The sequence below is a fragment of the Tachypleus tridentatus genome, chromosome 9 (genome assembly GCF_004210375.1).
Source record: "Tachypleus tridentatus isolate NWPU-2018 chromosome 9, ASM421037v1, whole genome shotgun sequence".
NCBI classification, from domain to species: Eukaryota; Metazoa; Arthropoda; class Merostomata; order Xiphosura; family Limulidae; genus Tachypleus; species Tachypleus tridentatus.
In genome coordinates, this window is record NC_134833.1 from 26,013,279 (window position 1) to 26,074,226 (window position 60,948).

Sequence of the window (60,948 nt, forward strand, 5' to 3'; positions counted from 1 at the left end):
TTACAATAGAAACAACCAATTTCCTTTCTTCCACAAATCAATTTCCTATCATTTTTTGTATTGAAGTTATCTTCACTTTCTGGTGCCTCATTGATAAATCTGGGGGCTTATAACACTAACAATTGGGTTTCTATGTCTGTGGTAGGAAGAATAAAGAGATTATTTTGTGTAGTTTTTATACTTAACAAGAAAACACTTTTTTGCGCTTTATTCCCTGTTGTTTACAAATTGGCATTTAAATCAATGATGTTTATTTTCCCCCTATAATTTCATTGGATGATCAACTTCATAATATTCATTCATTCTGTTGATCGTGTAGGATTTGGACTCCTGGAGTCTGGAGCTATAACTAAGAAAAACGAAGTGAACATCATGATGAAAAATGCTGCTGACGTCATCCTTGGAGGAATAACGTACTGGATGTTTGGATATGGTTTGCAGTACGGATCTGGTCCAGGCACGAATCCGTTTATCGGAGTAGGATCGTTCTTTCTGGATTCAAGTCAGGATGAAATGGGAAGCGTTTTCGCTACGTTTATTTTTCAGCTTTCTTTTGCCACGACTGCTACTACAATTGCATCAGGTGCTATGGCTGAAAGAACTGACTTTAACGCCTATTGTATCTTTTCCCTTGTAAATACCCTCACGTACTGCATCCCAGCAGGCTGGCTCTGGGGTAATCACGGTTTCCTTAAGAATCTCGGCGCCATTGACTTTGCTGGTTCTTCTGGTGTGCATCTATTAGGAGGGTGTGCTGCTTTAGTAGCAGCAGTGCTATTGAAACCTCGTCTTCGACGTTATGATAATGGAACTGACCCTCTTCCGATGGGAAACCCAATCAATGCCTTAGTTGGAACTTTTACATTGTGGTAAGTGTGTTGTAATATGAACTATAATGGTTTAGCGGGGTCTCCATTTGTAGGATGTTGTGATATGAACTGTAATGATTTAGTGGGGGTCTCCAATTGTGGAATGTTGTAATGTGAACTATAATGGTTTAATAGGGCCTCCCATCTTGTGGTAAGGTGTAATGTATACTACAATGAAGGGTTTAGTGAGGTCTTCCATCTTGTGGTAAGGTGTAATGTATACTACAATGAAGGGTTTAGTGAGGTCTTCCATCTTGTGGTAAGGTGTAATGTATACTACAATGAAGGGTTTAGTGAGGTCTTCCATCTTGTGGTAAGGTGTAATGTATACTACAATGAAGGGTTTAGTGAGGTCTTCCATCTTGTGGTAAGGTGTAATGTATACTACAATGAAGGGTTTAGTGAGGTCTTCCATCTTGTGGTAAGGTGTAATGTATACTACAATGAAGGGTTTAGTGAGGTCTTCCATCTTGTGGTAAGGTGTAATGTATACTACAATGAAGGGTTTAGTGAGGTCTTCCATCTTGTGGTAAGGTGTAATGTATACTACAATGAAGGGTTTAGTGAGGTCTTCCATCTTGTGGTAAGGTGTAATGTATACTACAATGAAGGGTTTAGTGAGGTCTTCCATCTTGTGGTAAGGTGTAATGTATACTACAATGAAGGGTTTAGTGAGGTCTTCCATCTTGTGGTAAGGTGTAATGTATACTACAATGAAGGGTTTAGTGAGGTCTTCCATCTTGTGGTAAGGTGTAATGTATACTACAATGAAGGGTTTAGTGAGGTCTTCCATCTTGTGGTAAGGTGTAATGTATACTACAATGAAGGGTTTAGTGAGGTCTTCCATCTTGTGGTAAGGTGTAATGTATACTACAATGAAGGGTTTAGTGAGGTCTTCCATCTTGTGGTAAGGTGTAATGTATACTACAATGAAGGGTTTAGTGAGGTCTTCCATCTTGTGGTAAGGTGTAATGTATACTACAATGAAGGGTTTAGTGGGGTCTTCCATCTTGTGGTAAGGTGTAATGTATACTACAATGAAGGGTTTAGTGAGGTCTTCCATCTTGTGGTAAGGTGTAATGTATACTACAATGAAGGGTTTAGTGGGGTCTTCCATCTTGTGGTAAGGTGTAATGTATACTACAATGAAGGGTTTAGTGAGGTCTTCCATCTTGTGGTAAGGTGTAATGTATACTACAATGAAGGGTTTAGTGAGGTCTTCCATCTTGTGGTAAGGTGTAATGTATACTACAATGAAGGGTTTAGTGAGGTCTTCCATCTTGTGGTAAGGTGTAATGTATACTACAATGAAGGGTTTAGTGAGGTCTTCCATCTTGTGGTAAGGTGTAATGTATAATATAATGGTTTACTGGGGTCTCCCAACTTTATGTTGTAAATTGAATAATAAACTTTCTCAGTGTTTCACAATAACACTATATTTTAGCAGATTCTTCTGAAGGCACAACCATATATAGTATGTGCCACAAAGAGTTCCGTATTGTACGTATTACTTGAAATTCAAGTTAACTACAAAAGAGCGGGATCCATACAGGAATTTAAAGAACCAGATCACTTTTAAACAGTAATCACCAATTACATTCACAAATTGATTTCCTAAAATTCGTTGTACAAGCTAATCCTAATTTGTATTTTGTTGGGGTTTCCTATAACGTAGATTTCATTTGTGACTTGTTTGCCAAGTGCAAATTTTTAATCGTACATTTCACTGTGTTTAGAGCGTTGTTCAATGCCAAAAAATTATACTTAAAACATTTTTAAAAAGTGAGACAAGATTATAATGGTATCAATAAATAAACATTGAATATGAGTCTCCAGTGGACAGGAGTATATTGTTATTATGGAAAGGTTACTTTAGGCACCTATTTTAAGTATAATATATCAAGTCATCATAATCTTAAACTACTAAAGACAACCTGTTCCCCAGTTTATTTTTTAACTTAGTATAACAGAACTTACACATACATTATCAGTCTCCAATAGTACAAATTCGTTAATTTAAAAGCTAACACTTACATGTTCGTCTGTCAACAAAAACATTACCATGGCGTGGAACAGTGACCTCTATAATAAATTGTCAGTGAGAACTGTTAATTAATTCTAAATAATATTTTAAAATGGTTGGGAAGTTTAAATTACCGATCATATTATTTTTCACGTTTTAAAATACGACAGTTACTTCCTTATATTATTACATTTTTAATAATGATAAGAATAGTTTTTTTCTAAAACACATTTTATCCATAGATTTACGGTCCGTTACACATAACTGCCCATGCAATATTAATTAGTAATTTTATAATTCATTTGAACATTCTATAATTTCTCGGACCGATGTTTGAAAATGTTAATACTTACGTTGGTCCAAATAAAGTCTGATGTGTAAAATTGCCATTGGCCCAACCTTGGTCGGCTTATAGTTCACCCAATTGTCATCTACAGTCTGCACTATAGTGAGACTGTATTGGGATAATGTAGCTTCAACAGTGTCAACGATGTACCAACAGATCTGTCATCGGTCAACATTAGCCGGACCTTATTCTGCTATCTGGAATGTACTTTAAAAGTTCGTAAAGTGGACGAAGGACTATCTTGTTTTCAGTACAAAATTATACCTTCGCCCAATACTAAAGTCTCGCCGTTTACCTTAATTTCATCATTTCCAACCATTATTCTGATGCTGTACCATATAAAGAACCTTGTTGTAACCATATGGTATATTAGAGGGAAAGCAACTTGTCTATTCAACACAAACCAACGCCACTTCTTGAGCCTCTCTTTTACTAACGACTAGTGAGATTGTCACTCACGTTATAACGCTCCCACGGCTGAGAGGGCGAGCATGTTTAGTTAAATGGCATTCGATCCCGAGACCTGCAGTTTGCGAATCTAACGCCATAATCAAAAAAATCATGTCAGGCCACGTTTGTGTCAGTTAAGTCAAACACCGGATTGTATGTGCCAGCCGTAACCTGATAACTGACCCCGTAGGAAAATTATTCCCCAATACAACGATCTCTCGCAGCTGTATATTCTAATATTAATATAACTGACTGAAATAGAAAAGAAAACAAACGTTTTTTATGTATTTCACAAAAGAATGAGTTATCTGAAACTGTTTAAATTGGAGAAAATTACTGAAAGTTCATGTTAAATCTTGTTTATTGAAATCAAATAAAAATATTGGACTATACAAAGTAAGTAAAAGATAGCCGGGGCGAAAGGGTTTGTTTGGCTTGTTTTGAATTTTGCGCAAAGCTATTTGCGCTAGCCGTTCCTAATTTAGTAATGTAAGACTAGAGGGAAGGCAGATAGTCATCACCACCCACCGCCAACTCTTGGGCTACTCTTTTACCAACGAATAGTGGGATTGATCGATCCATTATAACGCTCCCACGGCTGAAAGGGCGAGCATTTTGTGTGTGACGGGGATTCGAACCCGCAACCCTCAGATTACGAGTCGAGTGCCTTGACCGCCTGACCATGTTGGACCATGGAGGAATGACCATGACTTTAATTGTAAAATCAATGTAAGAAATAATTTTTTATAGTTATTATCTGATATTAGGTTTTAGAATAAAGGCTATAAATCAATATGGAAATTTAAAGTCACTAAATATAAATTAGAAATATCTATTTATTTATTTTTTATTGAAGTAGAACTTGTGTTTAAATATACAAATTAAAGTGGCAAATATTTTATAAATTCTAATGGCATTTTGAAAATAATAAAAAATATGACGAAAATGTGTGTAACTTTCTAACAAAAGTAACACGCTTGCTTTTGTTTGTCCGGAACTTTCCTCGCAATTTTTGTTATCAAAACCTTCATGTCTGGTATAATTAGAAAGGTCTCTTTTCTGGAAAGTATCTAATATTGTACATTGACTTTTTGTTTAGCGTCACCTTACCTATTCTTTCTTCGTTAAATGTTTTAATACAATGGGTATGCTAAACGATAGCACAATGTCATTGTCATAACTTGACGACTGCCCTCAATTTGAACTTTAGTTTTTTTATTTGCAAAATTTTCATACCATACTCAACACCCGTGTAATTTGCTAAAAAGAAAATAATATTACACAACAATTACTATGGGAGTACTCAAATTATTTAGATCCAAAATACGCATGTGCATTTTATTCAAATCCATATGCTTATCACTTTGTGAACACGTATTCAGACGTTTCTACATTGTCAGCTAGGTTTGACTTTATTAAAACTTTACACTTACTTCACTTTGAAATAATTTAGCGTCGGTTCATTTCATAAACTTCTATAAACACCTTTTAGCTGCTGTTTTCATTGGTATTGGTTTTATTCTATATTTTAGCGAGTTTCTTTGCCTCAGTCTGTAAAGTCGTATCATATACTAAACGTTGATAACCTTTCAAAAAGAGATCAGGGCTTATTAATATAACACATAACGTCTTAAAGAAAGCGTAACTTGAATGGCGTGCTTGAAAATAATAGAATAAGGAAAATTCAAGCGAAGGGCATGAAAGCTACCAGGTGGTTAGGGCGCTTGACTCGCAATATTAAGGTTGCGGGTTCGAGTCCCCGTCTCACCAAACATTATCAACCTTTCAGCCATGGAAACTTTATAATGGTATGATCAACCCCACAATTTATTGGTAAAAAATAGCCCAAGAGTTGGCGGTGGGCGGTGATGACTAGCTGCCTTCCCTCTTGTCCTTCACTTCTAAATTAAGGACTTCTAGCATAGATACCTCTCGCGTAGCTTTACGCGAAATTCAAACCAGTCAAATCTAAATTTGAAAATTACCACAAATATTTTGCAGGTCGAGGGTTAGTTTCGATTAATATGTATAGCTAATGTTGTCACTTGTGATCTGGGTTGAATATTGTAATGGTTTGTGCATTGTTTCTTTCTTTGTTGCTTACTTCTTAGAAGTTCCCAAAGTTTGGTTCGCAGACCATTAGTGATTCAGGTGATCCAACAGGTAGTTGACGAACGAGAGAACAGAACATGGTAGGATAGGAATGATAGGAGGTCTACAACGTCTTTTTCCATACCCTCCGAAGTGGTCTGCGAACGCAAAAGTTCGAAAATCATCGATTTATTCGAAAACATCTAACTCCATGTTTTCCGAATATATTACAATAAGCTTCACTAACATTTAGATTGTTTGTTTCTTTTGATTTTTTTAATTTCGCACAAAGCTACTCGAGGGCTATCTGTGCTAGCCGTCCCTAATTTAGTAGTGTAAGATTAGAGGAAAGGCAGCTAATCATCACCACCCACCGCCAAATCTTGGGCTACTCTTTTACCAACGAATATTGGGATTGACCGTCACATTATAACGCCCCCACAGCTGAAAGGGCGAGCATGTTTGGCACGACCGGGATGTTAACCTGCGACCCTCAGATTACGAGTCGCACGCCTTAACACGCTTGGCCATGCCGGGCCTAACATTTAGATACAGGCATTTTATAGTTTCACATTTGATTTTCGAACGTATTATAAAATAAGTTTTTTCTGATATTAGGTGGGGCTGGTTGGTCTTCAACTGTGGAAGTACATTTGGAATTTCAAACGACAAGTGGCATTACGCTGGTCGGTGAGTAATTTATATAATATATAATAATAACAACAATTTTACGTGGGATATAAAATTCAAGTCTATGTTTTTATATATCAATGTATGTACGACCCCCAGTGGCACAGCGGTACGTCTGAGGACTTACACTTCTAAAAACCGGGTTTCGGAATCCGTGGTGATAGTCCTTTGCGTAGCTTTGTGCTTGTTTAAAAACAAACCTTAGTTTTGAGCTACTGACCAGAAAGAAGGCAACTAGTCAACAGTACCTGCCGTCAAAATGGGGCTGATCGAATTATGTTGAAAGTCGGAGCGTATTCACTGGTAGTGAACGTCGAACCTTCCGGAAGCAGTCTGGCCCGTTACCGGTCCAACCTGTGAAGTAGTTGTTATCACAGCTATAATTGTCTATCATATTGTACTATTAATAAGAGTTTACATGACATAAATCCTCTTTTTTTTTGTTTGTTTTTTTTTTGAATTTCGCGCAAAGCTACTTGAGGGCTATCTGCGCTAGCCGTCCCTAATTTAGCAGTGTAAGACTAGAGGGAAGGCAGCTAGTCATCACCACCCACCTCCAACTCTTGGGCTACTCTTTTACCAACGAATAGTGGGATTGATCGTCACATTATAACGCCCCCACGGCTGGGAGGGCGAGCATGTTTGGTGCGACCGGGATTCGAACTCGCAACCCTCGGATTACGAGTCGAACGTCTTAACCCACCTGGCCAGGCCGGGCCTCCTCTTTTTCTGTTGTCCCCATCTTTTTGTCGACGAACGCAGCACCGTGTTACGGTAAGCAGAACGTAAATGAAATTCTGACCCTGGTATTATATTGGTCTAAAATATTTACTAATTACACAAGAGTAAATATAATTATTTGTTTGTTTGGTTTCGAGTAAAGTCACATCGGGCTGTCTGCTGTGTTCACCGCGGGGATTCGAGCTCCAGATTTGAGGGTTGTAAGTCCGCAGACTTACCGCCTTGCCACCGAAAGACCAGTGAACAGAAACTGACTGGTCGTGACTCGAACAAAAGACAATTAATCTCTTTATAAGTTTGTTTGGGATTTTCTATCCAAGATTATTAGTGATGTAATCGCACTTTTATATATTCAAAGCCAAATTTAACTAAAGTGGCTTTGAGGACCACACCGAGTCTGAAAGATTATGAAAAACAGTTTCATCGATATGTTTAACCCGGCCCTGAATCTGAAAGAGATTAACTAAAAACAAAATAAACGCCTTCTGTGTATTAGATGACTTACAACTCTACAGTTAATTAACAAATGATAAAACCTGAATTACTTTCTTACAATCTTATCACGAAGACGAACATTGCAAAGAGTAAAATGTTAATTTTTAAACTGAATATTTTGTGGTCAGGTGTTTAGGGCGTTCGACTAGAAATCTTAGGGTTGCGGGTTCGAATCTCTATCATACCGAATATGCTCACCTATTCAGCCGTGAGGGGAGTTATAATGTGACGGTCATTGTTAAAAGGGTAGCCCAAGAGTTGTCTTACGCTACTAAATTAGGGACGTCCAGCAAAAAATGCCTTCGTTTAGCTTTGGCGAAATTAAAAACAAATTAAATATTTATACTACCATTTAATCACAGTAAATAAACAATAAACGCATGAAGCAACCAATGTCACACTTAACAAAGAAAATGTGTTGTTTTTTGGCTGTACATGATAGGTAACGCCACTGAGCTACTTTAAAAATGCAGTTAACTGAAAGAAAAATACAGACTTAAATGTAATCTTAGACGTCAATCTCAATCTAAAGCTTTTAAAATTACTAGTTTCTCACTGTGTGTATAAAATAGGTTTTAACTTGAATGCTGTATAATATAAGAAAGTTTTTATTCCAAGATGATTCTATGTTTCTTGATGGATATCATTATAAATTTATTATGTTCAAAGATAATAATAACACATCTAGGTGGATAATGTAATACATTTTATGTTCAAAGACAATTTAGTATTTCTAGATGGATATTGTTAAAAAATTTAATATTCAAACCTGATACATTGTTTTATAATGGATAATGTTAGAAATTTGAATGTTCCAATATAATGCATGTCTCTGGATTGGTTAGCCTCGGAGGTCACCTAAACGATTTAGCATACATTTGAGATGGATCTCAGGAAAAAAAACCAACAACAAATACAGAATAAAATCTTGGAATAAAAAAAATTAATTATATATAGAGGTCGCTATAAATTATTTTGTCTTAGATTATTTTGCTGTCTTTCTATCTCACTAATATAAAGTGTTGTCTTTATTTTTGTTATTCTTCAAAACAAATCCTCAGACCAGCATTTTTTTTCCTTCTTTTTAAATCCGCAGGGCGGCGATATCGACGTTAAACGCATCCCTGGGAGCTGGAATGTGTGGTATTTTGTTCACGTATGTTTGTTTTATATTCTGATACTTCTCCTAAAATACTTTGAGAGCAGCATATCACCATATGGTCGAAATACTTTGTATGTTAAAACAAAACAATCGCTATCATATGTACGTCTCCATACGCCTTCTAACTTTATATGGATTGGAGAAAGGGAATAAAATTTTAAAACCCCAAACATGATTACTCAAATTTATCCTCCAGAGGGAACACCGGTAAGTCTTCGTATTTACAATACAACAATCACGGGTTTGATTCCACTCGGTGGACGCAGCCTGCGATGGTTTTGCTATAAGGAAACACCCACACACTCCTATAGTGGTTCAGTGGAGATCCTGAAAGCTTGAATATACCAAAAAGGAATCATCAATAACCACGGCACTTGGTTTGTTTGTTTTCGAATTTCGCACAAAGCTACTCGAGGGCTATCTTCGCTAGCCGTCCCTAATTTAGCAGTGTAAGACTACAGGGAAGGGAGCTAGTCATCATCACCCACTGCCAACTCTTGGGCTACTTTTTTACCAACGAATAGGGGGATTGACCGTAACATTATAATGCCCCCACGGCTGAAAGGGCGAGCATGTTTGGTTCGACCAGGATTCGAACCCGCGACCCTCAGATTACCAGTCGAACGCCTTAACACGCTTGGCCATGCCGGGCCCACTTGGAATTGATTTAGAGAGGATCAGAGCAAATTAATCCATGAAACTTTTTTTTTTCCTTTTCTTAGCTATAAACGGATTCCGTTGTCAGATTTTCAGCGTTATATGTTCTCAGACTTACTATTGAGCTGTCAGGAAGCAAATCTTTAATAGAATCATATCGTATTCAAACTCAAGCCTACTGAACGGACAACAGTCACGTTTTTCCATACACTGTGGATGGCCATTTTAAAATCATTTTTAAGCCAGGATAAATCCTTCAAATTTTTATTTGCGCGGGAACAACACCTCAGAAGGCTGTGACTATTTGTTCATACCTATAGGGCCTAGTGGTTAAGGTGCTCGACTTCTAATCTTAAAGTTGCGGGTTCTAATCTGCATCAAACTACACGTGCTTGCCCTTTCAGTCGTGGAGGTGTTAAAATGTTATAGTCAATCTCACTATTTGTTGGTAAAAGAATAGCTCAAGAGTTGGCAATGGGTGCTGATGACTATCTGCTTTCCCCTGCTAAATTAAAGACAGCTGGGGTGAATAGAATTCATGTAACTTTGTGAGAAATTATGAACTAAAGAAAGAACTAAACCTTGGTAGGGGTAGAGAAGTCTGGGGAACTCTCTCCCCAACAGGGGTGTTCAGGAACATTGTGGTTCCTCTTCGTCCCCCCTCGTGGAAGATTATTTATCTGTACATGGTAGTTGTCCTGTATTTTAATTTGGCTTGTTTGAGGTAATGAAGTGAGGTGGGTCAGTATGAAAATGTTGGGTGAGAACGCAGAGCGAGACAAAGGCGGAAAAAGGAATATAAACGAACTTTACTAACAATATATATATTGTTACCAAGAAATACACATCACGATATAATAGAATATTATCAAAATATGACATGTGATACGAAATTAGTGAACGTTGGGAAATATATATGACAACAACATTGCAACTTTGAATGACATACTATTTTAAAGTTGTAGAAGTTCGTCGTTTAAATTAAAAAAAAGTTACAAACATATTTTAAGTTTATTGTTACATATTATTAAGTGTTATATAGGTACTGTTCTTACTGTATGTTAGAAGAACAAGTCATTTGTACATATATTTGTAAATGCTGGTAGATATATTATGAAATTATAGAATTTTAGATAAGAAAGCGACGCTTTATATATATGTTATAAACCTAAAGAACCGTAGAAAAACATGATGATAAATATTTTACTCATTCAATTTTAGGAATAATGTGATGATATACGTGTTACAAAATATCTCTCAATATATGTTGTAAAATTATAAAATAAATATGACGAAATATATATTATGAAATTATTTAATATTGTGAAAATATGACAATATATGTTACGAAATTAATGAACGTTAGGAAAATATATATGGCAATAACATCTTATGAAATTAATTAATCTTAAAAACTATGACGTTTTGTTTTTTTATACTAATATAGTTGCAGGATGGCGCATGTTTGATGTCATAAGACATCTCAGTTTTACACCTCGAAACCCGGCATGGCCAGGTAGTTAAGGCGCTCGACTCGTAAGCTGAGAATCGCGGGTTCGAAGCCCCTTCGCACCAAACATGCTCGTCATTTCAGCCGTAGGTGCATTATAATATGATAGTCAATCCCACTATTCGTTGGTAAAAGAGTAGCCCAAGAGTTGGCGGTGGGTGGTGATGACTAGCTGCCTTCCCTCTATTCTTACACTGCTAAATTAGGGAGGGCTAGCGCAGATAGCCCTCGTGTGGCTTTGCGCGAAATTCAAAACAAACCAAATTCATACGTTAAGCTTATGTCTATAAAAATATTTAGTTATAAAAATTGTTTTGAAAATAAAAATTAATGTGTGAAGCCAAATCTACCATTCGATTTACCACTTATCACTGAGTTAGGTCACTTTCTAGAATTCCCCCAGATTTATGTAACCAGTGGCAAGTGGAATAATACTTTGGAATATTAAATTTATTTTTTAAATAAAGCATGTTTGTTATCAGCTTAACGACTGGGCACGTTCATAAAGTGCTATTGTTATAAAATGACCTTTGTTTTACCGATTCTCTCTCTCTCTACAACATCTATGTTTTTTTATATTTGCAGGTATTTTAAAAACCGAAAATTTGAACTCGGAGACATTATTAATTCGATTCTTGGTGGCTTAGTGAGCATCACGGGTGAGTGGAAAGTCATTGTTTCAACAGTTTCTCTTGATGGGCGGGCTTATTTATTTTTGGAGTTATTCGGTAAAAATAGTGCATAAGTCCTGTACAGTTAATTCAAAAGCAAATGTTTTATTTATCCCAGACCTACGAAGAGTTCGCCGAGCAGTTACGTAACTTTGTAAATAATGCTAGTAACTTATTTTCTACCTTCTCAGATAGCTTCAGTGTTTGACTGAAACTCAAACTTAGAATTTACAAGACTGAAGTTAGAGTCAACAGAACAAAATACTGGTTTACTTAACGGTCATTCCAATACCTAATTTCACGATAGTTTAATAGGCGTTTTTAAATCACTAAACATTATTTCATATTCTTTCTAGAATATTCCAGACGTCATGTGCTCATGAGTCACGACGACTCTTCCTTTTGAGAACAGTAGAAATAGCAAAACTAAAACATTATAAAAAATAAAGCCTATAACATTATGTTCGACAGACTTTTATTAAATTAAAGCTAACAATTTTTTAAGGAGATTACAGAATTGTACTCAAAGTAGGGAAACTTGAAATCGTTTGGCTTAATTTGTGTTTAAAGGTCGGATGACAAGTATTTGATCGTAAAAGTTTCATTGTAAAACAACAACAAACAGTCGAAACGTGAGAGTATGCTTGAAGTATTCTTGCGTAGGAATAGTCATAGTTGTTTGTTATGTTTCTTTAATACATAAGCTTAAAATATTATCAATAATTTATTATTAGTCACCAGATGACGCCAAACAAAGAAAAAATGAATAAATTGATGAAAAGTAATGAATAAAATGGAGAATCTAAACAGGTACCAATTTTCCGTAGATGTTTACTAAAAATAAAAAACAAAACAAAATTACAGTTACAGTTTCACAGACTAATCATAAGGCTCATAATGAAACTTAACATGAACCAGAATGACAATGAGGTTTACCTCGTGGTTTCATTAGTCAGACATGCCCTCCTGTTTAATAAAAAAATAGAAAAACATAATTACAGTTATAGTTTCACACAATAATCCATAATGGAACTTAACATGAATCACAATGACAATGTGGTTTACCACATGATTCATCAGTCAGCCCCTCTTAGTTACATTTTTCGTGAGTGAAGGTGTAACTGAGCGAGAAGTTCGGAAACAAAACGCGTGCTGAGGCCAAGCGGAAGTGACGTTTAATACTAAGCGCAATGCGAGCCCCTTTACATTGGAGGAACGATTCGTGCATTATGGCTCAAAAACGTGAAATGAACAGAGATGTGCCATAATATTCTCAAGTAATAAAACGTTTGCCGTGGGGCAGAACTCTGGATATTTCGGAGCTGACGAGAAAGGTTCGAGTCCATGCAACAGTTCAATATATGCTCCTCAATTTAAGCTGTGAGTGCGTTATAAGAGTGACAGGGAACCTTTAACGTGGATCTTCCTTCCATTCAGTAATTCAAAATTAGGAACGGGCGCTAAAAGCTTTGGTGGTTTCTCAGAAATATTAAAACTCTTATTAATTCTTGCTTCTAATTAAACCAACTTTCATTATAGCTTGTATTATTATTATATTACATTTCCATAGTACATTAATTAAACAGTTTTATGTTGTCTGTGACATGTCAATATTTTGTAATGTTTTATCATTCAGTAACATTAATTCACACATGATCAACATCAACCTTTAATTCTAGTTCGATCTTTACGGCAGATAATTCGTCTGTAGTCTTTTGTGAGCTTAGCACTAATAACAAAAAACAAACAAACAGTAATTAAAATAAAATATTATTTTTTATTTGCATACCCGCTCTGGGCTATCTGTTGTGTCAATCAAAGAGAATCGAACTCTGGATTTTGACGTTGCAGGTATGTAGACTTACCGCTGTCACACTGGGGGACCCAAAATAAAATAATTCTATAATTCCATGATGTTTTATATTTCTAAATAAATATTAATAACTAACTAGGGAGATCCGTTTCTTGTCACTCTAAAATTAAGGTCTGCGGATATACACTGCAAGAAATCAGGCTTCGATACCCGCGGTGAGCAGAGCACAGATAGCCCTTTGTGTAGCTTTGTGCTCAATAACAAACATCAACTCTAAAATTTAGATAAACAAATTGTTGTTAAGTAAAACAAAAAAATAAATTTCAAATATACGACATCACCACCATGTGAAAACCGACACTTTCAAGCAAACTCTAATTTCTCTTTTTATTTTCCTCAGTTTTCGTCAGATCAAGTTCAGTGCAATTATAAACACAAAATCAAAATGTTTTATCGATGTAAAGTTTCTCATAAGGATGACGTCTACAGGAACAATCTTTTCACATTTTATTTGTTCTTTTTTTTTGTATAATAGAAATTCAAATCTTGAACAAAGAACAGTTTCTTTTAAACCTAATATAAGTAATGGTTATTCCATTGAATAACGATTACTGTGTTCATGTATATAGATTTAGTCTGTTTACTGCTTAAAAACGATTAGTTAAATCTTACAGATGGTCTGTGTTCAAAGCGACAATCGAATCATATTCATCAGGATGTCCAATGAAGAATACAATATATCACAACATGCAAAGAACTTGTAAATAATGATATAAGATAAAGTTTTTTTTCTTGCACGAATTATTTTGATCATAAGATTCAGAGGACAGAAATTCCAATTTGAGGTATACCAAAGTAACAGCAATTTATTGAGTACTTACTATTGGACAGAATTTTCAATTTCACATTGCAACAACCAATAAGTTATCGGTAGAGCCTACGTTCTGTTGTATAAACAAAGATACCAACGTAAAAGAAAAAAAAGAAAAAAGTGACACATTAACTCAAAATATGGTGAGGAAAATGTTTCATCAAACAAAAACAGAAATACTTTTCCTACAGATATGGGTGTTAGATATTCAAATAATCTGTTTGATTTATGAAGTGATAAACTCGAAATAAACGTTTCGATTTTACGTATTTTGTGTTCCTACTGTCACACCACTCAGCGGTATTTCTGCGGACTTGACAATGCTTGAAACTGGATTTCGATACATGTGGGGGGCAGAGTACAGATGACCCACCGTAACTTATTAAATTACGTTTTATGAAAAATGTTTGTTAATATGTTATGACTTTTGATTTCAAACGTGTTGCTGCATTAACAAAGGAAATATTTGTTTTTTTAGGCAAATTTAATCATGACAACAAGAGGTATGTCAATGGTCAGTCCACTTTTTCTTTGATAAATAGAAGAGTAACAAAATAAGTGACCGACCTTATGGAACGAGATAATAAGATTGAAGTACGAAACTTTTACAACAATGATCTGTCCAGTTCTTTAAATAAGTACAGCATTTTGAAGCAATAAAAGGCAATTACAACAACATGTGATAATATTTACCTCCAATGGAGTAGCACAGTCTAAAGTAACAACATCATGAACACACAAACATGAAATACAATAAACATCAGACCAACAAAACACTTTTCGAGAAGACGTTTGTTAATTTGTTTGTTGTTTTAAAACGATCTATAAACCCACAACTCTCTCTCTTTTAATGATGCATTGAACATCTTGGAAACTACAAATATATACATATAGTTATTTTTAATGTTTTGTTTGAAAAACTATATTGTGAACTTTCGACTCCAACATTTCAGCAAATTTGAGTCACTTATACATGTACTTTCTCACATGTTATGTTCATATGCTATTGATTTCTCTGTGTAAATGTGGATAGCATCAGAGTTTATGTTTATGTGCCTTTCGTTTCATCTTTGTAAGTGTGAAAACTTTCAAAGCTTGCATTTATGTTCCATCAACTTTCTTTGTGTACATGTGAATACTGTTAGAGTTACATTTGTGTTCCCTTAACTTCTGTGTACGTGTAAATACTGTTAGAGTTTACATTTGTGTTCCCTTAACTTCTTTTATGTGCGTGTAAATACTGTTAGAGTTTACATTTGTGTTCCCTTAACTTCTTCTGTGTGCGTGTAAATACTGTTAGGGTTTACATTTATGTTCCCTTAACTTCTTCTGTGTGCGTGTAAATACTGTTAGAGTTTAAATTTGTGTTCCCTTAACTTCTTCTGTGTGCGTGTAAATACTGTTAGAGTTTACATTTGTGTTCCCTTAACTTCTTCTGTGTGCGTGTAAATACTGTTAGAGTTTACATTTGTGTTCCTTTAACTTCTTCTGTGTGCGTGTAAATACTGTTAGAGTTTACATTTGTGTTCCCTTAACTTCTTCTGTGTGCGTGTAAATACTGTTAGAGTTTACATTTGTGTTCCCGTGTGAATACTGTTAGAGTTTACATTTGTTCCCTTAACTTCTTCTGTGTGCGTGTAAATACTGTTAGAGTTTACATTTGTGTTTTAACTTCTTCTGTGTGCGTGTAAATACTGTTAGAGTTTACATTTGTTTATCTTCTTCTGTGTGCGTGTAAATACTGTTAGAGTTGGTATTTGTTTCCCTTATCTTCCTCTGTGTACGTGTAAATACTGTTAGAGTTTACATTTGTGTTCCCTTAACTTCTTCTGTGTGCGTGTAAATACTGTTAGAGTTTACATTTGTGTTCCTTTAACTTCTTCTGTGTGCGTGTAAATACTGTTAGAGTTTACATTTGTGTTCCCTTAACTTCTTCTGTGTGCGTGTAAATACTGTTAGAGTTTACATTTGTGTCCCCTTAACTTCTTCTGTGTGCGTGTAAATACTGTTAGAGTTTACATTTGTGTTCCCTTAACTTCTTCTGTGTGCGTGTAAATACTGTTAGAGTTTACATTTGTGTTCCCTTAACTTCTTCTGTGTACATTTGAATACTGTTAGAGTTTACATTTGTGTTCCCTTATCTTCCTCTGTGTACGCATGAATACTGTTTGAGTTTATTAACAAATCCATATTTTGCAGCTGGTTGTGCATTCCTTCGTCCTGGAGAAGCCATCTTTATTGGAGCAGTCGGAGGACTGTTCGTCATAATCATCCAACCAATGTTTGACAAAATCAAAATCGATGATCCCGTGGGAGCCATCTCCGTTCACGGGGGTGGTGGTTTTTGGGGTATGGTTGCTGTGGGGTTGTTCACCGAGTCTGATCCTTTACTGTATCTGAGCAGAGGAAGAAAAGGTCTCTTCAAGGGTGGTGGCTTCTACCTTCTGGGTGTACAGCTGCTAGCCTGTCTGTCTATCTGTGCCTGGAGTATCATTACAACATTTTTTATGTTAAAGGTAACGCATAAGAATATTGAACAAAACAACGTCTTGAAGGTAGCAAATTAATCGAAATAAGGAAAAGTTTAATGTTTGTAAGAGTCTTCACTCTTAAGACAGGCCCGGCATGGCCAAGCGTGTGTTAAGGCGTTCGACTCGTAATCCGAGGGTCGTGGGTTCGAATCTCGTCCGCACTAAACATGCTCGCCCTTTTTAGCTGTGGGGGCATTATAATGTGACGGTCAATCCCACTATTCGTTGGTAAAAGAGTAGCCCAAGTGTTGGCGGTGGGTGGTGATGACTAGCTGCCTTCCCTCTAGTCTTACACTACTAAATTAGGGACGGCTAGCACAGATAGCCCTCGAGTAGCTTTGCGCGAAATTCAAAACAAAACAAACAGTGTTAAGACAGGTATAAAGAATACATAACAGTTTGTTAGGTTTCGAATGGTGATATGGAATTATTCATAAAAGAAAATACCCGATTGGTTAACATCGATCGATTCACAAGGAATCTGGTTCAAATTTATTTAACCAGTTTATTTGTGTAATAATGAATTAAACATTAATTTATTTGTTCCAAAATTTGACGAAACCAGACAAGGAAAATCCATTTATCACATTTATTTTAACTTTTAAGTAAGCCTTACGAGAAAACATAAGCGAACCACCTGTTTTTTTTCAGGGGATTAACGTTTTCCGGTGTATCCGAATGTCGCCTGTGGAAGAGAACTTGGGAGCAGATTACGTTGAACACAACATACGTCACGACTGCTTCCAATACGAAGACATGATGGAAGATTTAGAGAAAAAAGGGTATCACGTACCAAAAAGAACCGACCGGGTCCCACCTCGAGAAGAGTGGGATAGATATCTTGTAGAGAAATATATAGCTGGCGCTGCAGACACGACGACCCAGAAACCAAAAATAAAACCGTCGGAACACGACAAGCTATTAGACGTTCTTTCAAATGCAAAGTTTAGCCGAGAACCTAATCGCTCCAGAGAAAACTGCATTATTTTGTGATTAAACCTTCTTCAATCTATTAAACCATTCAACAGTTGGTCTGGATAAGCTCGACATTGGAAAAAAAAAAAAAAAAACTTTCATATTTAAGTGTATATTTCCATATTATTAACTCTTTATTATTTAGTGGCTTAAATGTATTTTTCGTGGGTAGCATACAATGGGTAGATACTTATTAAAAAGTTATTCACTGTCTGTAAAAAGCTTGTTTACTTGGTAACGATCAAACTGGTGATGGAAACGTCATACCTGTTGAAAAAAAAAACCAGTCTTACATACTGTAAAATATAGTAAAATACAACTGGTGATTTGTTTCATTAATTAGATATTTATGTATATTAAAATAGCAGCGATAAGTATTGAAATGTAAGAGAATGCTTAATAAATACGTTACATGATAAAAGCTTTATAAGTATAGACTTTCAACGTAAGGGATCTATTAGTTTCACCGTAACGCCTATTTTAACTTTCCACACTATTTGATATATAATCGTACTATTCAAGTAGGTTTTCGAATGTCTGAACGAGACATAAACTTGAAAAGCGCTACACGAAACTTGAAATGGTAGCGACTTCTAGAAACGAAACAAATTGTTTTTGTGAATTAATAAAGTATTAAATATAATAAGAAATAGTAAATTTCAGTTCAGGTAACAAAATTAAAAATAAAACAGTGTTTGTTCATTGATAATAGCAGAGTTACACAATGGTTTTTCTGTGACCCACCATGGGTATTAAAAACCGATTTTTAATTTTATGACTCTTCATACTTACCGTTTAATCACCAGAGGATTCAAAACAGACAGAAAACAAGATGAAAGCTGAACTGCTAGAATATAGAATGTAAATATTATGGATTTTTTCTAATAACACTAAGTTGATGCAATGTTTGTAAAGTGTAACAGAGTACTTTTTAGAATTTTGTATCAATTTCGCTTTTGTCTTTAATACAATATATATTCCTTCCAGCTTGTGGACCAATTCCAAATACTTGGTCACAGTTTATGCTTGGAAATTTTGACGACAACTTATCTTAAATATAAAACATACTTTACAGTTAAAACTGTAAAAAAAAGAAAACTGTTTTAATATCACTTCAGTACTTAAGCACCAATTTTAATTCGAGCAAACAAATAATTAATTCGAACCAAAGGTAATTACTTGGTTATTATATCGCATGACGAGTTTCAGTGTTTGTTTCTTTTTTCAAAAAAAATATTTTCTTGGGGCGTTGTTACACTTGGGCGACTCTTTTACAAACAAATAGTGAGATTGACCGTCACATTATAACGTCCCCACGGCTGAAAAGGCGAACATATTGGTGTGGCGAGGATCCGAACCCGCTACCCTCAGATTAGGAGCCGAGTGCCTTAACCACCTGGCTATTCTGAACCTAGAGGCTTAGCATACACTATTATTAATTAGATATCCTATTTTAGGTTTGTAAGCCACCAATGATATGATGTGATATATACCTAGTACTACAGTTGCAGAGATGCTAAAGCCAAAAGTATATTTGTGTGTAACCAAATAGTTGGGAGTAGGGTGTTTTACAGCAGTGTACCGATATAGTGTTTTACGTTTCGCAGCATATCATAGCGCCATTTTGTTTCTCCATTTTCCATATCGTCATGAATACCATCGCATGCCACTTCGCTTTAACCACTGGTAGATGCGCACAAAATAACAAGTTGAAAATACATCAGCAATGGAGAGTTATTAAATCAAAGTTTATCTAAATAATTCTACATGTTCTTGTCACTAATAATGTCGAGTATAAAGTAACAAAATCTTCCACTTTTACGCTGGCTCAGAATCAAGTAAAAGAAACAAATTAACAACCAGATTTGGAAGTGCTAGTTGTTTTTACGATCAAAAGTGTCAGACTTTTGGTGAAATACGAATAGCTTAAGTATGAACACTTTTTTGTTCTTTTTGTCTTTTGTTGAGAACACGTTCTATACCGCCAGCACAGAGTAACTCGGGTTTGAAGAACGTTAATTAAGTGAGAAGTGCTTTTTTTTTTTTTTGTTGAGGACACGTTTTATATCGGCAACACGGAGCAACTCGGGTTTGAAGAACTTTAATTAGTGTGAAATGGTTCGTCAACATCTTATCGACCACTCTAAGTCTATAAGAGAAATACTGAACGTTTACTAAATAACAATCGTTTTTATTGATCTGTTCCTTTTATAATAAGTGTATTTAGTAGCAAGTGAAACGACAGACGATGTAATACTCACTTATTTCGACGAATCGCTAAGGAGAAATTGGTTTAAAAAGTAACAGAGTATCGGGTAAGTTATAAGTTTTTAACACTAACAAGATAATCTTCTCTTAATGAACGGGTTATGCTGAGATTAATACAGTAAACGTCTCTTAACGAACGAGTTATGGTGAGATTAATACAGTAATCTTCTCTTAATGAACAAATTATGGTGAGATTAACACTGTAATCTTTCCTTAATGAAGGAGTTATGGTGAGATTAATACAGTAACCTTCTCTTAACGAACGAGTTATGGTGAGATTAACACAGTAACCTTCTCTTAACGAACGAGTTATGGTGAGATTAACACTGTAACCTTCTCTTAATAAAAGAGTTATGGTGAGATTAACACGGTAATCTTCTCTTAATGAACGAATTATGCTGAGATTAATACAGTAAACGTCTCTTAACGAACGAGTTATGGTGAGATTAATACAGTAATCTTCTCTTAATGAACAAATTATGGTGAGATTAACACTGTAATCTTTCCTTAATGAACGAATTATGGTGAGATTAACACTGTAATCTTCTCTTAATAAAGGAGTTATGGTGAGATCAACACTGTAATATTTCATTAATAAACGAGTTATGGTGAGATCAACACTGTAATCTTTCATTAATGAACGTATTGTGGTGAGATTAACACTGTAAACTTCTCTTAATTAAGGAGTTGTGGTGAGATTAACACAGTAAACTTCTCTTAACGAAGGAGTTATGGTGAGATTAATACAGTAATCTTCTCTTAATGAACGAATTATGGTGAGATTAACACTGTAATCTTCTCTTAATAAAGGAGTTATGGTGAGATTAACACTGTAATATTTCCTAAATGAACGTGCTATGGTGAGATTAACACTGTAATCTTCTCTTAATGAACGTATTGTGGTGAGATTAACACTGTAATCTTTCCTTAATGAACGTATTGTGGTGAGATTAACACAGTAACCTTCTCTTAACGAACAAGTTATGGTGAGATTAACACAGTAATCTTCTTTTAATGAACCAATTATGGTGAGATTAACACAGTAAACTTCTCTTAATTAAGGAGTTATGGTGAGATTAACACTGTAATCTTTCCGTAATGAACGAGTTATGGTGAGATTAACACAGTAATCTTCTCTCAATGAAGGAGTTATGGTGAGATTAACACAGTAATCTTCTCTCAATGAAGGAGTTATGGTGAGATTAACACAGTAATCTTCTCTCAATGAAGGAGTTATGGTGAGATTAACATTGTAATATTTCCTTAATGAACATGTTATTGTGAGATTAGCAATGTAATCTTTCCTTAATGAACGTATTGTGGTGATATTAGCGTAGTAGTCAGTAATCTGCCCTTAATGAATAAAGTATGGAGCGGTTTTTGTAAATAGAAGTATTGAGCTCAAATCATAAGTGTGGTCAGTGATAATAAACCTAAAACAAACGAATGAACAAAAGTTTAATGAATCTAATTTTAACGGTTTCTTTTACTGCAAGTATTGGATGCAAATTTTTTGTTGATATAAATTGTAAACATATTGACATATATATACAAATTAATGTCATTTGATCCTAATCATAACGACGTTGTCACACAAACGAAGATTCTCTTGTCCAAGACAGATTTTGAACCATGACATATGGCACTTCTGAAGAAGTTGGCCTTGACCCCGTCGACTCAGACGACGTCACCTGGATTTTAACTGCCTCATTTGTCATTTTCACAATGCAAACAGGTATGATAGCGCGCATTTCTGTTAACTTAACTTGTCTTCTAATTCCAACTTATAAACAGTTACAAAGACAGCATTTACAAAACCTAAGACGATATTCATTTCTGCTTTGGCCCAATCGCCATTTGTAGTTATTTGAGTTGTTTCTAAGGACTAGTTTTTTCTCCAAAAGCAGAGAATTAGGTATATTTTAAAAGCTGCCTTCAACCTATTAACACAGTAACCTTCCCATAATGAACGAGTTATTGTGAGATTAACACAGTAACCTTCCCTTAATGATCGAGTTATGGTGAGATTAACACAGTAACCTTCTCTTAATGATCGAGTTATGGTAAGATTAACACAGTAACCTTCTCTTAATGATCGAGTTATGGTAAGATTAACACAGTAACCTTCTCTTAATGATCGAGTTATGGTGAGATAAACACAGTAACCTTTCCATAATGAACGAGTTATGGTAAGATTAACACACTAATCTTCTCTTAACGAAGGAGTTATGGTGAGATCAACACTGTAATCTTTCCTTAATGAACGAATTATGGTGAGATTAACACAGTAACCTTCTATTAATGAACGAGTTATGGTGAGATTAACACAGTAATCTTCTCTTAATGAACGAGCTTTCACACAAAACTAGATGAGGACTATCTGCACCAGCCGTACCTAATTTAGCAGAAAAAGGCTAGAGGGACAGCAGCTAGTGATAACCATAAACCGCCAATTCTTGGGCTACTCTCTTACCAACGAATAATGAGATTGACCGTTACATTATAACACGTGTTTATTAAGGTATGAAAATCAGAGTTTTCATAGTTTGTAACTTATATTGTTGTGTTTTGAATTTCATAACAGTAACCCTAATGGGAGGAAAGTACACTATAAAGATTCTTGTCCTAACGTATCAAGGATAGCAAAAATATTTATCTCACGATATGTGGAAATTACCTAAGTATCTCACGTAGAGCCATTTTTGTACAACTAGTACGGTATGAAGATGTATCATATAACACTTGTTCGTTTAAAGAAACAGACAGAATTCCTATTTTGATTCAAAATATGTTTTGTTCTTCTTATAAACACTGTGATAATAAACAGTTCAGCAGAAGAACATGTCCTATCACAAATTCACATCCTTTTGAAACACGTGGCATCAAGTTTTGATAAAAACATGTTGTTTTATAATATTATAACATTGTTGTTGAACAGAGTTTTATTCAAAAGAAGTTTATTAACTTTTGGTATGCAGTCTTTCTGTGCTTTTTGTTTTATTTGGGGTTTGTTTTGTTTTGAATTTCATGTAAAGCTACTCTAGAGCTATCTGCGCTAGCCGTCCATAATTTAGCAGTGTAAGACTAGAGGGAAGGCAGCTAGTCATCACCACCCACTCTTAACAACGAAAAGTGGGATTGGCCGTCACACTATGACGCCCCTACAGCTGAAAAGGCAAGCAGGTTTGGTGTAACAGGGATTCGAACCCGCAACCCTCTCATTACGAGTGCTTTAACCATCTGGCCATGCCGGGCCGTTCACTTAAGGAACTTAAAGCATTATAAAATCTATAAGGTGAGAGAGTAAATAATTCATAACCACTATGACGACATAACTCAAGTCAGAGGTCAACGATGCATCTCAGATAAAACAGTAATAATCCCATAGTTATTATAACGACAAATTTCAGGTTAGGCAGTAAAGACCCCGTAGGTATCGTACCAATAAATCTCAGATGAGACGGTAAAGATACAATAACGACAAACTTCAGGTGTGGCCCGGCATGGCAAGGTGATTAGGGCGATTGACTCGTAATCTGTGGGTCGCAAGTGCGAATCCCCGTCGCACCAAACATGCTCTGCGTTTCAGCCGTTGGAATTTATAAATTACTGTCAATCCCACTCTTTATTGGCAAAAGATGGCAAAAGAGTAGCCTAAGAATTGGCTGCGGATGGTGATGACTAGCTTTCTTATAACCTACTAGTATTTCACTGCTAAATTGAGGAAGCTAGCGCAAGTATCCCTCGTGTAGCTTTGAGCAAATTATAAATAACACTTCAGATGAGGCAGTTAGGTTTAATAATAAAATTTAAATGAAACAATAATGATTGAATAGCTATTATAAGGTCAAGCCACAGATGAGGAGTAAAGACCGTGTAATTGTCGTAACAACAAAACTCAGGTAAGACAGTTAAGACCCTATTTATCATAACAGCAAACCTCAGGTGAGACAGTACAGACACCATCGCTATGACAAACCTCGTGTGCGACAGAAAATTACTCCTAGCCGCCATCATAACAACATACCTCAGGGGTAAGACAGACAACACTGGATCCATAGCTACTACAGCAGTAAAAGCTCTAACATTAGCAAAGCAATATATATAACAAAATTTATATGGACATTTTTATCGATTTGGAGGAAATGTCTGACACGTCATCTATGAACTAACCAAACAAGATGCTGCCACTATCATTGCGCGTTTTAAATTTAAAAGAGTTCATAGAAATTACGTATTATGTTTATTTTTTAACCAAATGAAACTTCTATTTGCATGAATAAAGCGATTTTAATTGAACCACATCTAAGTTGAAAATATATAAATTCCAAATTCTTAGTAAAATCCATGTGAAACTTACGATCCTCGCTCAAATCCTAGTTTTAAATCTTTAAACACAGAATATATTAGGAGCCTCTTAGTTTACAGACAATATTTTTGTAAACATTTTACATTAATTCGTACATTTTCATATATTTTACGGTTTTTTTTTTGTAATCCAAAATACACAGGCAGGGTTTTTATGACTTGTGATATGAATGGCATATCTATATACACATTTCAAATTTTGTCTCCATTTGGTCTTGTTTTACTTTTGTATTGTCATAATCGAACATAACTTTTTTTTTTCCAAATGCATTTTAGTATTGTTATCATTTTCTAAATAAAAATATTTTCTCCAAATCACTGGTAGAGTGAATGTATATACATATATTCTTGTTTTAAGGATTTGGCCTTCTGGAGTCCGGAGCAGTGACAAAGAAAAATGAAGTCAATATTATGATGAAGAATGCAGCAGATATAATACTCGGAGGGTTGACATACTGGATGTACGGCTATGGGTTGCAGTACGGTACTGGTCCTGGAACTAACCCTTTCTGTGGAGTTGGTTCCTTCTTTTTAGATGCAGATACGGAAAAAATGGGAATTGTCTTCGCTACTTTTATATTTCAATTATCCTTTGCCACAACAGCGACCACTATCGTTTCTGGAGCTATGGCCGAAAGGACCAACTTCAATGCTTATTGTGTATTTTCCTTTCTCAACACTGTTATTTATTGTATTCCGGCAGGATGGTTATGGGGCAATCACGGATTTCTGAAAAAAATGGGAGCGATTGACTTTGCAGGGTCTGCTGTAGTCCACCTTCTAGGTGGAGTTTCAGCCTTGGTCGCTGCTGGCATGTTAAAGCCAAGACTTCGTCGCTATGACAACGGAATAGAACCGCTTCCGATGGGAAACCCGATCAACGCCATTGTTGGGGCTTTCACTCTTTGGTACAAGACCTTTGTGTTAAATGTATTTGTAACAAACTTAAACACGGTGACAAACGTCCTCCTTACAGCGTAATAACACATTCTAATTAATTTTCAAAAGTAATATTATTTAATCACTTCGTAGATTTGTTAGGTAAATCTAACAGTGTTCTTATACCATTAAACACAAAGACCTTTAATAATGCCTATAGCATCTTGCGATAAATTAATGTGGTAAGAGGTTAACTTAGGCATACAAGTCTAATGATGATTAAAATATTTGTTTACGTATTTTCTTTGATATGGCATTTAAAAAAGTATTTTTAAAGGAGATTTTACAAAATGTATTGTATGATGCATCCTTGACATGAAATTATATCAAGTTAGCCTTAAAACGTACAAAGTATTAATTGTAAACTTAACTAAATATATAATTAACGAAACATTTTCATCAGACGTGAAATATTTATATTCCCAAATTTCTGTAAGTGTTGGCAGACACTTAATTGTATGATTCAGTATTGGAAGACACTTAACTGTATGTGTCAGTATTGGAACATAGTTAACTGTTTGTGTAAGAGTTGACAGATATATGTTTACAAGAACGATATAGTTTAATTTGTGTCGCGCGACAAGCCATGATTTGTAACTTATGTTATCCTGTATGAAATATGGACACTTTCTGGAAACATTCTCATCATTTGAACCTATTTACCAATAGGTGGGGATGGTTGGTGTTCAACTGCGGAAGCACTTTTGGCATTTCCAATCACAAATGGCATTATGCTGCAAGGTAATACTGGCGCACTCTTTAATAAATATATGTTTTATTTTTAATATCTTGTATAATTTGTTGGTCTCATGGAAATTACGTAGAGTCGGTGTGGGTCGTACTGTAATGGAGGGAAGTTGTACCTCAAAGTTTTCACGGTCTAATTACAATATGTAATTTTGCGCAGTTATATTGCTAAGTTGTATCACATGACTCGGTTTGTAACATTTTGAGAGTTAGCCCACCTTTAAAGATAATCTCTAAAAATAGAACCCGTTTTTGGCATTGGTTTCTCGCCCATTTTGAGGTCGGCCTTCTTTTTTGACCGATGTGTAATAACATTTTTGGTATAAGAATTCAACCCATATTTTGGTTGGTACACTTTTATGGCGAATTTATAAAATTTAAAACAAAAAAAACGATTTTAACATCTGATTTCTGTTTATTTTGGGGGTTAACTCACTTTTATCACCAGTCCATTTATATTTATGTACTAGCGGGTTTTATTGTACACAAAGGCTACAGAAGATGTTAAAAGAACATGGGGTCAATGACGTAAAAGGGCACCTTTTCTACGGTCAGCCGTTTTTTTGTGGTGGGAAAACTTACGGGAGTCTATGGGAATTATGGGTTGCCTCTGGTACACCTAGCGTAAAGAGTTTGTTTGTAGTCAAGCACAAAGTTACATAATGGGGTATTTGTGTTCTGCCCACTACAGGTATCGAAACCCGATTTCTACGTTGGAAGTCCGCAGAAATACGGCTGCGCCACTGGGGGGAGGGCGTTGTTTGTTTTTTTGGAATTTCGCACAAAGCTACTCGAGGGCTATCTGTGCTAGCCGTCCCTAATTTAGCAGTGTAAGACTAGAGGGAAGGCAGCTAGTCATCACCACCCACCGCCAACTCTTGGGCTACTCTTTTACCAACGAATAGTGGGATTGACCGTAACATTATACACCCCCACGGCTGGGAGGGCGAGCATGTTTAGCGCGACGCGGGCGCGAACCCGCGACCCTTGGATTACGAGTCGCACGCCTTACGCGGTTGGCCATGCCGGGCCAGGGGGGCGGGCAGCACAAAGAGACGTAAGAACCTAACATATCTTCTTTTGTTCCTATTCAGTTGATTTTATAAAACAATTAAAATCTAAAACTAAACACCAAATTCTTGCATATAAACACTTAATATATATTAAATTTATAATTTATACTGTAAAAATATATGAGTTCCCGTATGTTGTTCTTTACAAAACTGATTTTTTTTTCTTAATAACTTGTAACAAGCAAAATGTGGGATCAGGTTATCTATTGGTAATTGTTGAGAATATTTTATTAAACAGAAAAAGGGCAGGAAGACAGAGGCTCGAGCCCCCAGCCGTCCCCTTATGCGCGTCACTGTATACATAGATTACTCGTAGTAAGAGTTCCGGAAACTGAATATTAATATTTTGAAAAGTTTTGCTTTGGTACAGTTCATTTTGCCACTATCCATATAAACTAAATTTGTTCTTCATAAATGTTATTAAATACTAGAAAATGTTTACTACAATCTTTTGTTTGGACATCTGCACCTTTGCAGGAAATCCTGAGCATATCTGGCTTTTTTCTTCTGTTTTTTTTTTTAATATTAACACTGACGTCTAAGAGGGAAATTCTGCCAGGATGTAGCTTAGCTTCTACGTAAAAACATGTTCATAAAATTAACAAAATTCTTTGGTAGTAGTAATTTTAAAAGACTAAATTTATCACTTTTTAATTTGTGAAAAAAAAATGTATTATCTTTAGGAAGTATTAATTCTGCATCCTCACAAACTAATAGCTAATAGTCATATAATTTTGAACTGTTAACAAAAGCCAGTAGGTCCGCAGCATCAGGCACTTATACGACTGTTCCGAAACGAATTGCAAAATTACAACTGAATTATATGTGAAGTTCAAGCAAACCTTTTCAGTTATCGAAACAATAATAAAAAATAATCTCTGGGATGGAATGCTAAAGAAAATAAAGAGTTTAAGACCACAAAATAGTTCAGTCTTGGCCTAGCAAGTTAAAATCTTGAATTGCGGTTCCAAAGGTCCAAGGTTTAAGCTGCGATATGCCACTGAATACACTTTGTGCTTTCAATTTCGTAGCCGCTATAACTGTAACAGTCAGTCCCGCAATTTGACTGAGAACAGTGGTAAAATAAACGGCCTGAGTGGTTTATCCTCTTAGTGATCAACAGTTCTAAATTATAGATGGCGTACCTGAATCTCAGGGAGCCCAGGTTTGCTATTCATATTTTTATAAATGATTTAGTTTGGATATTTTAATGATTTTTTTGTTGTTATTTTGATCACTATAGGGCAGCTGTCACCACCATCAATGCTTCAGTTGCCGGCGGGTTTGTTGGTTTGGTAAACACGTGAGTCTGTTTTCAGTATATTATTTTTTCATCTCGTGAAATTTGCGTTCTTAGACTGTAGTATGGATATCTTGTTTACTTTTAAAGCAACAATATAATGGGCTATCTGCTATGTCTGCCACGAGAATCGAGCCCCGGGTTTTAGTGTTGTAAGTCCAGACACTTACCACCAGGAGAACAATATGAATGTCACTATTTATCCCTCGTAAATATCATGGACATTATTTTATTTCTTTTCCCCAAGTAGCGAATTAAAAACAGAATAAATTAATATATTTTTATATCAGTTAGTGGCTCCTGATTGACATCATAAATATCTTCCCCGTTATTATAATGTTGGATTTCTGAGTTCGATGCTAGCGGCGAACATGGTGCAGTCAGCTAATTGTGTAGCTTTAAACAAACGAAAAACTACTGTTATAAAGAACTATACATACACATCAACATTTGCTTAGTTTTAAGTATTTAACACCGATTCACCACTTTCAGCTATTTATTTTTACTTCAGGTATCGAAGAAATCGCAGGTTTCTTGTTGGTGACGTAATCAATTCAATCCTCGGTGCACTTGTGGGTGTGACAGGTATGGTTAAACGGATGTCTTAAATTGATAGATATGTGTGTTTATACGTTGTCAATTTCATAGTTTACAATATATGATCAATTCCTTCACAAAACTTGCTTTTACTTTGGAATTTTTTAAGTTTCTATGTTTTTATTGTTTTCAGCGTTATCGTTTTAAGTATTATAATTGATATGTTTTTTTACATATGACCAGCATTACCAGATGGTTAAGGCACTCGACTCGTAATCTGAGGGGCGCGGGTCCGAATCCCTGTCGCACCAAACTTGCTCGCCCTTTCAGCCGTGGGGGCGTTATAATGTAACGGTCAATGTCACTATTCGTTAACAAAAGAGTAGCCCAAGAGTTGGCGGTGGGTGGTAGTGACAAGCTGCCTTCTCTTTAATCTTACACTCCAAAATTAGGGACGGCTAGCGCAGATAGCCCTCGTGTAGTTTTGCGCGAAATTCAAAACAAACCCTTACATATTTTGTTAACCCTAAAAAGTTGCATAGCGAGTTGTTTGTGGGTGTATTAATATGTCTGTGTTTCGTTTATTTGTTTATTGTTATGCACAAACCTACACAAAGAGCTATCTGTTATCTACCCACCATGGATATAGAAACCCGATATGCAGTGTTATAAATCATCAGACTTACCGCTGAACTGCTAGGGAGATACTTGGAAAAAGAAAGTTTGAACAGTCGATAAGAAAAATATATTTTTTTCATAGTGCTCCCATCTAGTGATGTCAGTTGAAATTATCATAACTTCATTTTTGTCCACTTTCTGTAACAGCATAGCTTTGTATATTTGTGCCTTGTTGGCTTCTTCTGAATGTCTTTCAATTCACATGTCGTTAGGGTGTTTATCTCATTTTAAAATATTTTTTTTTCATTCTACTAGATATTTTCTACATCTTTACTTTATCATTCAAAGTTTACAGAATGCACATGCTCTTCAATGCCTAATAGTAAAACCTTTGGGTTAATTGTTACTAAGCCTATTTTTATTTTCGCTAATTTTTAAATAAATTTACTTTACAACACTTATTAGTGGTAACTTCTTTTGTCTGTCGTATAACCGGTTTGAGGTTTAAGCACAGAAAATTTTAGGGAATTTCAATCGATGAAGTAGTTTCGTGAGTACTGGTTTATGAAGTACCCGCCTATTGGGCGGGTGAAATAAAAACTCTTTGTTTGTTTGTTTTGGAATTTCGCACAAAGCTACTCGAGGGCTATCTGCGCTAGCTGTCCCTAATTTAGCAGTGTAAGACTAGAGGAAGGCAGCTAGTCATCACCACCCACCACCAACTCTTGGGCTACTCTTTTACCAACGAATAGTGGGATTGACCGTCACATTATACACCCTCACGGCTGGGAGGGCGAGCATGTTTAGCGCGACGCGGGCGCGAACCCGCGACCCTCGGATTATGAGTCACACGCCTGACGCGCTTAAAACTCTTTGTAACAAAGAATATAAAAAATTGTGTTTCTATTTTTTTTGTAACCTAATAAACATTAAAATTGTAATAAAAGTACCAATACTGATAAGAAAGACATAGTTTTCAAGAATTCTAACAATAATGGTGACTCAGTTCATTCTAATGTTTATGATATAAAACAATGGTAGTTTTTCTGAAATTAGATGGGTAACCCAACCTCGTTAGACTTTTCTAATGTCATCTTGTATCACTGTGGCAAAGTTGTTGCTAAATGTGGAAACGTATAAGGAACAGATATACACATATACTGACGTTTAGTTACATAGGTTCGGTATTTTCATGTATCTTCATTTTGGGACTTATACATCATTTTGATTTTTTTTGTTCCTGTTAACACGTTAAGCAAAATTTTTTATACCACAGTCTTGAATAAGTTAAAGAGAATCAAATAACAATAAATAAAGATGGAGGACTGATCTATGTTCTTACATGAAATGTAATGAAATTCATCACTGAACCTGCTATAATAACTACTTCAGATTTTAATTCAATAGAAAAAAAGAGGTGCCTTTATTGGTTGCCTCACACCTTTAGGGTTGAGATATGTCTCTATGAACTACTGACCAGAGAGAGAAGTAGATCAGCAATATCCTTTCACTATAAAGGATTATTGAACCGAATCTTCCTGATGTAAACTGAAAGCAAAACATGAGTAATTCTATCAGTTGTTTTGTACAGTCCTACAAATTGCAATGTTTTTGTTTGTTTACCACAAATCAGTTGTTTTGATGGAGTGTACAGACAAATTAAATATACCTCGAGTTATATAAATGTATACAAATATTCAGGTTTACTTACACTTTTTGTAATTTTCTTTTTGTCTTTTTAATCTGAGCCTAATGAAGATGGCGCTTTATTCATTATATGCGATCCGTGGGTTTGAAAATCTTTATATTAAACAACTCGACTTTTCAACCATGTGTGTATTACTTGTTTGTTTTGTTTGTTTTTTGGGAATTTCGCACAAAGCTACTCGAGGGCTATCTGTGCTAGCCGTCCCTAATTTAGCAGTGTAAGACTAGAGGGAAGGCAGCTAGTCATCACCACCCACCGCCAACTCTTGGGCTACTCTTTTACTAACGAATAGGTGGATTGACCGTCACATTATACACCCCCACGGCTGGGAGGGCGAGCATGTTTAGCGCGACGCGGTCGCGAACCCGCGACCCTCGGATTACGAGTCGCACGCCTTACGCGCTAGGCCATGCCGGGCCTTGTGTGTATTACAATGTGACGGTCACCATCTGTGTTAATGTTAGAATGTCAAGAAACATAACACAGATGGTGTGTGTATTACAATGTGACGGTCACCATCTGTGTTATGTTTCTTGACATTCTAACATTATTTTATTTTAGCTTGTTAGGTTTGAGGTTTATTTTTATGAGAAACTTAGGCATGTTCTTGTTTTTTCGTTGTTGCTGGACAACTTGTGATTTGAATTCTCCCATTAGATCCCGTTTGCTAAACGTCTCGTTCATGTATTAGGCTTAGATAATTGAGGCGAAAGCTTTTGTATTAATTTAAGAAAACTCAAAAACAAGTACTCACGTTAAAAGCCTGAAAAGTTATTGAGGCGGAACAGGGGGATTTTCTACTACTACTTACAGTACAGCGGTCATAACATTACGGTAGAATATGAGTTTGTCAGAGCGAATTTCTGCTATTATACACAGAACAGCGGTCGTAACGTTGCGGTAGAATACTGAGTTTCTCGGAGGGAATTTCTACTGTTATACACAGTAAAGTGGTCGCAACATTATGGTAGAATACTGATGAGATGATGATAAGTTATTCTTATTTATGTGACACTAGTGACTAGTAATGAGTGAATAATAATCGCCTGAAGAGCTGCGAAAAGGAACAATTATGCTTTAAAGATGTGTATATTTCTTTGTTAGCTCCACGTGATAGATCTTGTAACCATAAACATAGTAAACTATTCTTAGTGTTAATGACAGTGCAGTTCAAGGCAAGTACTATATGAAATGCACAAAGAACATGACATTTACGTGACATTTCTTATACAACAGGACAATGTGTCTAACTGACAATTTTAAAACACTGTCTCTTATTGGTGAACTTCTTCCAACAGCTGGATCAGCTTTCTATCATCCTTGGGAAGCCATTATTGTTGGAGCTTTGGGAGCGTTCCTAGTTATCGAGTTCCAGCCTTTACTGGACAAGGTCAAGGTGGACGACCCCGTTGGGGCAGTGGCCGTCCATGGAATTGGAGGACTCTGGGGCATGATCGCCGTAGGACTCCTTGTGGATGACGACCCCTTGTTGAACTTGACAAAGGGTTATAAGGGGGTTTTTAAAGGAGGAGGGTTTTATATCTTTGGGGTGCAAACTTTAACATGTGTTCTGATTGGATTATGGAGTGCTCTGACGACATACGCCCTACTTAAGGTAAAACATCAAGAAAACAAGCGTTCGTGAAAGTTCTTTTTCTTAGCTCAAGGCTACGCAAAAAACCCGGATTTTAACGTTGTAAGTCCAGTGATCGACTACTGACACACTGAAATACTGATCATATATTGTCATGTTTTATTCAACTGCTACAAAACAGTGAAAACAAAATTTTGAACTATATTACATTGAAGTCACGTTTGGAAGAGAAGAACGAGAAATGTATATATATATATATTTAAATTATGTATATACATACGTATAAAGATATATTTAAATCATATATATATACATATAAAGATACCACCTGGTGAATCAGCAGTAAATTTATTATTTTGCGACGCTAAAATCTTTAATTATATTCTTCATACGTTAGACACGGCGCAGACAGCTTATTGTGGGGCTTTGTGCTAAGGCAAAAACAATCGCAAAGATATTGCAAATGTTCACAACTTCTACTCGTTTTGTTTCTTACGAGGTTTTACAGCTATGTTATTCAGGTCTGTTCGAATTATAAAACCAGTAATTTTCTTTGTTTTAATTTTTATTTAGTGAATATTATCCGAAGATAAAAAAAAAATTATCTTCTTCGTTTGGTTGCGTATCTGGAGTTTGTTTTTTTTCTCACTTTCCAGGTTATAAGCATTTTCCTCCCTATCCGGATGCCACAGTTAGAGGAAACTCTTGGCGCGGACTTCACTGAGCACGACATACGTCACGATTGTTACAATTACGAAAGAATCATGGAAGAATTGCTTGGACAAGGACTGAAAACTCACATTGATCGATCTCATGCACCTCCTCGCACGGAATGGGACACCTACTTAATCGAGAAATATGTATTTGTTGATGCTAGAAATGAATTACATCCAAAACAGAAATCTAGTAAGGAACAAGTCGAAAATCGGGTAAATTTTGCCGATGAACTGTTTAAAAAACTCCAAAATGTAGATTCTTCAAGAAGCAGCGGGTGTACAATTCTCTAAATATACATGTTAGTATTTTGAATAAATCTTACACTATTTTCTCAGCGCTTCAAAGCTCTAGAAGCACAGGAAATGGCTCTTAGGCTTATCTGTAGTTGATTTATTTTATAGGTAGTTAAATCTAGAACGTTAGCCAAGTATTTGCGAGTTTTATTTTACTACAGAAACATTGAACTCTTATCGTATAAACATTGTTTACACATACATGATTGTCTTAATTATAATAGCATCTGCGACATTATTTCAATGTTTGTTTGCAACTGTCTTGAACACTCGCAACATTTATTACGTATTTGTATTAGTTTAGTGGTTGTTCCCAATTTTCACGTGCGTACGAAACGTATCCCTTCTGATGTCCCACGTATCCCTTCTAGCAAAGCCACAAAGGCTATCTGCTGTCCCTGATTTTAGCGTTGTAAATCCGGAGATATACCGCTGTACTAGCGGGGGCGCGTAAGATGGCGATTTCTTTGAATATGTTATCATCGTCATTCATTATAAATATGTTGCAGGAAAGAGGAGTTTCAGTCCAGAAAATCTACCAAAAGTACTGTCAAAAGTTATCTAGTAATAGTGAGTGAAATGACGTCATTAAATCATCTTATACACCTGCGTACATTTAGTTTGTTTTGGAATTTCGCACAAAGCTACTCGAGGGCTATCTGTGCTAGCCGTCCCTAATTTAACAGTGTAAGACCAGAGGGAAGGCAGCTAGTCATCACCACCCACCGCCAACTCTTGGGCTACTCTTTTTACCAACGAATAGTGGGATTGACCGTCACATTATAACGTCCCCACGGCTGGGAGGGCGAGCATGTTTGGCGCGACCGGGATGCGAACCCGTGACCCTCAGATTACGAGTCGCACGCTTTAACACGCTTGGCCATGCCGGGTCTGTACATTTAGTACGGTCGTGAAAATGGCAAAAATTGCGAACTCTAATGACAGGTGAATCTGACTTCAACAATAAAAAACACACAAGATTATGTTATAAAGTGATTTATTTACCTTTTTTATTTTACTACAAAATATTTGAGTTGGAAGTCAATATCTAGCATCTGGCAATAGCCAGTCTTTGAATATGAACCATTAATAGATAGCAATGACCTTATGCCAATTAAAGGGTATTAACCACTGTTGATGCCCAGTGGAAGAATACCTTAACCTGCATAGAAGAAACGCAAAACACTGCATATCTTACACCTTAACCTTTAAAATATTTTGAAACGTTTCTCAGAGGGTTAGTGGTTTCACTAATTCCACGAACAAATCACGCTTCGAATATATATAAAAAAAGACCTACAACCAACAAACGTGAAAAATGCCTAGTTTTTTTTTAATTCCTATTGTAAATTACAGAAACATCATTGTTTTTACTGAAAAGGAATCCGTTAAAATTATTCAAAACAAAACTAATTGAAACTCCTTAGAATAATCTCACATTGACGACACCTAACGTTGATGGAGCAAAATCCGAACCGGTATTCTCTTAACATTCCAGAATTTTTCTTCACACTTGTACAATTTACATCAGACCTATCTTTTTACACAACTTTTAAAAAAAATCCCGAAAAGATTTATCTCAAAGTTTAATATACTTCATCCGAAACTTAATTTTTCGAAAATTTATCATGCTATATGAACAGTCTTTTACTAATCAACAATGTTCAAAATTCTAATTGTCAGATCTGGATTTTGAATAAAGAAACTGATTTCAGAGTTATTTTCATTACATTGTGGTCTTAACTTGTAACTTATGAGAGCTTCTCTTATGCATAATGTTATCAATAGTGATTCCACAAAATGAATAAATGTTCACTGAATTTATCGATTCAGACCTCGACGCTGGAACAGTTTCAGTAGAGAGAGCGTTGAAAACAGTTTGCAATATATAATAATAATCACATTAAGCCAGGTGGTGCTGTCACACCCTCAACATCTGACAGATATATATTATTTCACGAGAGGAAAAGATATGAAAGTTTTAAAAACCTATTTCTCCCATTACTGGTTCATTTAATTTTAGTCTAGTGAATAGAGCATGAGAAGAAGAATCATCCTACACAGCTTAGCGGCTCAAACCCCCTGCCTGAAAAATTACTGAAACTTAATCCTGACAGCCACTATATATCCACATAAGATTCCAGAGGCAGTTTTTTCTAACATTATACACAACATGTGCAAAATTTTTATTTTTGATGACCTAGCCTGGCCAGGTGGTTAAGACACTCGACTCATAATGTGAGGGTCGCGGGTTCGAATCCTCGTTACATCATACATCCTCGCCCTTTCAGCTGTGGGGGCGTTATAATGTGACGGTCACTCCAACTATTTGTTGATAAAAGAGTAGCCCAAGAGTTGAGGATGGGTGGAGATGACTAGCTGCCTTCTCTCCAGCCTTACACTGCTAAATTAGGGACGGCTAGCGCAGATAGCCCTCGTGTAGCTTTGCGTGAAATTCTAAACAAATAAACAAGCCTTGCGCGAAATTCTAAACAAACCAAACATTTTTTTCTCGTTTATATATATATATATATATATAAACACACATAAAAAAACCAGAATGCTGATATAAATGTGTGTATTTAAGATTCACTTCTATAGTATATTTTGACAAGAAATACTTTAATAAATTACCGTCCAAGAATACATATCGACCTATTTAGTTAAATAATGGATTTAAAAACAAATAATGTTGTACGAGTAATTATATACAAGTAAATCACGTCTCATACTTGTTTTAGTTATATAGTGTTTTCTCTTTTCATTTGTCGGTTATTTAGTTTCAGTGGTGCAGTGGCAGCAACATGTAGTCTAGAATATCGTCGAAGATACCTTGTTCTTTATTTCTTTGTTATCAATAATAGATTATGTCTTTTCTGTCCAAAAGGATATTGCAGTAACATATTCCATCCAGGTTAAAATGAATAACACTGTAATATCATTTGCTGACGTAATACGACATTAACTAAATATAAAAACCGACGAATGCTGTGAGATAACAAAGGTCACGAGGTGACGCTTTCTACTGGATAAAGAAACCGAGTTTACCTGTTTAATTCCATCACGCTTTCTTTAGCCGGTTTCTGTTAAGAAATCATCAAAATAAACCTTCTGTGAAGAACAACGTGTTTTAGTCCTACGGAGATTAATCCTGAAAGAACTGGAGTTGTGAATCTAAACACAGATATTTATTACAGATCGATGCTTCTATTTCTTAGTTAAACCTTCTGTGGTTTACGTATTTAACTAATTGTCAGAAAATTATACCATTAGCATCTGATTTAACCAGAATTTATATCCTATAAGAAATATTTAAAAGTAACATCGAAATAAAGCAGATAACGACTAAATATGGTAGAGAAAATCAACAGACACGTTAGAACCATAAGCATTTATATAAATACACCTATATTTCAGTGGTAATGGTTAAGACTGAAATCTTCAAAATTCGGGATTTAATCTCTCTAGTGGCCACAGACAGATAGACCATTAGACAGCTTTGCGCTTGGAAACAAAAAAAAATAAACGTATCCAAACTATTATTTGAAAAATAAATAAATAAACATACATCTGTGTTTGAGAAGCTTAAAACGTTCACATGTAAGATAAAGAAATATTTCATTACATGGAGACGTACACCGCCACTCGTACGTTTCTAAAAAATACTTCACTATGCGAAGACACGTAAAATCACTTGTAAGCAGTGACGGATTTCAGGTTGTCTGTACCCAGAGGTAAATAATTTTTGTGGTCCCTACATCTGATGTAATTTAACATAAAATAAAATTATCAATAGGTTCCCCTTAAGACCATTGGTTCTGGGTCTGAGTCTTCTCTAGCACTAACCTAAATACGCCAATTCTTGTAAGCCTCTAAGAAATACTTCACGATGTGGAGACACACCTTCTGTAATAAGTCTGACAGAGCTAAGCCTTTTTTTTTATCGCTCTATTCCTGCATTATTTTAAAAACAGACAGCTCAAAGAGAGAACAGTTGTTGTATTACACTTGTATTGATATTCTGTTAATATTAAACAGTGTTTTCAACATAGAAAATGTTTGTTTGTTTTGAATTTCGCGCAAAGCTACTCAAGGGCTATGTGCGCTAGCCGTCCCTAATTTAGCAGTGTAAGACTAGAGGGAAGACAGTTAGTCATCAACACCCACCACCAACTCTTGAGCTACTCTTTTATCAACGAATAGTTGGATTGACCGTCACATTATAACGCCCCCACAGCTGAAAGGGCGAGCATGTATGGTGTAACGGGGATTCGAACTCGCGACCGTCAGATTACGAGTCGAACGCCTTAACCCACCTGGCCATGCCGGGTCATAACATAGAAAAGGGTAGGCAAGTGTATTTAATAAACATTAAACTTGAACTCCTAGCACGTATTGGAAAGAATGTGCATTTCTGGAACAGAAAAAAAAAAAAGTAACAGAATGTAATTATCAAAAAACCAAATAAACTTCATTTTTAATGGATAAGATTACTTCATCCTCTACATTCAAGGAAATATTTATATTATATATTCATCTTGTTAGTATCATTAGGACCCATCAATGGCTCAACTAGACTTCGTGGTTCCTGTTGAGAAAAATTACATATAACTTTTAAACATAGTTGAGAACAATTGTATTCTTCTCCCTAAAGATACTGGGCTTGGTCCCATGAGTTTAATCCATCCAGTAAGATAAGCAGTTTCTCCCTTGGGATCCGAGTCTAAAGAATCTCTTTAACTGACTATTTGGAGATTATTTCAACACTTCCTAACAATCTTGTTTTAGGCTTAAGTTGTAGCACATAAAGTTAGACAACCCCCTCTGTATCAGGGGAGAAATATAACGAAAAATAGAAACGTAGCAAAAACGTGCCTGTGCGTGTATATCTTTATATATATATATTACGTTTCAAATATTTTTATTTTAAACCTAAATATAATACATGTTCTCACAAATATACAGTAATTTTAACTCTACATCGATAACCGATGCGTAATATGTATATACTTCCAAACACTCTCACGCGAATACTTACAGCTTGCAACAATTTTGATGCGTTTCACATCAATTTTGTCAAAATCGCGAGACCGACGCCGAACAGGCGTTTAGATATATATGAGTTATCTTGCGACCAATCGTTATTTTGGCAGAATCGGTGAATTATCTATACGATCAAACATTGTTCTTGCTCGTGCCTTTCATCAGAGAGACGGCGTTTCACCCGATGTCATATGACGTCACCACACATGCGCGTGACTGTGACCGCGTGAGTCTTTCTAGCGAAATTTTTCAAAGGGTTTAAGGAACAAACCACAAGAGACATACTGCAGCAAAGGTTTGCTGAGTTTGATCGATAATTATACAGACGTTAGTAAGGAAAGAGGAATTGTTCAGTATATCAGAGCTGCGACGTTCATGTTTCAATAAGAATAGTGCGGGAGAATGTCACTCAGAAAGACGAAAAGATCATCGATAAAAACACAAAAAAACCAACCAATCTTAACAGTTAACCCTATTTATAAGTGAAATTATCCATTATGACTAGCAGCACTATGGATTTCTTAAATGACACAGATGTCCAAAATTCTTCAGTGTTCCCCACTAAATCCTCGGTACTGGCCCAGAATCCAATGTCCATCTCATGGGATGATGCAACATGGATTATGACGAGTTCTTTTATAATTTTTACTATGCAGTCGGGTGAGTGGAGATTTAATGCATAATTGATTTCTTCGTGAATTATTGGTTATTTTGTAACTACTGAGACTTAGTTAAGTTAACACAGATAGTTATGAGGGTAAGTCAACTTTAATCAGTTAATAAAAATAGTTCCACGTAATCATACTCAGTTCAGTTAATAAAAATCTAATTAGACAAGTCTGTGACTTTGCAAAGCATCTTTTATCAGACTTTTCATAACTTTTTCCACAACTAATGTAAGACTAATGAGCCCCTGGGACAATTTTTATCATTTCAGTTGAATATAGGAGTTCATTACCTGACATCCAATCCTGTGGTACCTGCCCATTATTCATGAACTGACAAAATATAGGAGCAAGTGATTCACGTATCCAATATTTAACATCCTTCAAAACCATTGGGGAAATATTATCTGACCCAAGAGTCTTGTCATTTTTTTAAACTTTCCAGTTTTTTCTTAACCAGCTCAAATATTTTTCATAAGGCAGAAAATCGTTTAATTACTTGAAAAAAAGGACAACTTCGGCGAGTTATTTTTGTCAATTGTGTAGTTGAAAACACTTGAATTGTTCATTATTTATAATAAACCTACACCTCTGTGTCTCTTGACAAAATATTTCACTTAAAAATCTGGCACTTAATAACATAAAAAATACGTATATATAGATGTAAATAATTAATAAATTATTCTCTATAATATAGTTTGAAACATTTTTTTCATACTGTTTATTAAAGAAATTATAGATCTTTATGTGAAGCTATTTTATGATAAATATATCTAACTTCAACATTTTACATCAGTGTGACATCACCACAAGCATAGTTAAAGCAACGTGATAAGTTGCCATATCAGTCGCCTTCGAGTGGCGCAGTGGTATGCCTGCAGACTTACACACTAAAAACCGGGTTTCGATACCCGTGGTGAGCAGAGCACAGATAGTCCATTGAGTAGCTTTTTCTAAACAAACAAAAAGCAATATCAGTCTGTCATGCTTAAGCCTAACATGGTTGTTGATTAGTATATTCGACTCGCAAACTGCAGATCGTGGGTTCGCATCCCTTCATTAAACATTCTCATCCTTTCAGTCGTAGGGTCGTTATGACGTTACATTTAATTCAATTTATTCATTGGTTATAGCTGAAGAGTTTGCGTTGGCTGCTGTAGACTAGCTGCCTTTTCTCTTCAAAATCAGAGACAGTCAGTATACATAGCTAACACTTGAGTCACTTTGCATGAAATTCAACAAAAGGCAAACAAAATCTTCCATGCTTTTATTGTTGTTACTAGCTTTATTTATTTAAAAGATGGAAATGTTTCTTTGGTCATTCACAGGATTCGGATTACTTGAATCTGGTTGTGTCACCAAGAAAAATGAAGTAAACGTCATGATGAAAAACGCTGTGGATGTAATATTTGGAGGTCTTGGTTACTGGATGTTTGGCTATGGAATGAGCTTTGGAGAAGATGTAGGCACGAACCCTTTCATCGGAATAGGATCGTATTTTGTCGACGCTGATGAAAAGGAGATGGGGGCTGTTTTTGCTACTTACATATTCCAGTTGTCCTTTGCTACAACTGCAACAACCATCGTCTCTGGAGCCATAGCGGAACGTTGCAACTTTGTAGCATACTGCATTTTTTCTTTTTGCAACACGATTGTGTTCTGTTTACCAGCTGGTTGGATATGGGGTAAACACGGGTTTCTAAGGAAGCTAAATGTTGTGGACATCGCTGGCTGCGCTCCTGTACACCTTGTAGGTGGTTCCTCGTCTCTGGTGGCGGCCATTATGTTGAAAGCTCGAACAGGACGCTTTGATCAGGGCAAAGAACCTCCTGCTATGGGTTCTCCAACAAACGCATTGATTGGAATGTTCATGCTTTGGTAAGTAAATTATATTTGAGGGCAAAATGTATTTAGTATTGCAGAAAATATTTTGATAATGAAGTAATATGTATTTTTACTATTACAAACGCTATTCTGATAATGAAGTAATATATATTTATTGTTTCAAACATTATTCTGATAATAAAAATGTTTAAGTACGTTAATAGCTAACACTACAGAATTAGTGTGTGTAGGTTATTTTCCAAAAATTAACATAACAATGTTGAGGGGTAACAAGGGACCTATTGGCCAATTTCGGTTGTCACATCCTATAAAGCAAACTATCTGCGGGTAGCCCCCACCCATTCACCCCAAACAAGACCGTCCATTATTTAAATTTTATATTTATTTTATTTTAGGCCTGGTTTCATTACATGTTTCACTGACCGCTAATCCCTCGTTTAAGAAAAGCTGGGACTGAATGAAATTTATATAATGAAAAATACAGTTCTATAAAGCAAATGTAATATCTTGGACTAATCTTTGAGTTAAGACCATCCTAATAGATGGCATGTTGCTACTGCGTATTCGTCGAACTTCTAATAATACACAGGGCCCAACATGGCCAAGTTGTTAAAGCACTCAACTCGTAATCTGAGGGTCGCAGGTTCGACTCCCCGTCACACCCAACATGTTCGCCCTTTCAGCTGTGGAGGCATTATAATAGTCTTACACTGCTAAATTAGGGACTTTTGTAATAGAATCCACATTGTTCAGTTAATTCACCATTTCTTTTGTTTTCACACAAGGCCCGGCATGGCCAGGTGGGTTAAAACGTTCGACTCGTAATTTGAGGGTCGCGGGTTCGAATCCCCGTCGCACCCAGCATGCTCGCCCTTTCAACCGTGGGGGCGTTATAAAGTGACAGTCAATCCCAATACTCGTTGGTAAAAGAGTAGCGCAACAGTTGGTGGTGGGTGGTGATGACTAGCTGCCTTCTTGTCTTACACTGCTAAATTAAGGACGACTAGCGCAGATAGCCGTTGTGCAGCTTTGCGCGAAATTCAAACCAAACTTCTTTCCCTAAGACAAAATTTTCGTGTCCACTTTTGCTCGCCCGATCATCGGGTCGGTGTACTCAGGGCCGTCCGAAGATGAGAGTGTGGAAAGAGTAATATAATTATTTATTCATTTAGCACATGTATATTAATGTTTTATTCATTTCACACTACTTTCACACGGGAATTTTCTGCCGACACCCATGAGTATAGATTCTATTGTCATCATACAAACACGCATACTAAAAATATTAACAATAACAGAGTTTTCATTTGTTTCTCTACCGAACAAGTCCCAAAACCGAACTCGCGACCGTCAGATTACGAGTCGAACGCCTTAACACACTTGGCCATGCCGGGCGAGTGTAACATATAGAATACTCAGTGTTTGTAGACTATATAATTGATATCCTTATGAAGGAGTAAAAATAATACACATGATACTGAATTTTATTACACATATTCATAGAATACATTAACTTTTAGCCAGGGGAAAAAACATGTCACAAAGTAAAAAAATATATGAATATTTTCTAAATATAAAATGACATAGGGAAGGCAGGGCCAACAAGGACATAAATATGATACTGTTACACATGGATCATAGCTGTGGCAAGTGATTTTCAATATTAATATTTAATGCATACTGCAAAACGTATACTTGGGTTTAATATCACTGCAGTTGAAATTTATATATTAATGGCTGTTGGTATGCTGTTTGCTTATCTTAGTATCATAGTCGTATCAGGATAGACATCAATGTAGTGTGAAAAATCATTGGCGCTTGTGTAAATGCCCAATGTTAAAAACGCAATTTTAAACAAACAACGATTTACTGAACGTCGATCTAGAAACGAAACTGTTAGCTATCTCAAGAATATCTTGTCACACCAAACACGTTCGCCCTTCCAGCCGGGGGGCCGTTATAATGTGACGGTTACTCCCACTATTCGTTGGTCGAAGAGTATTCCAAGAGTTGGCGGTGGGTGGTGATGACTAGCTGCCTTCCCTCTAGTCTTACACTGCAAAATTAGGGACAGCTAGAGCAGATAGCCTTCGCGTAGCTTTGCGCGAAATTCAAAACAAACAATTTCAAGAATACAGTAAAGTAACTCCCTCTATGGATTAAAAGAAATACCTCAATGAGACTAGAAACAGTCTCATGCTCTCTACAACAGTGGTCTTAACCTTTGTCATCGTCTTACCCCCTGTGACTCTCTAGGGTATTACCGTGACCCCTATAATAATTTTTGTAATGGTGAACGTTGCGCAAAAGAAGAATAAAACAAAACTATACAAATATCCTAATTTATTTAAAATACTACAAATAAATGACCTTGAGAAATGCTACAAGTGCTAAACAAATGCAAAATCCATGGAATTACTGAACATATACAAAACCAATTTATTCACTCAGTGTGAGGGTTGATATAATATATATAATGAGAAGATATACTAAATACGATGGAAACTTTGATATTTAAATTTTAAGTTTAATATAATAATATTATATAGTTAAAAAATTATGCAATTCAAAACGTTGTAATATATGAAAATGTTTACTCAAAATTAGACAGGTGGTTGCGCAACAAGCATCTCGACGCGGTTCAACTGCCGCACCAGCGTGTTTCTCATTGGTGGGCAGTTACAGGCATTTTTCACAAAAACTACAAACTGCTCCGTGATTTCCCCAATAATTCCCAAATCTTCCATGATCCCCGAGAAACTTCAAACAACCCTCAGGGTAAGAACTACTGCTCTGCAACATAAGATGGCCCGGCATGGCCTAGCGCGTAAGGCGTGCGACTCGTAATCCGAGGGTCGCGGGTTCGCGCCCGCGTCGCGCTAAACATGCTCGCCCTCCCAGCCGTGGGTGCGTTATAATGTGATGGTCAATCCCACTATTCGTTGGTAAAAGAGTAGCCCAAGAGTTGGCGGTGGGTGGTGATGACCAGCTGCCTTCCCTCTAGTCTTACACTGCTAAATTAGGGACGGCTAGCACAGATAGCCCTCGAGTAGCTTTGTGCGAAATTCCAAAACAAACAAAGAAAGCAACATAAGACATGTTTAGTGCGCCATCTTTAGGAATACTTTATTGTGCAAGAACCGCACTTATTTATACCCTTACAAACAATAACCAAAATGCAATTTACATATAAGAAAATGTTATGCCATCTGCTGATATTAGTCAAATATTTCCATGAGGTCCATCATCCTTATTCAGTATCTTAAATTTACCTCACTTTTTAAATATTTGATTGTCCAACAGATTTGGGTACATTTACGCTAATAAGAATTTGCCAATTTCATAAAAATTTTATACTGGCGTATTTTACAGTGTAACCAGTGGCTTCCCAAAATGCAATCAATATGAAGTACAGATGGTAAATTATAATAATATAAATACCATGGTACATTTCAGAAAGGTGTGCTATTTTGAACTGTGTTTTCAATGCAGTTTTCATTGAAAACTCATACCCTGATTAATAATTCATTATTACAAATTAGAAATAATCTGTTTATGAAAATATACGTATATGTAAAAGAGGAAGCTCACCTAAATTCCACCCAAGGTAATACATAATAATAAAGAAAATCAAGATTAGCTTATATTGAACATTTAATATACCATTAAGAGTAAAGCTACAAATCAAAAGAAATATAACATAAAGATATAGTTTACATAACAGAAACGAATTATCCCATGTGAAGTTAATACACTCTGAGGAAAAGTAAGGTCACTATCAGGCTAACTATCTTTTATCATGTTTTGTTTATAGTCAATATTACTTCAAAATAATTCACCTGTTCTGGTGATTGGCAGCAAATATGTCTATAACAGTATCAATATCGAGTTGTTTAAATCTCCTGGAGTTTACTGATATGACAGTAAGGTTGCTGGTGCGGTTGTTACCAATGTTTACATTATTCATACAGGCCAAGCTGTGATTGTGATATTGTTCTTATTATCATAAGTGTGACAAGCACCTGTTAGAATAATGTAACTACTACATTATATTAAATTAGGCACTTCTAAATAGCCCAATGACAATTTCAAAATTCATTCCAGAATTGTTTAGAAATATTATTTGGTCAGTTAACATTTGAGGTTATTATCTAGTCATAAGTATAACATTAATTGGATTGTAAATCGCAATTTTAAGTGTATGCCACAATCATCAGTATAATTTTGGATGGCTGATACACAATGCAAAATGATCTCACAGAGGACACAACACTGGCTAAATGCTTCATAGTTTTGACCTATACACTATACACAATACACTTATACATGCATGCTATGTTTTACTTTTCAATAAAAGATAAATGAAATTAATGGGTAAATACCTGTGAAACCTTTGGTTTATCAAGTAAAATCCCTGATGATCTGTTGTAACTTGAAATCAACGTGGTTGTCTAATCTTCGTCAAAGATCAAGATAGAATGACATTATACAGGGGGCTTGGCATGGCCAAGCGCGTAAGGCGTGCGACTCGTAATCCGAGGGTCGCGGGTTCGCGCCCGAGTCGCGCTAAACATGCTCGCCCTCCCAGCCGTGGGGGCGTATAATGTGACGGTCAATCCCACTATTCGTTGGTAAAAGAGTAGCCCAAGAGTTGGCGGTGGGTGGTGATGACTAGCTGCCTTCCCTCTAGTCTTACACTGCTAAATTAGGGACGGCTAGGACAGATAGCTCTCGAGTAGCTTTGTGCGAAATTCCAAAAAACAAACAAACAAACATTACACAGGGAGTGGCAATACAGCGCATGAGTTTCAGTGCATTCAGTACGTTGCAATGGCACGCATGACACATACTTCCGTCTTTATGAAGACGTTGAGTTCTACAGATCTGTCTGTCTCTTTGATGTTAATTGTTAAGCAACAATGACGATTGTGTTTTCCATACTTTATGAATATATGTAGGTAACAATATTGGGGGACTGAGGAGGATTTGGCTCATTTTGGGGGGCTCAAGCCCCCCTTGGCGCCGCCACTGAGTGTAACAACAAATTTTAATATTGGAAGTTGTAAAATGATCTATTTGTACCTGTGTCGTCCCTAAAATGATCTATATATACCTGTATCGTCCCTAAAATGATCTATACGTACCTGTGTTGCCCCTATATTGTTTTCGGCACTTGCAGATCCCAGCCCATTCAACATTTACAAAATGTTTTTATTGCTTGTAATATATACGTATGTGTGCACAGTGTTTATTATTTCTACCTTAGTTACAAGGACGTTTATATTCTTAAAACTATATTTAGTAATCTCTTCAACAGGTGGGGCTGGCTGGGATTCAACTGTGGTAGTACTTTTGGAGTATCAAGTCACAAGTGGAAGTACGCCTCCAGGTTTGTAATTTGAAGTTTACGCCGCCAGGTTTAGTGTTTTAAGCTTGTGCCGCTAGGTTTATAGTTTGATATTGAAGTTTCAAGCTTGGTGTTTGCAGTTTACAAGTTTGTGTTCATAAAAAGTTTCGAACCAAATTAAACACATTAAACCACTGTTTTCTTTCTTCCTTTTTATTTATTAGTCGGTAAACTACTATTTTAATTCATCATAACAAATCTAGGAACATCGACTGAAATACCACCAGCTGAACTCCAGAACAACAGCCATAGCAGACTTTACTTTTTACAAACACCAAGATTTACTGGTATTTATTACACATAAAATTAGGCCTTACTTTCGCGATAAACTGTTATTGTGCATCCATTTATATAATATTCAGGCAACCAATAAGACGTTACTTTAGACATTGCCTTCCAATGGCTTAGCGGTAAAACTACAGGCTCATATTGCTAAAAAGAAAAAAGAGTGACGGACATAAAATAAACAAATAAAACTAATTGTGGCTGTCATAAATTGTGGATTCAAACACCATCCCTGCCTGGACTCCACGTTGAGCTTTAGTTTTCAATTGTTATGTGGATCTAAATACATTTCATAGATAAGAGGGGGATTACAAAAATATTTAATAACATCACGTGCATTATATAAAATGTTTTTATTTTATGCAGATCGGCTGTCGCTACCATTAATTCATCGATAGGTGGCGGAGTGACAGCTCTTGCCTACAGGTAAGAAAAGCTCCAGTAAGTGTTAGTTTTAAAGTTTATAATGTATATGTTTACGTGTGTAGAAGTTGATAGAGTTTTATAGATGATTTCATGTTGTTGTTTTTTTTCTCAGCTTTATCGTCCACAAGAAGAAAATCATGATTTTAGACTTAATCACTGGAATCCTGGCTTCCCTAGTATCAATAACAGGTAAATTGTAAAACTGATTTAGCAGCACGTTTTCTCTGTTACACAGTGTTGGACATAAATTGTATTTCTGATATGCTAGCAAGCTCGGGTTCTGAAAATAAAATATTCACCAAATATGTTCCTGGAGTAAACGAGATTCTGTTGTAGGAGTAAAGAAATAATTGTGCCCCCCCCCAAAAAAAAAGACACTTTATTTCAAATTCGCGTGGATTTCAAACATTATTGTAGTGACTTTTCTTAAATGTTCAAGGTTGAAGTTTAAAACGAAATAAAGCCAAGTGCCTTGTGGGAAATCTTAGTGTCTCGTTTTTGTAAAATGAAATAAATGAAGACCTCTGTTCAATAAAGCCTTAAATTCAATGTAAAAATGTTTTAACATGTTATACACAAAAATATATATTTTAAAATACTTTGAGATTCAATTTAAAACAGACAAAAATAGTGACTTCATTTTTCTTATTAGAATTTATTTCAACTGTCTATACGTTATAGAGGAGCATTGAATTTCAAAATGAAACTTGAATACACCAGTTTATTTCAATCGTTTTGTATGAATATCTTTTGTGAACTTATATACTTATCCCTGCCATTCAGCCGGATGTGCTCTCTACCATCCATGGGAAGCTATTATCGTGGGAATAATAGGATCCTTAATGGCCAATTTGACAATACCTATTCTTAATAAACTTAATATTGACGATCCAGTCGGGGCTATCGCTGTTCACGGCAGTGGCTCCATCTGGGGTATGCTGGCTGTTGGGTTAATAGTGGAAAGAGATTCGCTACTTTCATTAAGTAAGGGCAACGCCGGGCTTTTTCATGGAGGCGGATGGTACCTTCTGGGAGTACAAATCCTGGCTGTCACTACCATCGTTGTCTGGAGTTTGATTAGCACGTTTCTCTTGTTGTTTGTAAGTATGTATATGTCGAAATTGTCTGTAATGCGATTTGTTGTTTTTTCGATAGTTTTGTAAGTTAGTTCACCCTAATCTTAGTTCTGTACTGTGAACATTATTAAAGCGTAAAACGACACAAAGAAACACTAATAATTTGTAAAACAATTTATATGATATAAGCAAAAGAAATCATGAATGAACTGTCAATATAATATGACTATAATAAATATCTATTTATTGTTTAATATTTTCTACTGCATTTCTCATAATTCCTTTCATTTCTCTGTAATGTTGACTTTATTATTATTTCACTTTATTTTGTACTTTCCAACGTGATTTTATAAAAATTAAAGGGACATAGTGATGGAAAATCATGTTTCTCTTTGTCTTGTACCTTTCAACATGATTTTATAAAAGTTAAAGGGACATAGTGAAGGATAATCATGTTTCTCTTTGTCTTGTACCTTTCAACATGATTTTATAAAAGTTAAAGGGACATAGTGATGGAAAATCATGTTTCTCTTTGTCTTGTATCTTTCAACATGATTTTATAAAAATTAAAGGGACATAGTGATGGAAAATCATGTTTCTCTTTGTCTTGTACCTTTCAACATGATTTTATAAAAGTTAAAGGGACATAGTGATGGAAAATCATGTTTCTCTTTGTCTTGTATCTTTCAACATGATTTTATAAAAGTTAAAGGGACATAGTGATGGAAAATCATGTTTCTCTTTGTCTTGTATCTTTCAACATGATTTTATAAAAATTAAAGGGACATAGTGATGGAAAATCATGTTTCTCTTTGTCTTGTACCTTTCAACATGATTTTATAAAAGTTAAAGGGACATAGTGATGGAAAATCATGTTTCTCTTTGTCTTGTATCTTTCAACATGATTTTATAAAAATTAAAGGGACATAGTGATGGAAAATCATGTTTCTCTTTGTCTTGTACCTTTCAACATGATTTTATAAAAGTTAAAGGGACATAGTGATGGAAAATCATGTTTCTCTTTGTCTTGTATCTTTCAACATGATTTTATAAAAATTAAAGGGACATAGTGATGGAAAATCATGTTTCTCTTTGTCTTGTACCTTTCAACATGATTTTATAAAAGTTAAAGGGACATAGTGATGGAAAATCATGTTTCTCTTTGTCTTGTACCTTTCAACATGATTTTATAAAAGTTAAAGGGACATAGTGAAGGATAATCATGTTTCTCTTTGAATCCCATCACCATTACAATTGGGTAACTTCTAACAGCCATAAGATCATTCTGTATAATAATTTATCGCCCAATTTCTAATCATATTCCACCAAACCAACTATTCTCTTTATCTCATCATCCTTATCACATATTAGGCATGTGGTTATCGTGTATAAACATACAGACACCTCCATTCCACATAACCCCATGATGATGACTCAGTGATTAGATTTAAGGATTTATAACACAAAATTGTTGTGTTTGATCTCTGCATTAGACACAACCTAGAAAACCTATTATGGAGTTTTGTACGTAGCAATAAACGCACAATCATACAGTGTTCAGGATAAGTGTCTTATAGTACAATAGAATAATCTTTGTTTCTACCGAACTCAAACCCTTTTTTTCAGTGAAATATGTAATTTTTAAAGGTTCTTTACCAAACTTTATCAAAATATAAAATTGCTCTGATAATACTAACATATCAACGTTTGTTGACCTTTCTCTAATTCGAGGGTTGACTTTACCTTTGCTAACTATTCTCTAACTAGAAGGTTGACTTTACGTTTGTTAACCATTCTCTAACTAGAAGGTTGACTTTGCGTTTGTTGGCCATTCTCTAATTCAAGGGTTGACTTTACCTTTGCTAACTATTCTCTAACTAGAAGGTTGACTTTACGTTTGTTAACCATTCCGTAATTCGAGGGTTGACTTTACGTTTGTTAACCATTCTTTAACTAGAAGGTTGACTTTGCGTTTGTTGACCATTCTCTAATTCGAGGGTTGACTTTACGTTTGTTAACCATTCTATAACTAGAAGGTTGACTTTACCTTGCTAACTATTCTCTAACTAGAAGGTTGTCTTTACCTTTGCTAACTATTCTCTAACTAGAAGGTTGACTTTACGTTTGTTAACCATTCTCCAACTAGAAGGTTGACTTTACATTTGCTAACTATTCTCTAACTAGAAGGTTGACTTTACGTTTGTTAACTATTCTCTAACTAGAAGGTTGACTTTACATTTGCTAACTATTCTCTAACTAGAAGGTTGTCTTTACCTTTGCTAACTATTCTCTAACTAGAAGGTTGACTTTACGTTTGTTAACCATTCTCCAACTAGAAGGTTGACTTTACATTTGCTAACTATTCTCTAACTAGAAGGTTGACTTTACGTTTGTTAACTATTCTCTAACTAGAAGGTTGACTTTACATTTGCTAACTATTCTCTAACTAGAAGGTTGTCTTTACCTTTGCTAACTATTCTCTAACTAGAAGGTTGACTTTACGTTTGTTAACCATTTCGTAATTCGAGGGTTGACTTTACGTTTGTTAACCATTCTTTAACTAGAAGGTTGACTTTGCGTTTGTTGACCATTCTCTAATTCGAGGGTTGACTTTACGTTTGTTAACCATTCTCTAACTAGAAGGTTGACTTTACCTTTGCTAACTATTCTCTAACTAGAAGGTTGTCTTTACCTTTGCTAACTATTCTCTAACTAGAAGGTTGACTTTACGTTTGTTAACCATTCTCCAACTAGAAGGTTGACTTTACATTTGCTAACTATTCTCCAACTAGAAGGTTGACTTTACGTTTGTTAACTATTCTCTAACTAGAAGGTTGACTTTACATTTGCTAACTATTCTCTAACTAGAAGGTTGTCTTTACATTTGCTAACTATTCTCTAACTAGAAGGTTGTCTTTACCTTTGCTAACTATTCTCTAACTAGAAGGTTGTCTTTACCTTTGCTAACTATTCTCTAACTAGAAGGTTGACTTTACGTTTGTTAACCATTCTCCAACTAGAAGGTTGACTTTACATTTGTTAACCATTCTTTAACTAGAAGGTTGACTTTGCGTTTGTTGACCATTCTATAATTCGAGGGTTGATTTTACGTTTGCTAACTATTCTCTAACTAGAAGGTTGACTTTACGTTTGCTAACTATTCTCTAACTAGAGGGTTGACGTTACGTTTGCTAACTCTTCTCTAACTAAAGGGTTGACTTTTCATTCAATATAACTGTTCACTTTTCATTGTACTTCTTGAATCTGATAGGGTTTCCTTATGTTCAGGTGTCAACTTTCTGCGGTGACGTAAGTTTTTAAATTTCAAATTTAACAATCTGGTCTCGTCCACAATAGTAAATAGTTCAACATTTTTGACGCATTCACACATGTTCATCACCGCTTTAATATATACCGTATTTTCTGCCTAATAAGCCGAATTTCTGGCCCTAAATTTTGGACCTGATTTTTAGGGGTCGGCTTATTGGCCGATCACTCCTTTCGGAAATTTCTTCTTAGGAAATGTTTTTCTTTTGAAAATTACCATAGGCGGTAATTTTGTCCCATCAGCAAAGCACGTTAAGACTACAGTGAAACGTTGTTTCTGGAATTTCATTGGTTACCTAATTACAGTGGGTGGAGCCAATAACGAATGACATATTGATTCCATCTCTGTCTCAATACGACACGTTCTGCTTTACTACAGAACGCCAATGATCACACACAACATGCATGCTGACGCTGAAACGAGACTAAGAAATAATTTTGAAGAAATTTGTCACTTCTTAAAAATGGCTTCGGCTTATTGGGCGGTAATAAGCAAAAACCCTCATTTTCAGAGCTGAAAATTGGCCTCGGCTTATTCGGCGATTCGGCTTATTAACCGGAAAATTCGGTAATATATATTTTTTAAATATTCTCTATTTTCTATAATATTGACTTTATAATTTGTCTCCCTCTGGTACAGCGGTAAGTCTACGGATTTACAATGCTAAAATCACGGGTTCGATTCCCCTCGGCAGATTCATTCTGATATGGCTTTGCTATAAAAAAGACACACACACACTTTATAATTCTATCATATCGCTGGACAGGGGTTGAGAGTTATGCTAGCTAGTTTAGATTAATGGTTGAAACCCTTCATACTAGGATAACTCGTTTATTGGGCTAGCAGTTAGTGCCTTACTATCATAAGTTATTGAGATATTGTAAAGTTTGTAATAAATTATAATATTTAATCAGTAATGTTGAAATACTGATACAAAAATTAGTAGTTAATGAATTTAATAAAGAGACTTTAAATAAAATTATAAAACTCTTCTGTAACAAATATAAGAATGTATGAAATAAATATAAAGAAATAAAAATTAGAGAAATTTTATTGAAAATTTCTGATAACTAATTTCAGTTTTGAATAAGGTAATGTAACAACTTGGCACTACTTTATGCGGATGTATACCTTGCCGCATATGAAGGCTTGTTTAGAGCATGATAGTTACAGTAGACTTAATGGGTGGTGGTTAGAAGTTATACTAGTTTATTTAGGTAGCTTGTAGCATTATAAGTTGTTCCCCGAGATCCTTTAAATTAGTGCACCGTTTTCGTTTTTTTTTTTGTTTTTAATTTTTGTTAAGGCTTGTTTTGGGTCATAACAAACCAATATAATTAGTCAGAGGTTTGGATTTGCTGTTTTTAACCCAGTCTTTCCTTGTGATTTTGTTTAAGTTTACTGAACTATTAATATTTTCTAAGTATATACACGCATATGTGTGTATATGTATATATATATATTCATGAAGGACATGTCACAAGCACAAATAAGAAAATAAAAGACGCTCCCTGCCCGCTAACTAGTGGGTGATGAGAGAGAAAATGGGTAAATGTTCTCATAAAGGGTGTGCAAGAAATCTACTTTATCAACAATTTCTACAGCTGCTTTCCCACAAAACACTAGTATTTGGTGTCACTATCGTCACAGATTATCTAATAATTACACGTGCATTTACTCTGTATTACTCTCGCTTAATGGCACAACGGTAAGTCTGCGACCTATAACACTAAAAATTGGATTTCGATACTCGTAGTGGGCGGAGCGCAGGTGGTCCGTTTCGTAGCTTCGTGCTTAGTTACAAATTAAGAAGTAAATGTATTTACCACGTGTGACAAAAAATTGAAAAATTTATTGTTTTTTTTTTTTTTTTAAATTCGCGCAAAACTACACGAGGGCTATCTGCACTATCCGTCCCTAACTTAGCAGTGTAAGACTAGAGGAAAGGCAGCTAGTCATCACCATCCACCGTCAATTCTTGGGCTGCTCTTTTAGCAACGCAAGGTGGAACTGAGCGTCACGTTATAACGTCCCCACGGCTGAAAGAGCGGGCATATTTGGTGTGACGGGGATTCTAACCCGCAGATTATGAATCGAGATCCTTGATCACCTGGATTCGCCGGGGATCTTATAATGAGATGCTTCGGAAAGTCAATTACAAATATAATAAAAACTTAATACTCGGCATTTCCTTAATCTTTACGGTAGGTTTACTGACATACAAAGCTAAAATCCGTAGTTTGATTCTCCGCGGTAGGAAGAAGAAATAGTTCGATGCGTCCCTGTTTTAAGAAAAACAAATTACTGTGATAGAAAAATGAAAATTTGTTTAAAAAACACTCATATAATAAACACTTATTTATGCGTTTAATGCAAATTTTCAGCGACGAAGAAAGTAGCATTTTCAATGAAATTAGTGTCACAACGTGTGGTAATACTTTGTTCTTTATGTTAGTAAGTGTCACAACGTGTGGTAATACTTTGTTCTTTATGTTAGTAAGTGTTATAACGTGTGATAACACTTTTTCTTTGTTAGTAAGTGTCACAGCGTGTGGTAATACTTTGTTCTTTATGTTAGCAAGTGTCACAACGTGTGTTAATACTTTATTTTTATGTTAGTAAGTGTCACAACGTGTGGTAATACTTTGTTCTTTATGTTAGCAAGTGCCACAACGTGTGATAATACTTTGTTCTTTATGCAAGTAAGTGTCACAACGTGTTGTAGTACTTTATTTTTATGTTAGCAAGTGTTATAACGTGTGGAAATACTTTGTTCTTTATGTTTACAAGGATGTTTTTGTTAAACCAATTTTGACACCAAATAACTCACGATACACAACAATGACTCGCATAATTTAATTTCTTATTCGAATCCAGTGAGTTTAAAATATGTTCTTACTTTAATTGTGTTTTTATAACTCGAAATATTAAATTTGATGTAATATCTGGTTCCAGTACCTCAAATTGATTGACCTTGTCTCTTAACTTGTTTTGCCTCCCAATGGCACAGCAGTACGTCTCCGCTAGAAACTGAGTTTCGATACTAGTGTGAGCCCGGCATGGCCAGGTGGGTTAAGACGTTCGACTCGTAATCTGAGGGTCGCGAGTTCGGATCCTCGCCGCACCAAACATACTTATCCTTTCAGCCTTGGGGGCGTTATAATGTGACGGTCAATCCCACTATTTGTTGGTAAAAACGTATCCCAAGAGTTGGCGGTGGATGGTGATGACTAGCTGCCTTCCCTCTAGTCTTACACTGCTAAATTAGGGACGGCTAGCACAAATAGCCCTCGTGTAGCTTTGCGCGAAATTCGAGAAACAAACAAAAAAACAATCGATATTAGCAGTGAGCAGAGTACAGATAGCCCATTCTGTAGCTTTGATTATACTTCAAACAAATGAATTGTTTTACTATATCAAACCACTTAATTGAGTATCTTAGTTTGTACTGGTATATCATTCTATTAAAATGAGTTTCTTAACTGACTCTGTAGCAGTAAAATAATTGATCGTTTCTCTTGGTTTGTTCTAGTTCATCAAATTACTGAATAGGGTCTTCTAGCTTTGCTTTTTCCTTCCGGATCTGCAGTTAAGTATTGCCAAAAGATACAGTTGTCATTCTAAATCAAGATAGAAGGCTTGGGTCAGGATAAGGTCTCTGTTTATTTAGAGTCTCAGCCACATCATCGATCCACATCTTTCTGGGTCGCCTTCTTGCTTTGAAGCCTGTTATCTCCCTGGAATATGCTCGTGAAGCTGGTTGGTTGAGCTGTATTTTCACAATGTAACCAAACCACTTACTCTCTTCTTTTCAACGTATTCACTTTTTGGGAATGTTCCAACCATTTCTTTGGCCTTAAATTTCTTATCCTGATTCTTCTAGTTATGTTATCATCTTTCCGAAAGCATCTCGTTTCGCAAGTGATAATTATTAGTTTTGTGTTAGCTTGTACCGGTGTGTAGTATAATTTAATTAAGTATTTAAAAGTGATATTTGGTTACCTAGTTAGATGTTATCTCTATCGTGATATTGATGCTTTAACTTGTTTTTGTTTTACACTGAACCGGGTTCATTACTTTGTTTTTAGCACGATTCGCGTGCTGTTCAGTTCATAATATTAAAAAAAAACAACTTGCAAGGCATAATGAACTTTTTTATTTTAGGCAATCAATAAGTTTGTTCCAATACGAATGTCCCTGGAAGATGAGCTACTGGGAGCTGATTTTGTAGAACACAACATTCGCAGCGAATGGGGTCTTTCTACAGAGGTTGTGCCTTTCATCGTCAATGGAGAAAACGGGGTAGTGAAGTCTGTTAGCGAAATAGTTAAGGATTCACCTACAGAAAAGAAAACCCAAAACCCTCCAGAGAAGGGCAAAGTAGTCGAAAACCCGAAGAAAGGAAATATAGCCAAAGAAGCATGGATAAACGAATCTATTTTTCCAAATTAAAAAAATCAATTCAAGTTGAAAACATGAAACTACAGACATGAAACTACAGCATGAAAACTACCGTTATATAGTTTGTCTGGACACTCTGTATTTACAGTAATATAAAACAAAATTTAAGTGCGTTGCCACTAATTTCATCTGATGATGTTTTCCCCAAAATAATTTAAAAACCACTGGTATATAAAAATCTGTTATTGAGTAAGAAACATTTGGCCAACACATCTTTTAAAATATTATCTCGAATAAGTAGTGAATTCATTCTACAGTTAATTGCAAATTAGCATACTTCATAAGATAGTTTGAATTCCTTGCATTTCTCTAACAAATTTTCCTGTAATAAATAACCACACCACTGATAGAATTTGTTTGTTTGTTTTGAATTTCCCACAAAGCTACTCGAGGGCTATCTGTGCTAGCCGTCACTAATTTAGCAGTGTAAGACTAGAGGGAAGACAGCTAGTCATCACCACCCACTGCCAACTCTTGGGCTACTCTTTTACCAACGAATAGTGGGATTGACCGTAACATTATATCGCCCCCACGGCTGAAAGGGCGAGTATATTTAGCGCGATGGGGATGCGAATCCACGACCCTCAGATTACGAGTCGCACGCCTTAACACGCTTGGCCATGCCGGGCCCACTTATAGAATAAAATAACTTGGATTTGATTGGTTTTAATCAAATAGATAAATTCAGTTTCTTTTGTTGGTCGCATTATTGGTGAGAATGTATTATAAATTATGAGTGGCCTGGCATGGCCAGGTGGTTAGGGTGTTCGTTTCGTAATTCGAGGGTCGTAGGTTCGAATCTCTGTCGCACCCAACATATTCGCCCTTTCAACCGTGGGGGCGTTATAATGTGACGGTCAATCCAACTATTTGTTGGTAAAAGAGTTGGCAGTGAGTGGTGATGACAAGCTGCCGTCCTTTTAGTTTTACGCTACTAAATTAGGGACGGCTAGCACAAAGCCCTCGTGTAGCATTGCGCGAAATTAAAAAAAAAAAAAAAAAAACAAACGAGTAGAAACATTCTTGTGCACTGAAATAAACTTATTGTACCTCTAGGCCAAAATATAGTTACTGATCAGAGATTATTAAATGATCGTGCTATATTTCACTGTTTGTTACTTTAAATACATATGTGTGTTCAGTTTATTATCCTTCAATGGAGAGTTCATGTTAAATTATACAATTTCGTAAATAAATAATTGCATTCTAAAATAGCACATAAAAACTTTATAAATAAAAAAACTTGTGTTCTCAAAGGATAGTTTTTAAAAACATTAAATAATTGAAAAAAAAGTGCCTTCTGAAACAACACATTTATATTGTTGTTTTTCGTAGTGCAGTTGTTGTTTGTTGTTGAGCACAAAGGGATATTAGAGCTGATGTCTACCAGTAAAAGTTTGCAAACATGTCGCTGTGGTGCCTCTAAATCACTTGGGAGGAGGGTCTTTTCAGTGCAAACTGTTATATTGAATTATGTGCATTCTAGTCTGCTATAATCGAATCTCAAGTTTAAGCGTTCTAAGTCTTTAAATTTACTGCTGACCAAACGGAGGATTATACTTGTGTTGTCTTAGCTAAAGTTTTTCACAAAATAATTATAATGGCACAGTCTGTTATTATTGTAATTTTGAAAACTACGTGTTTTTTAACACATTTGAAAAAACATCGTTTGTTGTATGTGAATAATTTTAAATGATATAAAACTAAGTTATTCTTATTAACATTTTGGTTATTTCGCAGATCTCTTAAATATTTTCTCATTATTTATTTATTTAATATCTACATCATTACTTTGGTGTATTTAATGTAAAGGTGAGCAATAGAGATTGGCCCCAACATGAACGGCACTGGTTTGTAATAATGGTATGTCCATAAGAGCATACGATACCAAGTTGTAATAAGTTTGTATGCAGCTGGTTAAGACTTGTACACTTTTACATTGGAGCAATGGTGGCCAAACTTGTTTAGCGTAAGAGCCACATACGATAAACCTCAGATGTTTGAGAGCCACAAGACATGAACAAATATTACACACGTTTTTATTGTTACATAAATTTTATATAAATATTAATAAATACATGTACGTAATAATATTTATTCATGTATGTAGTTTTTAAACTGTTAATTTGTATTAGTTTCAATAATCACAAAGTACACATACATATACAAAATGTTTTCAAAATCCTAGCTGATTGTTTTAATTATATTGAGCGTATTTAATACGGTAAGTAAAGTATAGAAACATCCAGGAAAAATATGCAAATTTGCATTTCATTAACATTAAATGAGACTGCCAAAAATAAAAGGGGTGAAAACATATATTTTTAACGATATTTATTTGTCTTTGTAAATATCTGGTCAAAACATGGAGGAAAATATGTAAAACAATAAAATTAGAGATATTTTATGCAGATACCACTTAACAAAATTTTAGTCTTGTTATAATATTTTTTGACACAAACAGACATTGATACAGTTATAAGGCTATTTTCTGCTAGTGAAGGTCTTGTGAGTTCCATCTTGGTTGTGAGTCGTTGAAATTCCGGCTATGTTGTCAAGGCTGTACGAATTAGCTCCATCAGGTGTTGATTTGTAAGGATTGCACGATGATTCGACTTCACAAACTTCATTACTGAGTACAGTGATTCACAGCAGTATGTTGTGCTGAAAATTGAGATGAGTCACACACTGGTTTTCTTCATTTCAGGATATTTTATTTCTGGAACTTGCTTCCAGAACTCAATTGTAGAATTGGATTTATGGATCATCTTTAGACCTAGGTCCTCCTGTAGTTCTATTAGTTCCATTTCCACAGGGGTTCGAGAAGTGGACAACCATAATTAATCATATCAACTATGAATGGATTTACAAGAAAGACGAAGCAGGGCCTCAGCTTCTGCAGGTCTTCAAACCTGTCTAAGAAATTATCAAGCAGGTCTTGTAAGTTATCTTTGTATTCTTCTTGTTTGTGGTTTTTATTTCAATATCAGGGAATGTATTTACTCTTCTTTTGAGATTGGGAAAGTAACTGAAGTTTCTTGACAATGTGTCTCTTTGAAAAAGTCTTATTTTATCCTGAAAGCTGAAAATTGTCTGAGTAAGATCAGAAACAATCTTGTCCTTCCCTTGGATTCCCAAGTTGAGAGTTTGTAGATAATTTATTATATCAGTAAGGAACATTAGATCTTGCATCTATTCATTATTTCCCAGTTGAGGATAGAATCTTTTCTTTTCTTCGAGAAACGTAATAATAGACTTCAACAGGTCCACAAACTTATTTAAGACATTGGCGGTTTACAGCCACTTCACAATACAGTAGAAAGAGACATCACTGGATTTATCTTCAAGCTCCCGTTCTTCAGTAAAATTTTTGAACTGTCGGTGGGTCTTGCCAGTTACGCGTATAAAATTGACAAGTTCAAGAACAAATTTCATAACATATTCATGCTTGAGCTATCTGGCTGTCAGGTGTTCACAATGAATAATGCAATGAACAGGGAGAAACTCTGGAAAGCTGGGATCACGTCTCATAAGTGCAATTAATTCTGCAATTTCCCCACCATTGCAGGTGCTCCATCCGTTGCAACACGGACGAGTTTATCCAGTGGAATATCAGCATTTGTTAAAGCTCTGTTAAGCGTATTTTTAATGTCAATACCACGAGTTGTTTCTATTAGTGCCACTAAGTCCAACATATCTTCTTTCACAGTTACATCAGAGGAAACATAACGAACAAATACTGCCAGTTGTGGATTACCTTGTATGTCTGTAGATTCGTCAAGGGCTAAGCTGAATGCAAGAGAATTATTTAAATCATTTTGCATTTTGCCTGCAACATCAGCACTGGTCTGGGAGATACGTCTCTCTGTAGTGTGGCGTGTAGTTGGTGTTTGTACTATTAGTCGCTTTAGTTTTGTGTTATTTGGATCTAACTGCAACAACTTCAGCTATATTCTTCTTAACAAATTCACCGTCAGATTATGGGTGTTTAGTATGAGCAAAATTTCATAAAATAACAAAACTAGTTGTATCAACTTCCTTACTGAACGTTATCAACAATGGCTGCTGGCTATTTAGTGACGATTTTAACACAGCTAACTTGTTTTCCGTAATTTTGATTTAGGTGGATAAACAGACGAAAGGTTTTTATGATTTGTTTCATAGTGGCGTTTCAAGTAACTGGCTTTGTAATGACTGAGTAATATATTGCAGATAACACACAAAGGTTTACCTCCTTTAACAATGAAAGCAAAATCTTCCTCCTACCCTGGCTTAAAATTTCTGTTTCCATCTTCATACTTTCGCTTCTTACAATTTGATGACGTCATCTTCCTTCACAAAAGGCCCGGCATGGC

The 60,948-nt window shown here is 35.6% G+C and overlaps 4 protein-coding genes across 5 annotated transcripts in view; all 4 read left to right on the forward strand.

Annotated features, from left to right (window-relative positions):
• The window catches only part of LOC143224890 (putative ammonium transporter 3), a 21,676-nt gene extending 3,414 nt beyond the window's left edge, over positions 1 to 18,262 (forward strand). The window contains exons 2-7 of one of the 2 annotated variants that reach the window (XM_076453325.1): positions 320 to 869; positions 6,398 to 6,469; positions 8,802 to 8,861; positions 11,620 to 11,693; positions 16,589 to 16,905; positions 17,572 to 18,262. In XM_076453325.1, coding sequence (XP_076309440.1) covers positions 320 to 869; positions 6,398 to 6,469; positions 8,802 to 8,861; positions 11,620 to 11,693; positions 16,589 to 16,905; positions 17,572 to 17,913 — 1,415 coding nt within the window. In that variant the 3' untranslated portion in view covers positions 17,914 to 18,262. The remainder of the gene's footprint in view (positions 1 to 319; positions 870 to 6,397; positions 6,470 to 8,801; positions 8,862 to 11,619; positions 11,694 to 16,588; positions 16,906 to 17,571) is intronic. The other variant, XM_076453326.1, reaches the window with a different exon arrangement.
• A 3,533-nt stretch (positions 18,263 to 21,795) lies between these two features.
• On the forward strand, positions 21,796 to 33,098 carry LOC143227327 (putative ammonium transporter 3). The gene is made up of 6 exons (XM_076458782.1): positions 21,796 to 21,898; positions 24,890 to 25,439; positions 26,140 to 26,211; positions 28,534 to 28,593; positions 29,102 to 29,175; positions 32,752 to 33,098. Exons 1-6 carry the CDS (start codon positions 21,796 to 21,798, stop codon positions 33,096 to 33,098), a joined length of 1,206 nt encoding a protein of 401 aa, XP_076314897.1.
• A 615-nt stretch (positions 33,099 to 33,713) lies between these two features.
• LOC143227047 (uncharacterized) lies at positions 33,714 to 34,139 on the forward strand. The gene has a single exon (XM_076458593.1). The coding sequence runs from the start codon at positions 33,731 to 33,733 to the stop codon at positions 34,052 to 34,054; it is 324 nt and encodes a 107-aa protein (XP_076314708.1). The 5' UTR covers positions 33,714 to 33,730; the 3' UTR covers positions 34,055 to 34,139.
• A 5,191-nt stretch (positions 34,140 to 39,330) lies between these two features.
• Positions 39,331 to 59,564, forward strand: LOC143224891 (putative ammonium transporter 3). The gene is made up of 7 exons (XM_076453327.1): positions 39,331 to 39,760; positions 41,094 to 41,643; positions 46,928 to 46,999; positions 47,669 to 47,728; positions 47,841 to 47,917; positions 48,512 to 48,828; positions 56,297 to 59,564. Exons 1-7 carry the CDS (start codon positions 39,598 to 39,600, stop codon positions 56,582 to 56,584), a joined length of 1,527 nt encoding a protein of 508 aa, XP_076309442.1. The 5' UTR covers positions 39,331 to 39,597; the 3' UTR covers positions 56,585 to 59,564.
• Positions 59,565 to 60,948: the final 1,384 nt, after the last annotated feature.

Bases quoted from the DNA above. Each gene is read 5' to 3' on its own strand.
- LOC143227047 (XM_076458593.1), top strand. From the start codon at position 33,731: ATGCCACAGTTAGAGGAAACTCTTGGCGCGGACTTCACTGAGCACGAC.
- LOC143227327 (XM_076458782.1), top strand. From the start codon at position 21,796: ATGACATATGGCACTTCTGAAGAAGTTGGCCTTGACCCCGTCGACTCA. The intron at 21,899-24,889 runs GTATGATAGCGC...TCTTGTTTTAAG, and splicing joins CATTTTCACAATGCAAACAG to GATTTGGCCTTCTGGAGTCC. The intron at 28,594-29,101 runs GTGAGTCTGTTT...TTTTTACTTCAG, and splicing joins TTTGTTGGTTTGGTAAACAC to GTATCGAAGAAATCGCAGGT.
- LOC143224891 (XM_076453327.1), top strand. From the start codon at position 39,598: ATGACTAGCAGCACTATGGATTTCTTAAATGACACAGATGTCCAAAAT. The intron at 47,729-47,840 runs GTAAGAAAAGCT...TTTTTTTCTCAG, and splicing joins GTGACAGCTCTTGCCTACAG to CTTTATCGTCCACAAGAAGA. The intron at 48,829-56,296 runs GTAAGTATGTAT...TTTTTATTTTAG, and splicing joins GCACGTTTCTCTTGTTGTTT to GCAATCAATAAGTTTGTTCC.